The sequence below is a fragment of the Phocoena phocoena genome, chromosome 11, assembly GCF_963924675.1.
Source record: "Phocoena phocoena chromosome 11, mPhoPho1.1, whole genome shotgun sequence".
NCBI lineage: Eukaryota > Metazoa > Chordata > Mammalia > Artiodactyla > Phocoenidae > Phocoena > Phocoena phocoena.
In genome coordinates this window covers 97874417-97946505 of record NC_089229.1, presented here as the reverse complement: position 1 = coordinate 97946505, position 72089 = coordinate 97874417, and the positions used below count along the sequence as shown (strand labels likewise).

General features: G+C 45.7%; 1 protein-coding gene across 1 annotated transcript; it reads right to left on the bottom strand.

Annotated features, from left to right (window-relative positions):
• Window positions 1-35011: 35011 nt before the first annotated feature.
• On the bottom strand, window positions 35012-45798 carry FGF6 (fibroblast growth factor 6). The gene is made up of 3 exons (XM_065887867.1): window positions 45453-45798; window positions 44316-44419; window positions 35012-35188 (listed from the first exon to the last, which is right to left on the bottom strand). The coding sequence occupies exons 1-3, from the start codon at window positions 45796-45798 to the stop codon at window positions 35012-35014; spliced, it is 627 nt and encodes a 208-aa protein (XP_065743939.1).
• Window positions 45799-72089: the final 26291 nt, after the last annotated feature.

The window sequence follows — 72089 nt, the reverse complement described above, 5'->3', positions numbered from 1 at the left end:
TCTCCTTTGGTGCCAGAACAAAGTTTATGCTGCAGAAGAAAGAGGGCTAAAGCCCTGCAGATGCCTTCGCTGGGGACCCCGGGTAAGGGAAGGTCACAGAAGAGCCTGACAGCAGAGGACAGAGAATGACCAGTGGCTGCAGCCTCAAGTCCCGTTTCCTTCCCTACGTCTTCCCCCGCCTCTTTTCCGCTAACACGCTTCTTACTGGAAACCCTCTCCTGGCCTCCACCACTACAGCTCGGGGGAGATAAGACGATGCTGTGTGTCCCAGGCTGTGGGAGTGATTTCACAGAGGGTTCACTTTGGGTGAAAAGAACAGGCCTGTGCTGGTTCCATTCAGAGTAAAGTCAGAGACTTAGGTCAGACCTGCTGGGGAAGCATGGGGGTGGGGATGGAGGAACCGGGGACACAGCTTTTGAATAAGGATTCTCAGTGTGAAGTTTATCGATCTGTACCTCCCACACCTCCACCAACCAATCTCACTTTTTTTTTTAAAGAAGTTTATAATTCGGAGTGGAGCTTTCCTGAGCTGTGCATCCTGTAAGTCCCCAGGGGTAGCAGGTGTGCAGGGCCGTTGACTCTTGGCTGCAGTGGCGGGGACCTAGGAGGATGGGCGTCCAGTGCGCCGACAGATGTCACCTTCTATGTCGGCCACCATGTGAAGACAATTGGGAAGCCCTGTTCCAAGGTCACCAGGTAGGACCTTGCCCCAGGTATAAAACAACCCCAGTGACAAAGTGCTTTCTCACACCTACTTGGGCCCACGTGTAACCCCAGGGAAGAGGCCAGGGCAGTGTCACAGCAGGAGACATTTCAGCGGCGTTCCCATGGTGATCTGAACTGAAGCCAGGACTGGTCCCCATGCCCCAAGTCTTGTGTAATAACAGAAGCCCCCGTGACATTTACAAAGAACTTTCCTAACGGAATACTCTTCACAGAACATCCTCACGTGCATTCTCCTATCGGATCTCCCCGACCACCCCGTGGGAGAATAAGAATCCCATTTTACGTATGAAGAAACTGAGGATCAATCTGGGATTTGTGCGAGGTTCTACGCCTCGACTGTGGCAGAACAGGGAGTCAGACCCCGGCCGTCTTGCTTTGAATTCGGAGTTCCACCAATGACACCCCCCTGTCCTGTGAACATTCCTGTTTTCAGGGACTGAATTGCTGGGATGGGAACATGGTAGGCAGAGAACAACACGAGGGGAGAGCTGGGAGGACGTGGTACGCTGGGAACAAGCTCTACAGGGTGAACTTTGGAGGTTTGCTCTCTTCTAGGTGGGGAAGAAGGAGCAAAGTCTAGAACCCTCCGTGGCTCTGCCTGCCGGGCTTTGCCGGGCTACCGCCTTCTCCTAATACCCCACTCTGCTCCTTTGACCGAAACCAGAGAGAAGACAGCGATGCTTGTCAAGCTGGGATTGTTCTCAGGAAGAACGGTGGGCGCTGTGGACTGCAGAGTCACGTGTGTCTGTGTGTGTGTGTGTGTGTGTGTGCGCGCGCGCAGCCTGCCTGATCTGATTGGCGCTCGAGGGCTGCCCATCGGAACCCAGCCCTCCCTCGCAGGATGCCTGGGCCTCGTCACGCAGCCCACGTCGGAGAGCAGACATCCTGGTGCCCACTCACCTCCTTGGAGCCTGTGACCAAGGCCAGCCTACCGTGTTTGGGATGCAGCACATCCGGACCCGTGTTATCTCGGGGTCCTGGGACTCCTTGGACACACTGCCCTGCCCCCTCCCCTCCCGGTGTACACGTGGCCTCCACACACTTCTGCGAAGGCTATTTCTAGCTGAAGGGCTGGTGATTCAGCCCCAGCCTGTAAGGTCAGGTCGTCTGCGAGCCGCAGCTGGGAAAGCCGGCCTGACGCGTTGTGGGTTCAGCAGAAAGCAGGAAGCCGGGGCTTCCGGAGGCAGGCATCCCCTCAGGCTGCAGGACGGCACGGTTGCTGAGGCGTAGGGCTGGGGCAGACAGGATGCTCCGGCCCGCATGATGGGGAGGGGGTGGGAGTCCGCCGGGAGAGGCGAGAACCTAGCCTTCTCGCCCCTCCCGCTGTGCTCCGTGCTCAGACCCCCTGTTCCCTCTCTCTCTGTGAGTCACTTGTCTGCAGTGTGGCTCGGAGTAAGCAGAGTCCTGGGGTTGGACAGTTCAGGCCAGAAACGGAGCTCTACCCCATCAAGCCACTTCCCCGCTCTGAGCCTCTGTTTCCTCACCTGTCAGGAAGGAGGTCATACCTACTGTATAGCACAGGGAACTCTGCTCAATATTACGTAACAACCTAAATGGGAAACGAATTTGAAAAAGAATAGACACACGTATATGTATAACTGAATCACTGTGCTGTACACCTGAAACGAATGCAACATTGTCCATCAACTAGGCTCCAATATAAAATAAAAAGTTAAAAAGAAAGCTCATAATTGTAGCTGCTCATTAGATAGGCAACCCGATTTAATACGATGACATATGTGGTACTTAATTTCACGGGAAGGGGTCACATAGCCCTGCTTGGTAGACGGTAAATGTTTCTTGTTGTTAGGGTTCCTTTTCCCCAGCCTCCTATTGCAGCTTCAGACGATTCCCACGTGGCTCTCATCTGCTCTCAGAATCCCTCACAGGTGACCTTCAGAGCCATCGTCATTTCAGAGTTATTTCCGATACCTGGCAGTGTTAGGAGATTATTAAGTATTTACTGAATGAAGCGATGAGTTCTTCCCTGAGCTTGACGTGATGGCAGGACACTGAACTTGGAATGAAAACAAACACAAAACAAAAACCTGGGCTCAAGTCCCAGCCTACCCCACAGCTAGTGGCATCACCAACCATGTCAGCGAGAGCATCCCATCTCGGTGCCCCTCACTCGGCTACCTGTCGGTGGGACCACGGCTCCTGCCCAGGCTTCTCCTGAGGGTGTGGGGACACATGGGCAAAGGGTGTGGCTCTGCTTTGGAAGCAGCTCCAGGCAGATTATTCTTTACCTCCAGTGATTTCTGATTCCCACTCCAGGAAGCCACATCTGTTCTGTCGAACCCAGTTTCATATTCCCATGCTCTCAACCAGCACTGAGGTTTGCCTGAGCTATTTCCTCTTCCTTCTCTTCCTCAAAACACAGAGCTCCCTCCCTTCAGAAAGGAGCCCGCTCACCTCGTAAAGGAAGCCGTCCCCACCAGCCTCCCCCAGACCCGAGGGCGTCAACCAATCATCACTCCAGCCCTCCCTGCACAGATGTGTTGAGTAGCACGTGGTCTATTCCTTTGGCATGCTCTCGTATTTTTGAGGAATTCATCCATTCACCCTGACTTTATGGCAGCTGTCAGGCACCTGTCACGCCCATGGTGCCTTTCAAGGCGAGACCACTTGATCTCATAATACACCATATTAACAAGTTGAAGAATAAAAACCATATGATCATCTCAATAGATGCAGAAAAAGCTTTTGACAAAATTCAACACCCATTTTTTTTAAATTAATTTATTTTATTTTTATTTATTTTTGCCTGCGTTGGGTCTTCATTGCTGCATGTGGGCTTTCTCTAGTTGCGGCGAGAGGGGGCTACTCTTTGTTGCAGTGTGCGGGCTTCTCATTGCAGTGTCTTCACTTGTTGCGGAGCACAGACTCTAGTTGTGGCACACAGGCTCAGTAGTTGTGGCTCGTGGGGTCTAGTGTGCAGGCTTAGTAGTTGCGGCACACGGGCTTAGTTGCTCCACAGCATGTGGGATGTCCCCGGACCAGGGCTCAAACCCATGTCCCCTGCATTGGCAGGCGGATTCTTAACCACTGCGCCACCAGGGAAGCCCTCAACACCCATTTATGATAAAAACTCTCCAGAAAGTGGGCATAGAGAGAACCTACCTCAACATAATAAAGGCCATATATGACAAACCTACAGCAAACATCATTCTCAATGGTGAAAAACTGAAAGCATTTCCTCTAAGATCAGGAACAAGACAAGGGTGTCCACCTTACCACCATTATTCAACATAGTTATGGAAGCCCTAGCCACAGCAATCAGAGAAGAAAAAGAATTACAAATTGGAAAAGAAGTAAAACTGTCACCCTTGGCAGATGACATGATATTATACATAGGGAGTACTCAAGATGCCACCAGAAAACTACTAGAGCTAATCAATGAATTTGGTAAAGTTGCAGGATACAAAATTAATGCACAGAAATCTCTTGCATTCCTATACACTAATGATGAAAAATCTGAAAGAGAAATTATGGGAACACTCCCATTTACCACTGCAACAAAAAGAATAAAATACCTAGGAATAAACCTACTTAGGGAGACAAAAGACCTGTATGCAGAAAACTATAAGACACTGATGAAAGAAATTAAAGATGATACCAACAGATGGAGAGATATACCATGTTCTTAGATTGGAGGAATCAACATTGTGAAAATGACTATACTACCCAAAGCAACCTACAGATTCAGTGCAATCCCTATCAAATTACCAATGACATTTTTTACAGAACTAGAACAAAAAAATCTTAAAATTTGTATGGAGACACAAAAGACCCCGAATAGCCAAAGCAGTCTTGAGGGAAAAAAATGAAACTAGAGGAGTCAGACTCTCAGACTTCAGACTATACTACAAAGCTACAGTAATCAAGACAGTATGGTACTGGCACAAAAAAAGAGATATAGATCAATGGAACAGGATAGAAAGCCCAGATATAAATCCACACACCTATGGTCAACTAATCTATGACAAAGTAGGCAAGGATATACAATGGAGAAAAGACAGCCTCTTCAGTAAGTGGTGCTGGGAAAACTGGACAGCTACATGTAAAAGAATGAAATTAGAACACTCCCTAACACCATACACAAAAATAAACTCAAAATGGATTAGAGACCTAAATGTAAGACAGGACACTATAAAACTCTTGGATGAAAACATAGGAAGAACACTCTTTGACATAAATCACAGCAAGATCTTTTTTGATCCACCTCCTAGAATAATGGAAATAAAAACAAAAATAAACAAATGAGACCTACTGAAACTTAAAAGCTTTTGCAAAGCAAAGGAAACTACAAAGAAGACAAAAACACAACCCTCAGAGTGGGAGAAAATATTTGCAAATGAATCAACGGACAAAGGATTAATATCCAAAATACATGAACAGCTCATGCAGCTCAACATTAAAAAAAGAAACAACCCAATGCAGAAACGGGCAGAAGACCTAAACAGACATTTCTCCAAAGAAGACAAACAGATGGCCAAGAAGCACATGAAAAGCTGCTCAGCATTACTAATTATTAGAGAAATGCAAATCAAAACTACAATGTTAGTTAGAGGGCCCAGGTTCCATCCCTGGTCAGGGAACTAAGATCCCTGAAAACCATACCAGTTAGAATAGGCCTCATCAGAAAATCTACAAACAACAAATGCTGGAGAGGGTGTGGAGAAATGGGAACCCTCTTGCACTGTTGGTGGGAATGTAAATTGATACAGCCACTATGGAGAACAGAATGGAGGTTCCTTAAAAAACTAAAAATAGAATTACCATATGATCCAGCAGTCCCACTACTGGGCATATACCCAGAGAAAACCATAATTCAAAAAGACATATGCACCCCAATGTTCACTGCAGCACTATTTACAAAAGCCAGGTCATGGAAGCAACCTAAATGCCCATCGACAGATGAATGGATAAAGAAGTTGTGGTACATATATACAATGGAATATTACTCAGCCATAAAAAGGAATGAAATTGGGTCATTTGTCAAGATGTGGATGAATCTAGAGACTGTCATACACAGTGAAGTAAGTCAGGAAGAGAAAATCAAATATCGCATATTAACGCATATATGTGGAACCTAGAAAAATAGTACAGATGGACTGGTTTGTAGGGCAGAAATTGAGACACAGATATAGAGAACAAATGTATGGACACCAAGAGGGGAAAGCGGCAGAGGTGGGTGGTGGTGTGATGAACTGGGAGATTGGGATTGACATGTATACACTAACATGTATAAAATGGACAACTAATAAGAACCTGCTTTATAAAAAAAAAATAAAATTCAAAAAAAAAAAGAAAACTTCACCTCAGCTCTCAGCTCTGCTTTGGAGGTGACATGGGTTATTACCCTCATTTTGTAGGTGAGAAGAAAATTGAGACCTAAAAATGGTGATTGACTGACCCAATGTCTCACAGCCAATGAGTTGTACCCATTTCCTCAACTGGGGAATCCTGAGGTGAGGTGGTACCTACCAGGGTTCTTTGGATGGGCTATAGAGCATGGGTGTTCCGACTCCTTGATTAATACATCCAGGGTTTCCAGCTTCTGTCCTCTTACTTCCTGCCATCTGGGACAAGTTACGTGGTCTTAGAGCTTAGTGAAGATGTCTGTAAAATGGGGATATACTGTCTACCTCATATGCAAAGTGCTTGATTCATAGTAGGTCCTCAACATTCCCTCGCATTCCTTATAGCTCCTCTGGTCCCCAACGGTTTCTAATAAGTGTGTGCATGTTGTATTATATTTCCATTCCCACCCCCATGAAGGGCTTTCAAGGTGAGGTGGACTGAATCTTTATCCAATTATTCGGTGACTATATACTGAGTGCCTAATATACACCAGCTGTTGTGGTAGGTTCAGAGGTAAGTGGATGAAGCCACTATTCTTGCCTTCCTGTGCCTGCTAAAGAGAAAACTCCCCTGAGTGTGACTTGGGCCACAAGGGAGGTGTGTTTGGAGAGCTCTGGGAAGCAGCAGGAAGAGCCTCGAAACTGGCCAGGGGACGTCAGGCTGGCCTTCCAGAAGACTCAACAGCGGAGTGGAGTTTTGAAGGAGGAAGCGCTAGCCACGTGGGCAAGGCATGCTGTAGGAGAGATTGTAAAAGGCGACATCACACGTGGAAATGCAGGACTGTGGAGGGACATAGCATCTTTGGAGAGCTGTGAGAATTTCAATCTAACCACAGTATGAAAGGAGGTGAGAAGCGGTGAGAAATGAGAAGAGAAGGTGGGCAGAGACGGGTTACACGTCCACCTGGATGACATATTAAGGAATTTAGATTATAGTCTCAGCCTAGGGGGATGCCCTGGAAATTTTGAGCAGGGAATTAACAGGATTACAGCTGTGTTTTAAGGGGACTTCCCTGGCCGTCCAGTGGTTAGGACCCTGTACCTTCACTGCCGAGGACCCGGGTTTCATCCCGGGTCAGGGATCTAAGATCCCACAAGCCACGTGGTCTGGCCAAATAAATAAATAAATAAACGTGGGTTTAAAGATGATCACTGGTAGCGGTGTGGTGAATAAATCTGAGGAGGGGTAAGACTGTATGTAGGGAGGCCAGTTAGAAAAACTTCACAATACAGTTGACCCTTGAACAATATGGGTTTGAACTGCGTGGGTCCACTTATACGTGGATTGTTTTCAATAAGTATATTGGAAATATTTTTGGAGATTTGTGACAATTTGAAAAAACTTGAAGATGAACTGCATAGTCTAGAAATATTGAAAAAATTAAGAAAAAGTCTTGCCATGAATGCATAAAATATCTTTTCATATTTGTAGATACTAGTCCATTCCTACAGAGGCATAAGTCGAGTGATATTTAATATGAAATTAATAATGTCTTAGTTTTCTTACTGTTTTATAACTCTGTAATGGTATTGATTACACTAGGAGACTCTAAAGCAATCCTATTGCTGCATCTTCGTTATCTGTGCGTGCATTGTTTTACCTGTAAAATGGGACTTTCTTTTTCACATTATCTTTTCATTTTTGATATCCAGTGTTAGTAACGTTAGTGTTTTGTATCTACAGTGTTTTGTATCATATAAGACAACACTGAGGTAGGTACAGACGGGCAGTTCATCTTGTAAACTCATGGTGCCAATAAATACATTACAGTACTGTAAATGTCTTTTCTCTTCCTTATGACTTTCTTAATAACATTTTCTTTTTCTCTAGCTTACTTTATTGCAAGAATACAGCACATAATATGTATACAGAATATGTGTTAATTGACTGTTTTGTTGTCAGTAAGACTTCTGGGCATCAGGGGGCTATCAGCAGTTAAGTTTGGGGGAGTCAAAATTATACATAGATTTTAGACCGTACAAGGGGTCGGTGCCCCTAACTTCCACATTGTTCAAGCATCAACTATATTCTAGATGACAAATAGTAATAGACTGGACTAAAACAGGACTCATTTGGGGCTAGAAAAAAATAGGGTTATGAGAAATCTTTAGAAAGAAGATTCACAAGAAGAAATGATTGATTGTACACGGGGGGGTCAAGTCAAGGATGACCCTTGTGTTTCTGAGTTGGGCGTCTTCAGCTGAGCTGAGTCAGGGCCCCTGGGGGTTGGCTGGAGATGGGGTGGCATCTGTCTGTCCCTGGAACTGTGCAGGGCAGTGCTGGCAAGGCTGTCGGGATGAGATGCCAAGGCGTTGATGCCCCCTCCACCGTCTCTGAAGGAGAAGATGGGTAACGCAGGTGTGTGCCCACATTACGCCAGGCCCAGAGCCCCATGGACAGCATCAGAAGATGTGGCTGAGGGAGACTCGGAAGGGGGACTTAGTCATGCAGGCAGGCAGAGCCTGATGGGTGATTCTGTCAACAGGAAACTGCAATCCTGCGGGGGGTGGGAGGATTAAGGTGAACTGGGACCACTGGAGGCTGGGGGTGGAATGGAGTCAATTCAAGAGGGAGATGGGGGTGGAGGACAGCACTGAGGGGGTCACACAGGATTTTGCTCCTCATGCATTTGTTTGCCTGGGCCCAGGATTGGAGGGCTTTCACACCTGTACGCTGTGCATACAAGAATCAGATTTATTTGAAAAAAAAAAAATCAACCCCAGTTTAGAGAACACCAGAAAGGAGTAGGTTTGGTAGGAGAGATGATGAGTTCGGGGGTGGTGGGTTTGGGGGCCTTGGGAGGTGTGTGGCTCTGGGGAAGAGAGATCAGGCGTGGTGGTAGAGACATGGGAGTTGTTTTTATGCAGGTGGTAATGGAAACAATCTTAAGGTTGGGCCACCAAGGGAGAGCACGTGGACTGGCAAAGGGGGGCCCTGGGTATCCACGGGATGACGACATTTAACAAGCTGACAACTGAGATCAAGAAATGTTACTCAGAGAGTTTTGGCTGAGAAGCTTGAGTTCCTGACTCCTGGCTTAACTACCTTTGATTGCAGTGGGTTCCTGATTGAAGATGTGCAGAAAACACCACAGGCCAATGCACCGTCTTTATTAGGAGCCAGAACTTCTACACCAGTGAGTGGTCCTAGGCAGTGTGTGAGCTCCAAGGGCATCACTAACTTTAACTTGAGATCTTGACTGACACAAAGGCAGCTTCTTCTTGGCCTCTTTCCTCTAAGCTTCCATTCTGCCCTTGATACCTGGGGTCTTACCTCTCCAATCCTCGAAGAAGGAAATGAATGAAAACATTTAAATAAAGGGAAGAACTGAAGACCCCTTTCTGAGAGGCTGGAGCAGAGCTGATCTGGTCTCTCCTCCCTCCAGCCCTGTCCTGTTGCCCGCCAGGTGTCTAAGGAGGTAGAGAGAGAAAGGAAGGAAGAAAAGAGATCTTAGTGGCAGAGAAGAGCACGATGTGATGTACCCCATGCCGCTTCCAGCTACAGTTTATTTATTCCTTCTACTAAAGAGCTCCAGCTGCTAGCGTCAGGACCCCAGGGTATACCCCTCAGAGGAAGAAGCCCATTTTGTTATTGACTCACATCCGAGATTCCATTCCCAGGGCTGGAATAAAGAGGAACTCTTCAGCTCCCTGTCAAGATCAGTGTGTGTTCTTAATGACCAGGAATGAGGAGAGGAACAAAAGGAGAGTGGGGTCTTGGGAAAGTCCGAGGAAGAAAGATTTCCAGAAAGAGGGCATGAAGAACCATGCCAAATGCTGCAGAGGGGACATACAAGCTCAGGGACCAGACTTTGCAATTTTTCATTCATGATTTTGCAAAGAATTGCTTCAACAGGGTAGGATTGGAGACCAGATTGTGTGGACTGAGGGCAAAACAAGAAATGAGGGGATGAAAGTAGAGAGTGTGGACACTCCTTTAAAGTTTGGAGAGACATTAATAGGAAGGGCCATACGGTGATGGTCCAAGCTGATTAATTAAGAAACTCAAGAGCAAAATGATGTGTCTATCGGACCACAAAAAGAAAAAATTTAAAAGAATATCACTGCCAGCTTTGCCATTTGTTCCAATCATAAGGCTTTCACTTTGGGAGGACTTACAGGGCTAATGTGTGACTGACTGTCTTCTCCAATCAGGGAAATGGGAAATCAAGGGCTACATTTTGAATTTAAAAATGATTTTCTCTTTAAAATTATAAAACTCCTAGAATATAATATAGGAGAAAACCTAGATGACCTTGGGTTTGGTGATAACTTTTTAGATACATGACCAGAGGCATCAGTCATGAAAGAAATAATTGGTGAGCTGGACTTCATTAAAGTTAAAACTTCTGCTCTGAGAAATACAAAGTCAAGACAATGAGAAAACCAGCCACAGACTGGGAGAAAATATTTGCAATAGACACATCTGATAAAGGACTGTTATCCAAAATACACAAATAACTCTTAAGACTCATCAATAAGAAAACAAACAACTTGATTAAAAATTGGGCATAAGACCTGAACCTCACCCAAAGATGCTATACAGATGGCTGATAGCAATCAGAAAGATGTTCCACATCATATGTCACCAGGGAAATGCAAATTAAAACAATAATAAGATGTCACTACACATCTACTATATTGGCCAAAATTCAGAACACTGACAGTGCCAAATGCTGGTGAGGATGTAGCCCCACTTTGGAAGACAGTTCGTCCGTTTCTTACAAGACTGACATAGTCTTACCATATGATACAGCAATCACACTCCTTGGTACTTATCCAAAAACGTCTACACAAAAACCTGAAAATGGATGTTTATAGCAACTTTATAATTGCCCAAACTGGGAAGGAACCAAGATGTCTTTCAGTAGATGAATCGACAAATAAACTGTGGTATATCCAGATAGTGGGATATTATTTAGCGCTAACAATAAATAAGCTATCAAGCCATGAAAAGAAATGGAGGAACTTTCTATGTATATTACTAAGTGAAAGAAGCCAATCTGAAAAGGCTACATACTGTGTGATTCCAACTGTATGACATTCTGGAAAAGGCAAAGCTATGGAGATAGTAAAAGGGTCAGTGGTTTCCAGAGATTAGGGGCGGGAGGGATGAATAGGCAAAGCACAGAGGATTTTTAGGGCAACGCAGTGAAAATACTCTGTATGATACTATAATGATGAATATATGTCATTTGATACATTTGTACAAAACAAGAGACTGTATAACAACACCGAGAGTGAACTCTAATGTAATCTGTGGACTGTGGGTGATGATGATGTGTCAATGTAGGTTCATCATTTGTAACAAATGTATCACTCTGGTGGGGCATATTGATCATGAGAAAGCCTGTGCATGTTGGGGTCAAAGAGTGTACGGGAAATCTCTGTACCTTCTTCTCAATTTTGCTGTGCACCTAAAGCTGCTCTAAAAAAATTAATTCTTAAAAAAAAAAAAGGGCTTCCCTGGTGGCGCAGTGGTTGAGAGTCCGCCTGCCGATGCAGGGCACGCGGGTTCGTGCCCCGGTCCGGGAGGATCCCGCGTGCCGCGGAGCGGCTGGGCCTGTGAGCCACGGCCGCTGGGCCTGCGCGTCCGGAGCCTGTGCTCCGCAACGGGAGAGGCTACAACAGTGAGAGGTCCGCGTACCGCAAAAAAAAAAAAAAAAAGATTTTCTCCTTCCATTGTCCATGTACCTTACAGCTTGATAAGTCTGGCAAAACCAGAGGATTGAATTTAGAAGATAGAAAGCAATTGCTGTGTGCTGCTATAATATTTGCTGTGTGATATAACTTCAGCATGTACATTTATCAAATAAATATTTATTGAGTAGCTTTGTTATGTGATAGTTTATCAGAAAAAAAAGATAGACATGACCTCTGCTCTCAAAGTGGTTACTGTCTTGCAGCGAAGAAAGACAATTTTATAAGTCGCATTAAAGTGTGATAAATGTTGCAGTAGGGGTGGAACACAGACCCAGGAGAAGGTATGGCAATGGGTCCAGTCCAGGCATAGGAGTCAGTGAATAACCAGGAGGAAATGAGGAAGGCTAAACCAAGATCCGAAAGGTAAGCAGCTTTGGAAACTATAGAAAAGTAGAGAGGTAAAAATAAAAAATAGGTAAAAAAAAAAAAAGGTAAAAAAAAATACCCATACTCTCTCTGAACGTGAATAATTATTTGATAACAATTCAGTGTATTTTCTTCTGATCTTCCTTTCTTGAACACTTTTTTTTTGTTTTATGAAAATAAGTTAGTCATAAATAATTTAAGAAAATAAAGTAAAAAATGAACAAAGAATAAAGCTAAAAGAACAAAGTTTAAAAAAAACCTGCCGCCCATGGATATCCACCCTTGAATGAACATTATGGTAGTAATCTCCATGTGTATCTTTATAGACAGAAGAATGGGTAGAAATGTTAACAGAATTATATTTAAAAAATGGGATCATACTACATGTTCTACTTTTCACACAAAAATGTTTTAATTCGTTATTACTTGGATTTAATGGAACTGAAAGTGGTGAGGGAATTGGTGAACTTCAGTTAAATATGTCATTTGCACAAGAGATATTGTTTTGATAAAATTCTTCCACATTTAAGAAAATAGATTATGAAAATATTATGAAAAACATTAAGAGGTTAGAATCATCACCTACCTATTTTTTGTTTACTGATTTAAATTCGGCGGTTTCGATTGGGTAATGCTATGAAAAATAAGATAATCAGTATCTCTCATGTGTCTGCGCTCTCCTCACAACTCCCTAATTTTGTTAATTATATTATTAATTTTACATTGTCAAAATTTGTTCTACGATTGTTTAGTCTTCAGTCAGTATCTAATGGTATTAGTGTTTATCACCTGTACTCTTTCAACTGTTTCTCCTTTTCTGAATTTTTATTTGGATTCATATTTTAATATGTAAAATGTTATTAAAGTAGCTTCCCCCCCATCCCAGGTAGAGTTGCTGGGTGATGTCTTCCTAAGTTCTTTCAGGTTTGATAATTTCTGGGACTTTTTTTGGCTTTTATACTAAATGACTTCTTGATGATTATAATTTTGGGTACCATTTTCTTTTCCTCAAAACTTTGTAAATATTGCTCCATTATTTATCAGTTAAATAATGCTCTTGGAAGTCTGAGGTCAGCTTGACTTTTCTTCCTTGTAGATGAATTGCTTTTTATGCCTAGATTTTATACTTGAAAGAACTGTCAGGCACTGTTTAACCATTTGTTTTCAGTTTTTCAAAAAACTATAGTTGATGTACAATATCATATGTTACATGTTTAACCATTTTAAATACTTGAGTTATATTAATTGATTTAACATTTTATATCATCTTCAGGATGTATGAAGAATTCTTAAGGTTTAATAAGTTCACAGGATATTTCTTGGTGTCAAAGCTTCAGTTTCTCATGGAACCAGAGTGCTTATTTCAATCTGCAGATTGGATTCTTCTTGTGTTTCAGGGTATTTTTCTCACATAATAAGAAAGCATTGGTAGGTGCCTGCTGGTGATGGTTCAGTGGCTCAACATCAGGGCTGACATCATTGTGATTCTTCAGCCTTTACCCTGGAGTTGAAAGATGGCTACTCCAGCTCCAGGCATCATATACATTTTCAAGGCAGGGATCAAAGGGAAACAGAGAAGGAGCTGCTCCCCACAGTCCTGGATAGAATTCTGCTTATGTCTCACTGGCCAGAAGCACATCACATGGCCACTTCTGGCTAAAGAGAGGCTGAGCAAGTGAGTGTTTTGCCTGGAGCTGGGCACATTGCTGACCCAAGCCAAACTGGGCTCCATAGCAAGGCAGCCAACAGTGCCTGCCGTAGGTCAGCCACAGGCTTCTCCCTTCCCCTGCTTGCCTGATAAGCAGTGATGTTTGGCTCTGCTTCATTTTCTCCTCTTCTTGCACCAATCTATTTGCATAATAACTTTCATTTCTCCCATGATTACAAAAGAGGAAAATGCTCATTCTAGAGCCTTGGAAAATTCAGGAAAAAAATAGAGAGCGAAATCATCAATAATCTCATACCCCAGAGATAATGTCAAATGTTAACATTTTGGAATGTTTCTTTCCTGAAATCCCACCCCCTCACATATGTAAATGATATTATATGACATATTTAGTATGGTACCATCATTTTTTAACTCAGTGCTGTATCTTCCCACACCATTAAAGTTTTTCAAAGTCATAATTATTTTTTTATTATTTATCATCTTTTTTTCCATATCACCAAACTTACACATGCTCGCTGTAAAACATTCATATTTATGAACATTCCTGATATTCTCACCTCAAGAGAAAACCACTCTAAGCAGCCAGCAGCTTTATCAGAATTTGTTTAACTATTACATGCTGTTGGACATTCAGGTTGTTTCATCACTACAGATAACATTTTGATGAATATTCTTGCACATAAATTCTATTCACATTTCTGATTATTTCCTCTGTGTAGATTCCTATAAGTTGAATTACTGAGTTAGAGGGTAAAATCACTTTCAAATCTCCTCATGCAGATTAGCTTCTGCTCCATCAGGGAGTCTAAGCTCTGCTCCGAGTCTGACATGGCCGACTGCAGGGAGCTCCGCAATTCTCATATCAGACAAAATAGACTTTAAAATGAAGACTATTACAAGAGACAAACAAGGACACTACATAACGATCAAGGGATCAATGCAAGAAGAAGATATAACAATTGTAAATATTTATGCACCTAACATAGGAGCAGCTCAATACATAAGGCAAATGCTAACAGCCATAAAAGGGGAAATCGACAGTAACACAATAACAGTAGGGGACTTTAACACCCTACTTTCACCAATGGACGGATCAACTAAAATGAAAATAAATAAGTAAACACAAGCTTCAAATGATACGTTAAACAAGATGGACTTAATTGTTATTTATAGGACATTCCATCCAAAAACAACAGAATACACTTTCTTCTCAAGTGCTCATGGAACACTCTCCAGGCTACATCATATCTTGGGTCACAAATCAAGTCTTGGTAAATTTAAGAAAATTAAAATTGTATCAAGTATCTTTTCCCATGACAACACTATGAGACTGGATATAAATTACAGGAAAAAAACTGTAAAAAATACAAACACATGGAGGCTAAACAATATGCTACTAAATAACCAAGAGATCACTGAAGAAATCAAAGAGGAAATCAAAAAATACCTAGAAACAAATGAAAATGAAAACACGATGGCCTAAAACCTATGGGATGCATCAAAAGCAGTTCTAAGAGGGAAGTTTATAGCAATACAACCTTACCTCAAGAAACAAGAAGAATCTCAAATAAACAACTTAACCTTACACCTGAAGCAATTAGAGAAAGAACAAAAAAACCCCAAAGTTAGCAGAAGGAAAGAAATCATAAAGATCAGATCAGAAAAATGAAGGACTTCCCTGGTGGCGCAGTGGTTAAGAATCCGCCTGCCAATTCAGGGGACACATGTTCGAGCCCTGGTCCAGGAAGATCCCATTTGCCATGGAGCAACTAAGCCCGTGTGCCACAACTATTGAGTCTACGTTCTAGGGCCCATGAGTCACAACTACTGAGCCCACCTGCCACAACTACTGCAGCCCGCTTGCCTAGAGCCTGTGCTCCGCAGCAAGAGAAGCCACTGCAACAAGAAACCCTCTGACCACAACAAAGAGTATCCCCTGCTCACCGCAACTAGAGAAAGCAGCAATGAAAACCCAATGCAGCCAAAAAAAAAAAAAAAAAAAAACCTAAAGAAAAGAAATAAATGAAAAAGAAATGAAGGAAAAGATAACAAAGATTAATAAAACTAAAAGCTGGTTCTTTGAGAAGTTAAACAAAATTGATAAACCATTAGCCAGACTCATCAAGAAAAGAAGGGAGGAGACTCCCTCCAAATCAACAGAATTAGAAATGAAAAAGAAGTAACAACTGACACTGAAGAAATACAAAAGATCATGAGAGATTACTGCAAGCAACTATATGCCAGTAAAATGGACCACCTGGAAGAAATGGACAAATTCTTAGAAAAGCAAAACCTTCTGAGACTGAACCAGAAAGAAATAGAAAATATAAACAGACCAATCACAAGCACTGAAATTGAAACGTTGATTAAAAAATAAAAATCTACCAACAAACAAAAGCACAGGACCAGAGGGCTTCACAGGCAAATTCCATCAAACATTTAGAGAAGAGCTAACACTTATCCTTCTCAAACTCTTCCAAAATATAGCAGAGGGAGGGACACTCCCTAACTCATTCTATGAGGCCATCATCACCCTGATACCAAAACCAGATAAAGATGTTACAAAAAAAGAAAACTACAGGCCAATATCACTGATGAACATAGGTGCAAAAATCCTCAACACAAATACTAGCAAACAGAATCAAACAGCATATTAAAAGGATCATACATCACAATCAAGTGGGGTTTATGCTAGGAATGCAAGGATTCTTCAATATATGCAAATCAATGTGATACACCATATTAACAAATTGAAGGAGAAAAACCATATGATCATCTCAAAAGATGCAGAAAAAGCTTTTGACAAAAAGATAAAAACTCTCCATTTATGATAAAAACTCTCCAGAAAGTAGGCATAGAGGGAACTTACCTCAACATAATAAAGGCTGTATATGACAAACCCACAGCCAACATCATTCTCAATAGTGGAAAACGGAAGCCATTTCCACTAAGATCAGGAACAAGACGAGGTTGCCCACTCTCACCGCTCTTATTCAACATAGTTATGGAAGTTTTAGCCACAGCAATCAGAGATGAAAAAGAAATAAAAGGAATCCAAATCAGAAAAGAAGAAGTAAAACTGTCACTGTTTGCAGATGACATGATACTATACATAGAGAATCCTAAAGATGCTACCAGAAAACTACTAGAGCTAATCAATGAATTAGGTCAAGTGGCAGGACACAAAATTAATGCACAGAAATCTCTTGCATTCCTATACACTAATGATGAAAAATCTGAAAGAGAAATTAAGGAAACATTCCCATTTACCACGGCAACAAAACGAATAAAATACCTAGGAATAAACCAACCTAAGGAGGCAAAAGACCTGTATGCAGAATACTATAAGACACTGATGAAAGAAATTAAAGATGATACCAACAGATGGAGAGATATACCATGTTCTTGGATTGGAATAATCAACATTGTGAAAATGACTATACTACCCAAAGCAACCTACAGTTTCAATGCAATCCCTATCAAACTACCAATGGCATTTTTCACAGAACTAGAACAAAATATTTCACAATTTGTATGGAGACACAAAAGACCCCGAATAGCCAAAGCAATCTTGAGAAAGAAAAACGGAGCTATAGGAATCAGGTTCCTGGACTTCAGACTATACTACAAAGCTACAGTAATGAGGACAGTATGGTACCAGCACAGAAACAGAAATATAGATCAATGGAACAGGATAGAAAGCCCAGAGATAAACCCATGCATACATGGTCACCTTATCTTTAATAAAGGAGGCAAGAGTATACAATGGAGAAAAGGCAGCCTCTTCAATAAGTGGTGCTGGGAAAACTGGACAGCTACATGTAAAAGAATGAAATCAGAATACTCCATAACACCATGCACAAACTTAAACTCCAAATGGATTAAAGACCTAAATGTAAGGCCAAACACTATGAAATCCTTATTGGAAAACATAGGCAGAACACTCTGACATAAATCACAGCAAGATCCTTTTTGACCCACCTCCTAGAGAAATGGAAATAAAAACAAAAATAAACAAATGGGACCTAATGAAACTTAAAAGTTTTTGCACAGCAAAGGAAACCATAAACAAGATGAAAAGACAACCCTCAGAATGGGAGAAAATATTTTCAAATGAAGCAACTGGCAAAGGATTAATCTCTAAAATTTACAAGCAGCTCATGCAGCTCAATATCGAAAAAACAAACAACCCAATCCAAAAATGGGCAGAAGACCTAAATAGACATTTCTCCAAAGAATATAAACAGATTGCCAACAAACACATGAGAGGATGCTCAACATCACTAATCGTTAGAGAAATGCAAATCCAAACTACAATGAGGTATCACCTCACACCAGTCAGAATGGTCATCACCAAAAAATCTACAAACAATAAATGCTAGAGAGCGTGTGGAGAAAAGGGAGCCCTCTTGCACTGTTGGTGGGAATGTAAATTGATAGAGCCACTATGGAGAACAGTATGGAGGTTCCTTAAAAAACTAAAAATAGAACTACCATATGACCCAGCAATCCCACTACTGGGCATATACCCTGAGAAAACCATAATTCAAAAAGAGTCATGTACCAAAATGTTCATTGCAGCTCTATTTACAATAGCCAGGACATGGAAGCAACCTAAGTGTCCATCAACAGATGAATGGATAAAGAAGATGTGGCACATGTATACAACGGAATATTACTCGGCCATAAAAAAAACGAAATTGAGTTATTTGTAGTGAGGTGGATGGACCTAGAGTCTGTCACACAGAGTGAAGTAAGTCAGAAAGAGAAAAACAAATACCGTATGCTAACACATATATATGGAATCTAAAAAAATTTTTTAAAGCTTCTGAAGAACCTAGGGGCAAGACAGGAATAAAGACGCAGACGTAGAGAATGGACTTGAGGACACGGGGAGGGGGAAGGGTAAGCTGGGACGGAGTGAGAGAGTGGCATGGGCATATATACACTACCAAATGTAAAATAGCTAGTGGGAAGCAGCCGCATAGCACAGGGAGATCAGATCGGTGCTTTGTGACCACCTAGAGGGGTGGGATAGGGAGGGTGGGAGGGAGAAGCAAGAGGGAGGAGATATGGGGATATATGTATACGTATAGCTGATTCACTTTGTTATAAAGCAACAACTAACACACCATTGTAAAGCAATTATACTCCAATAAGGATGTTAAAGAAAAAGAAAAAAAGAATTCAGGCTGATGCTACAATATGGATGAATCTTGAAGACAAATGAAATAAGCCAGACACAAAGGATGAATGTTGTATGACTCCATCTACATGCGGTACCTAGAATAGTCAAATGCCTGGAGACACAAAGCAGACTAGAGGTTCCCAGGGGCCGGGAGAAGTGGGGGAATGGGAGGTTATTGTTTAATGGATGCGGAGTTTCAGTTTGAGAAGATGGAAAGGTTCTGGAGCTGGATGGTGGTGATGGTTGCACGGCAATGCAATCGTACTTCATGCTGCTGAACCGTTATATGCACCTTAACATGGTAAGTTTCATGTTATAAATATTTGACCACAATTTTTAAAAAAGAATTCAGTTTGAGGTCCTGCAGTGTCCTTAAAAGAGCTCTGGAGGGAGCTGCAGCCGGCGGGGGTCCGGGTAGCTGTGGATGTGAACCCTCTGTGACGCTCAGGCTGTGTTTCCTGGGTGGGGGCCAGGAGTTCAGTGCCAGTGCCGGGGAGGCTTAGGTGACTCAGTCAAAGTCACCCTGGACAGAGGCTCAGGGAGCCCACGTCTCCCAGCCTCTGGTGTGTGTGTGGGGGGGGGGGGGCGCATCCCTCTGCCTTAAAGGTCGAGGGAAACACCAGCATCCTGGTCCCTCTTTCCTCCCTCCACCCCTGCCGTGATGAGCTAATGTTCTCAAGGAGCATGGAACACTTCTCAGAAGGATGCTGTATAAATACAGCCCAGCTCAGAGCTGGACCTGTGTGAACAGCCAGCACATCCTTTATGGCTGATGAAGAAGTTAATAGATTGATAAATAGTCCAGGTTCCTGCTTCCAGAGAAAGAATTAACCAAGACACCAAATGCTCCCTCGCTGTGGACTAATTTGGCCTGTTCCCCGAGGGACTTAAATTCGGCCCAGACAACTCAGCTGAGGTCAAAGGCTGTGACAACCTGTGTGCTATCCCCAGTAGGAACCATCAGGAGAATCTTGTTCACTCCCTGTAATTGGGGGGCTTTCCCTGCCCCCAGTCTCAGACTGGGAGTGTAGTGGTTGAGTGCGGGCGTCTGGATACAGGGTATGAATTTTCATGAGCAACTATAAGGATGTCCTCCCTTGTCCTTGCTGTAAAGAGCCTGGGCCCAGCTAAATTCAGACCAGACGGACTTGCTGAGACAAACCTTACAAGGAAGCCACCAGGCCAGGGAGGCAGGGGTGAATCGTTTCAGCAATAGCTCTCATCTGCCCCAGTCATTGTCACTGGGGTTTCTGAGAGGTTTACCTGTCCCTTCTCTAGTTAAATGAACTAACACAGCAGTTCTCTACCCTATCACACAAGACGGCTCTTCTAACAACAGATAGTTTAGAACACCGTCTTTACGATCGTAATGCAAAATCCTAATTAATATAACTTACACACACCATTCAAAAAAAATCAACATACAGATATATATATTTAATATAGTGCTGTATTTGGTTTGCTAATATTTGGTTTAGGATTTTTTCATCTGCATTTCTGAATCATACTGTCAATAACTGTCTTAGTCAACTTGTAATTTTTGTCCAGTTTTGGTACCATGGTTATATATATATATTTTTTAAAATATTTATTTATTCATTTTATTTTTGGCTGTGTCGGATCTTAGTTGCAGCCCACGGGATCTTCGTAGCAGCATGTGCGTTCCTCTGCTGTGGCGCGCGGGCTTGTTAGTTGAGGTGCGCAGGCCCTCTAGTTGTGGCCCATGTGCTCAGTAGTTGCAGCACGTGGGCTTAGGTGCCCTGCAGCATGTGGGATCTTAGTTCCCTGACCAGGGATCGAACCCACGTCCCCTGCATGGGAAGGTGGATTCTTAACCACTGGACCACGAGGGAAGTCCCAACATGGTCATATTTAATTTGTAAAATGAAGTAGGAAAACTTTTCACCTTTCTGTACTCGATCTGGAATTGTTTGTCTAAAACAGAAATCACTTTTTTTCCTTAACATTTTTCTAGAAATCACTTGTAAAATCATCTGAATCTTCTTGATGCCTTTTCAGAGACAGAATTTTTAAATTACATTTCTATTTTCTCCAGTGGTTATTGATCTCTTTGTGTTTTATGTCTTCTGTTGAGTCAATTATTTCATGTTTTCTTTGAAAATATCCATTTACTCCAAGTTTTCAAATTTATTGATAATAATCTGTATGTAATATTATTTAAAAATAAGAATTCTATCTATAATCATGTTCCTTTTCTTGCCCTAAAAAAAAAATAAATAAAAACCAACATACTGCCACAACTGTAGGAGAAATAAAAAGAAAGTAACTTAAAATACTAACGTGATATCTAAATACTCAGGCGCTGCTACATTAACAGATATACTGGAGTGCTGAGATGCTCCTACCTACGTATAACGGATACATTTGGATTTAAGAGTAGCAAGGAAATTTGCAACTAAAAGTTATGTGCCTTTTTAGCATTTGGAATAAGGGTTAAATAAGTATGTTGGTGTACGTACATAAAGAGGGAACCGCTGTGAATGTGGGAGCGACCAAGGTTTCATTAAACAGATGAAATCAGTACCAAGGGTGGCACAGTCAAGAGATGGTTTTCCAAAATGGTGAGTTGCCTTGAAAAGTTACAAACCAAACAAAAAACAGTGTTTCCTGGACTCACAACCAGGTCAGAGAATTTGGTGTATGTGATGGGAAAAACCCCTTTTGCTTTGTGTAAAACAGAGTTGGATTCCAGGCTGAGGGTCATAAACAGGAGGTTCGCTTCCATGGCATTTGAAAGCTGGCTGATTCTCTCCATCCGCAGGAAAGCCTGAGGGTGGATCAGATCAGTCAACCGCAAGGGTACCTGGGGGCAAAGGCTTCAAAGATTCACTAAGAGCCCAGGATGAGCCAGGAAAGAAGAGCCAGCACATCGTTCTCACCTCTCCAGGGATCCGTGCTTCACAAGCTCTGCATGGCATCTCTCTCTCTCTCTCCTTTTTATTTTTTAATTAAAGTATAGCTGCTTTACAATGTTGTGTTAGTTTCAGGTGTAGAGCGAAGTGATTCAGTTATACATACACATATATATTCCTTTTCATATTCTTTTTTGTTATAGGTTATTACAAGGCATTGAATATAGTTCCCTGTGCTATACAGTAGGTCCTCGTTGTTTATCTATTTTTCTTTTTGGAGGAACGTCAGTTTATTTCCACCAAACAAAAAAAAGTTGAAGAAATAACCCGTAAAATTTTGGGAGTATTATTCCTTAGAAAACAGCACTGGGATATTTGAATATAATGAAAGCATGTTATGAGATGTTTAACATGTTGGGTTTTAAAAAATTTTTTTATTTTTGGCCACTTCCCACAGCTTGTAGGATCTTAGTTCCCTGATCAGGAATTGAACCCTCGTCCCCAGCAGTGGAAGCGCAGAGTCCTAACCACTGGACCACCGGGGAAGTCCGTTAACAGGTTTCCATTCTCTATTCTCTATACAGTAGTGTGTATCGGCTAAACCCACACTCCTAACACATCACGTCTTTTGTCTCTGCACACTGATTCTGCCTGGTAGGCGCAGGAGCTGAAGTGACTCACTTCCCCGGGTTATTCTCCGTCCTAGTCCCGCGTGTGTGCCCCTGTCGCCCTCCCCCTGACGTCTGATAACGGTATATCGTGTGGGGATTTCGTGGCCGTCTCGTCCCCATCGGAACGAAGGCTCCCGGCAGCAGAGGCCACTCTCTCTGCAGTTCAGTGACCTTCACAAGCGCAAGCGCGTTTACTTAAAGCTGGGAGGCTGTAAATAAACATTTGAGTAATAAATGAACGAGTAGCTTCCTTGCTTTCACTGTTTTACCCTCATCACAGAATCCTCTTGAGGCAGGATCTCATCAGGCCACTTTCTTTGAAGCCCTGTGGTGGTTCCCCTCTGTCTATGGATAATTGAAGGCTTCTGAGCTTGGCCTTCAAGGTGTGCCTCCAGCTTACGTTACCCTCCACACCTGTCCACGCCCTCCACCCTCTAGGACACCCTGAACTGCTTGCCCTCGGCAGCTGCCACCTACTGAACGCGTCCGTACGCCGAGTCCCGTGCAAAGCACTTTACGTGTATTATTCCATCTAACCTTTGCAAGGGTGCTGTGAGATAGGCACTAGCGTTATGCCCAATTTTCACGTTCACCATTTTTATGGAAGAGGAAATTGAGGCTTAAATAACCCGCTTAAGATGGAGCAGCTTCTGCATGACACATCTAAGCCCTGACCTCACCTCCACCTGTCCGCCCCCCAAGTCTACACTTTAACCCCCTACTAAGCAGAACCTCCCGTGTGTCATTATATCCTGACCTCAGCCTGTGAGGTGAGCACAGCCCTTCCGCCTCTCCACGTGTCTGCCATCCTGCAGTCCCAGCCCCAGTGGCCTTTATTCCACGAGTCACCTTTTCCTCTGCAACCTCAAACGTATTCCGATTGAAAGCAGCGTCAGCTGGGCAGGTGACTCCTCCACTCAGGACTGTGAGTTCTTTCTAAGCAAGGACTACAGTCTATTCATTTCTAAAAGTAGCATCCAAGTCCCAACTCACCATCCGTGTTCACTGGCTCTTAACCGTCGTTATTAAGGAAGTGACCACAAGGGGGCGTACCAAAGGGTCTGACGATGGATGGCCCTGACTTCACCTGGGAGACCCTGCAGGGCAGAGGAACAAACGCAAAAAAGAAATGAAAAGGGCTCAGCCGGAAGGGTAAATGACAATGTGAAGTGTGGGAGAAAAATTGGATGAAAGTTACCAAAAAATTTTTTGGAAGTTTTTGAAAACTTTAGGAGTTTTTCAAAAATTTGGAAAACATGGGGAAATAGCTTTTTCCGTTGAGTATTCTTTGCCTTCTTTACAAAATATTTACATCCTTAGTTTTGCAAACACAATTTTATTAACCAATCAAGAAGAGCATAACACATTCTATCAAGGAAAAAGTACATTTAGATCCATAAAGAGGGTTAAAAATATAATTAATGTTATTTCTTATTACTCTCCAAATGTTGTTACCTTTCTCCCTCCACCCTCCTAATTGCTGTGTACGGATTTAAAATGTTTTTAATCAAGAATTATGTGTTATTTATTTTTCGTTGCTTTGTTATTGTTGCTTGGCTGGGTTTTTCCAATTAACAATGAACAGAAGACCATAAAAATGTCCAGATGTGTTATCTTCCTGGCACTGTTGGAGATCAGAGGCCCCGCAGTAACCTGGGCGGGCAGGTCGGATGGAGAAGAATGGAAAAGGCCAGAGAACATTGGTGGCCACGGCTCACGAATTCATGGGATTCCTCCGTACTGAGGGTCGGGAAGTAAGAGGATTTTGAGAAGTGGGTTTTAGGGGGAACCTTTTTAGGGGGCTTTTTAGGTGGGCCTGGAGTGCCTTAACAAGTCAAAGGAGAGATTTAGGTGAGATCCCACAGACGGCTGGATGTTTGTGCCTGAGGTTGAGGGCAGCTGTGCGATTCCTGCCTGGAAAGTCTCCCAGGCAGGACAGAGGGGCCACCAAACTGTTCCAGCGGTAAGAGCGATGGGCAGGTGGGCTGCTCTGGGCTCCCCCTTCACCCCCAGAGCTCGGAGGGGCCAGGGTTGTCTGTGTGTTTCCCAGGGTCTGGCTGTGGGCCACACAGGAGGGGCAGGGGGACGTAGGGTCCCATACAGATGCTTAGAGAGGTAATGGGACGCGGCAGAAGGGGGCTGTGGATGGACTGCTGGCTTTCAAGGGGGCTGGGAGAAGAGGAGGCAAAGGGGTCCCCTCAAAAAAAAAGATGAACTCATTGGGTCCTGGAGGTTAGAGGCAAGAGGTCTCCAGAGACGGAGGGTCTCTGAAAAATCTAAAGCAGCCCCTAATGAGAGAGGGAGGGACAGACAGACAGACAGATTGAGAGTCTGAGAGAGACTCAGTTTTAGGCACTTACTAGACCCAGAGAGCTTACGACAGGGTCACCCAGCTGAGAGCCTTTCCGCTGACCTACCCTTCCTCCCGGCTTCCCTTCTGCACCAGAAGTCAGGGAGGAGGTGCCGGAGGAGGAGAGAAGACATGCGCCCGACACGCTGGAGCTGGGAGGGGAGCCCTCATTTCTGAAGGAAGAGCAAAGCGCGGATTATTCCGTGTTACCTGACGTTCTAGTTTCTGAATTGCAGCTGTGTTTTGCAACTTGAAAACAAACAAACAAAACCCCCCCGAAAACCTTTAAAGAAAAAGGTGCTTTTGCAACTTGAAATGACCCTATGGCTTTGAGACGAAGATAAAACGGCTTTTCCGTAGCATCCCATCAGCCGTGCTTGTGCTAGCTCTGTCTTATACCCGAGCGGCTGAAGGGAAACACAACAAAATCCTAACAGCCGTGGCCTTTGGGGGAGTGCGATTATGAGCGACGAGGTGATTGTTTTCATTTCCTGCGGTTTCTAAATTTTCTACTGCGAACATGTTACTTTTATCATGTTAATTTAACATGTTAATTTTATAATCTTGAGCAAATGAAAATAAACAGTATTCTTTGAAAACTGAATGAAGACGCTTCAATTATATAGGCAAGAACAATTTATGGGCAAAGTTGTAAGAAGAGTCCCGCTGGCTGGGATGCGGGGCGGGTGGAGGGGGGGGCCTGAGCTGAGTAAGGTACTGTGAGAGGGAAGAGGAGGGGACCTGTGGGGTGTCTTCACGTCATTTCCCTTGGGGCCTAGTCACCTGCCCCTCACGCTTTACCTTAGACCCAGAAATGCTTCCGTGACACCCAGGTGTGAATTCCTCAGGGCACATCTGCCAACCCTCCCCTCTGGACAACTCTCCATCACCCACTGCCTGATCCCCTCTGCACAGCACTTCCTGGAGATGGGAAGGAGGTGTGAAGGTTGATAATGCCGTCTGATGCTCCTCTCACAGTCCTTCTGCCGGAAAAAAGCCTTTCTGGGTCTCCAGTGAGAGTCAGTGAAGAATTTCAGGCCAAGTGAGGGAATTCCCTGGCGGTCCAGTGGTTCGGACTCCACGCTTTCACTGCTGAGGGTGTGGGCTCCATCCCTGTTAGGGCAACAAAGATCCCTCAAGCCGTGTGATGTGGCCGAAAAAAAAAAAAAGAGAGAGAATTTCAGGCCAAGTAAGAGGCGGACCATACCTGGCAGCAGGCTTTCGTAACCCCAGCACTATTGGCGTTTAGGGCTGGAACGTTCTCTGTGGTCCGGGGCTGTGCTATGCATTGTAGGATGTCTTGCAGCAACCCTGGTCTCTACGCGCTAGAAGCAGTATCACTACACACTCTGCACCACAACTTGCAATGATCAAAAATGTCTTCAGAAGTTACCAGAGGTCCAAGTCATCCCCAGCCGACAACCATTCCCTTAGAGGGCACTGCCTATCTTACCCGCTCCAAAAAATTGGGTCTCCGGATTAGGGCTAGTTGTGATTAGAACAGACCCCTTGGGGTCCAGCAGATGGAATGACTGACCATCTCCTTCTGGAATTCTGTTAGGATGACAGCACGTCTGGGGTCAGACATCCCCAGGCGGCAGTGGACACTGTATGGACTGAGTGTTTGTGTCCCCTACAAATTCATACATTGAAGACCCAACTCCCACTGTGACTATATTTTGAGATGGGGCCTTTAGGGAGGTGATTAAGGTTAAATGAGGTCATAAGGGCTTGACCTTAATCCTGTAAGGCTGGTGTCCTTATAAGCAGAGGAAGAGACACCAATGCTCTCTCTTCCTTTCTCCACGTGTGCGCCCAGAGGCAAGGCCGCGTGACAACACGATGAGAAGACAGCTGTCCGCAGGCCAGGAAGAGAGGTCCCGCCAGAAATGGACCCTGCTGGGCTTGATCCTGGACTTCCAGCCTCCAGAGCAGTGAGATAGTAATGTCTGTTGTTCGAGCCCCCGAGTCTGTGGCATCTTGTGAAGGCAGCCGGGCAGTCCCAGACGGGCTGGGAGCTGCTCCAAGAGGGAGGGAGAGGCTGTCCCCGTGGTCCCTGGAAACCCCGAGTAGCCTTGCCTCGTGGGGACATGCGTTGGCCGGCTGGGTGGAGGGCGTCCCACCAGAACCGGTGGGAGGTCTCTCATGTTCCCCGTAAGAGGAAGTAGCGATTAACTGTCGCTATTTGCAATCCACACGGCAGCCACCGGCGAGTGGCTCTGCAGCCTCCCAAAGTCGACAGCCTCCCTTCTCTCTTTCAGGGCAACAGAGGAGGAACGTTCAAGAAATGAAGTATTTGGGCTGATTTTTTTTAAAACTGAGCATGAAACTCTTTGGGAGGAGTGTCCAAAGTTTTGTGTTAAAAATCTTTTTAAAAAACATGTATTTCTTCCTTCACAAACACCTTTGTCAACCGAGGATTTTGCAGGTCTCGGGGTTTCCACCCTAAGCGTTATTTCTGTAGTATAGACAGAAATACGGTAGGGGAGTCTGACTGAGTGTGGACCGAGTCCGGAATATCCCTGGGATATTGTTTTCACATCCTAAGCAGTTCGACACCTCTTCTCAGTGTGTCGTCTTGGCATTCCAGCTCTTTCTCTTCACACCCGAGGGAAGGAGGCGTAGCAGCCGTCCGGGTCAAGCACATGATACTGAATGAGGTCCTCTTGCCTGTGTCATCCTGCTGGCGTCGGGGCCCCAGTGACCGACACAGACTCCCGCAAGGGAGCCTCCTGGTGGGTCCATGGAGGGATTCGAGTGTCAGACAGAGAGAAGGATATCTCTAGAGACTCGTTTCAGAAGATGGTGAGGGCTGGTTCCCGCATTTCAGAAGAATCAGCTTCAGCCTGAGACAGGCCTGGGACCTGGCACCCTGTGTTGCTCGGCTCGCAGCTAGACAAACGTCTTCTGGAGCCACAGCCAAATACAGTAAGTCCCTTATACATGGACCTTCAAGTTGCGAACTTTCATAGATACGAATGTGTGTTCCGTCAACGGCAGGCGTGAGTGACACTGCAGCTTCCTCCGTCTCCTGTTGCTGGCGACCCTTCAGCTCTACCATCTCCCACCTCCTCTCCCTCCTCCAGTCAGTAACCCTTCCTGCCTGTTCACTCGGTGCCAGCCCCTGTGTGCCAGCTGTTGTGCTGGTGCTACTGTACTTTTCAAGGGACTGTACCGTAAGATTAAACATGTTTTCTTATTTTCTGTGTGTTTGTTTTGTATGTATTATCTGTGTGAAAAGTGTTATAGACCTATTACGGTACGGCTCTATACAGCCGATTGTGTTAGTTGGGTACCGAGGCTAACTCTGTTGGACTTACCAGCACATTGGACTTAGGTATGCGCTCTCAGAACGGAACTCACTCGCGTGTAGGGGCTTTTACTGTACAAAGAAACCCTGCGGGACTAAAAATAACTGCGTGCGTGTGCCGTTGAGGCAAATTCTGGACCAAAAGATACAAAAAGACCAAAAAGAAACCCCAACTGCTACTTCTGAAGAGCCGGGAGCGAAAGCAGGGTACTGGGCATGCCCTCTGCACTCAACGCCACAAAGAGGTGGGCAACACACCTAAGCCGCCGCTCCAGTCGGACCCCTGGACACACCTCTGCCCTCACCCCATATAAGGAACAAGCTCTGCCCCCTTCAGAGAGCGAGTGAGCAAGGGAAACTGTTGCTTCTTTTGGCCCCCCTCTGCTGCAGCAGGGACCCCAATAAAGCCTTGCCTGAATTTCTTGTCCGGCCTCTGGTCAATTTCTACTGATTGGGGAAGGCCAGGACCCCGGGTCGGTATCGCGACTCCAGAGAGCCCCCGGGGAGTCAGGACTGAGAAATGACAGCCCTTTTCCGTCGCCTGTCACCACTCTGTGCAGCCACTGTCTCCTCCAGCCTGGGACTCCAGCCGCCTCCCAACTGTTCTCCCCGGAGTTATTCTGCAAAGACGGGGCTCCAGGGACCTTTCTAAGACCCCTGTCCGGTCCTGTCACTTCTGAAACTCAGCAAGGAGTTCTCATTTTCAGATTAAAGTGAAAGAAGCCAAATTCAAGAAACCCCATATTTTATGGTTCCCTTGCATGAAATAGAAAAGGCAAAACTGTGGAGACAGAAAACAGATTGGTGGTCGCCTGGGTGGAAGCGGGGAGGTGGGGATTCAGAGTCAATGTGCAGGAAGGATCTTACTGGAGTCATAAAAAGGTTTCACACTGGTTCACGGTGATGGTCACACACCTTGGTGAATTTCCTTAAGAATCATTGGATTGTGTACCTGAAAAGGTGAATTATGTGATGCAAAATTAAAAGTTATTCAAACACCTCATCCTAGGCAGCGGGTGCTCCGTACCGCGGCTCCTGAAGATCTGTCTCGAGGCCCGTCTTGCCCAGCTCTCCTCACTCTGCACCTCCAGGGCTCTCCCTGGTCCAGAGCCTCAGAGGGGCTACATCGTCCCCGCTCAGCCCCACCTGCACCTTCAAACACCTGCTGCAGCCTCCGTCTCCCAGAGCACCCCTCCTCCCCTGACTGCTGGCTCCCACCCGAAACCTGGCTGCTGCCCCTCACAGCTCAGCTCTCCCTGGGGTGGATTGCCTTATCCACCCAGATGAGGTCAGGACCCTGTTCTGTGCCCCTGTGCTACTCCTGGACTTTCTCTTTCATGCCACTTATCACTATTTGCTGAATTATTTCTTTAATGTCTCTCTTCCTTGCTAGTACATGAGCCCACAGATAACTCGTCATAGCGATATTGCAGGGCCCAGTGTGGTCTCTGGCACGTAGTAGGATCTCGGAGATGTTAATTGCATGACTAAACACGGGAGTGAGGTGCAGAGGCCATGAGACCAGGCAGCTCTTCCAAGAGCGTATAGGTTTATTCAGAACCCGGCATCACTCAGCGGAAGGCACACTGCAATCTCCCCCAGAGGCTGCGTGACGAGGTAGAAGACGGGGGGTGGTGGGTGGGTGCGGGAGCACACTGTGGGGAGGTTCCCAGGCTGATGACATGGGGTGGGGGAAGGGGGACTCAGGAAGAGGGAAGGGGGTCTCATCTGGCTGGGTGATCCTGGCTAAGACACTTAAACTCCCTGGCCTTCTTCTTTTAACCTATGAAAAGATTTTTTTTTTTTCCTACAGGTCCAGTCATCCTACTAGACCAGGGCTTTGCAACATCAGGGTGGCCTGGGGTGTGTGTCACAAGGGTAGATTTCTGAGCCCACCCACGCCTGGACTCTGTGAGTGTGGCTTGGGAATCTACACTTTAACACACTCATGGGTGATTTTTATTTATTTATTTATTATTATTATTTTTTGCGGTACGCGGGCCTCTCACCGCTGTGGCCTCTCCCGTTGCGGAGCACAGGCTCCGGACGCGCAGGCTCAGCGGCCACGGCTCACGGGCCCAGCCGCTCCGCGGCATGTGGGATCTTCCCAGACCGGGGCACGAACCCACGTCCCCTGCATCGGCAGGCAGACTCTCAACCACTGTGCCACCAGGGAAGCCCTTGATTTTTATTTTTTAATGCAAGTTCGTGAGGGGACAGAGGACTGTCTCTGCCTTGTTCACTCACATACCCCCAAACCTAGCGCAATGCAGCACAGAGACGGCTGCTCCAGAACTGTTCCTTGACGGGTGAATAAGTGGATGAGTGAATAACGTGATAGTCACAGAAATGTGCCTAACCGGCTCTGACAAGGTGGAACAGGTCTCCTGCCCCACTATGGTCGACGGGATCGCCCTCCTCTCTTCTGGGCCAAACTCCCCTTTTGTAAAATACGGCACTGGCTGAAGTGACCCATGTGACTTTTGGCCTTAAAAATCCACAGCACCGTGCAATCATGCTTTCTGTTTCCAACCTGCCTGCCTCCTTGAGGGGTGAACAAGAATCCAGACGAGAAGCGACCACAACCCAGAGATTCGTCGTCGGTTTTAATAGGAGGGGTGAAGTCAAACAGTTTAGAGGAACGTATAAAAAGAGCTTTTCCTTTTTTGCTGGAACAGGATATGGTTTGTGCATAGCACATACATATTAAAAAAATAGAAGCCTCACATCTTACAAACACATGACTGAACAAAGTCTGAGTTTTCCTAGCCACTAGACCCAAGCTTGAGGACAGCTCTGCCCTGGGACCCAGTCTGAGGTACTGATGGATTTTCAGAAAGGGAAACCCGCGCGAAGATGCAGCTGTCCGGATGGTGGGATTTTGGTAGTTCATGAGGTATCCAAACGTGGGTCTGTGTTAGCTATCCGCAGGATGGACTAGATTTGGGATGTTCTGGGCATAATTACCCCTCCCTCCTGTCCTGGGAAGAGCAAACACCAGCTGAGGGGCAAGTGCAGGTTGAAGTGTTTCTATCCATCCTTCCGGCCCGGACCCAAACGTTCCTACAATTGGAGTTTTCCTGGGAGGTAGCAGAACGAGTGGCTGGGTTCTTGCTGGGAGGAGAGGTGGGCGGCAAGTATTAGAGACCCACTTCACAGGTGCATGAGTGGCGGGTGGCAGAGAATACCTTCTCTGTGGCAACAGACACAGAGCCCTTGGGGGAAAGCATTGGGATAGAAATATGTAGGAGTTTTCTAGCTTGTGTCCACTGAAAAGGGGCAAAAAAGGAAAGGGAGGGCAGAGAGGACATCCCGGTATCTGGGAGGCCAGACGCATTTGGTTTGTACTAGTGGCTGTGGTGCAAAGTGGGCCGAGGCAATGGACGTCCAACCCCGGGGTGAAGGAGACCGACAGCTCACGGCCTTTTGTGTTTCCTTCCTCCCCCAGGACTCTTGTAGGATCAGAATATAAAAGATCCGAGATCCTGGACAAGAGAGGACCAGAGCCAGCCTGGGCGGGAGAATCCCAGCTGTTCCGGGTCGGACGGGGCTGGGAGAGAATTCCAGGCCTGGGGAGAGAGCAGTGCGTCTAAAGGAGAGAGGTTTACAGCCTGGATGGAGGAAGGAGAAAATCCCCTTTTTCTTAAGCCATAGAACGGCTCTGACCAGGGGCTTGGGCTATGTGTGCAGGAGGTGCAGGGGACATGGGGGCGGAGAGGAGGCTGTGAAGGAGAACCGCAGGGTATCCATCACAAAGCTATAAGCTGCTTTCCCAGGGAGGTGCAAACCCATCTGGGAAGCGGGGAGGGAAGGGCTTAGAAGGCAGCAAATGGTCACTGTAGTCAACAGCAGGACCTAGCAGGGCATTTTCTGGTTTCCTCTGAGCTCTATCCATGGCCCCGCGAGGAGGGTGCCGATTCTTTGTGGTCCTGGGCCCCCAGTTTGTTCTGAGCTAACCTCGTCCCAGCTGGGAAGCCATCTCCAAGGGGTGCACGTGCATTGCTCTCTTCTTCATCGTTTGCTCTTGAAGAGGGAATAAGGCAGCCTCTAGGCTCCTGGAGCCCCACCTTTGCATGGAGCTGCTAGAGAAGGTTCAGGAAGGAAGAGAGGCCAGTTATCTACAAAACTCTATGAACCAGGGTCAAAGCTCAGGGTCTGGGGGAGGGAGGGAGGACCCAAGTCATTCTTAGTACATCCTCAGCGGGAAGGTGGGGACACCCCTGTTCTCCTGCTTCTGCCACCTCTTCTGCAGCCTTTTGGGCCCGATGGGGCTGACAGGTGAGTTCAGAACTCAGATGGGGATCAGCTAGGAGAGGATTCTGCACACCTGTGCTGATCTCACTCTGTTCCTGCCCCGTAACCCACTTCTGCGGATGGGGATTGACTTTTCGTAAGTCTAAGTCACTCACAGGCCAAAGAGAAAGCCCTTGGGGGAATTCCTTTGGATGGGAAGGATTTGAAACAGTCAGTGATGCATCCCTACCTCCAGAGGTGATCTTCAAAGTATGGAACCACTGGTACAGCACGGGCCCTGGTACCAGTGAGAACAGACGTCCAGCTGCCCATAGCGATGCCAACCTTAGACAACCCGTGTGCTAGAGCGACAGGCGTCAAGCCTGGCTGGCTTTGGGATTTCAGTTTCTCATTCTCACTCCTAACACGAGAGACGGGAGTGGACATTTGGGGAAACTCCTGGTCAGGATTTGGGCACTTTTATAAGCCTTTAGGGAGTTGCAGGAAAGATCTAACCATCCGAAGGCTCTCGACTCTCTTTAGAAGAGTCTCTCCTGCAAGGGAGCTCAAGACCTGGGAAGAAGAGAATGAATGGTTTGGGACCTGCGACTTTCTTCTCCTCTCCAGATCGCGGTCCATCCGTCCACCCAGCCCTCCTACACGCCCACCACGTCTCATCTGGAACTGACATGCAGCTCAGGTCCTGAGTGCATCTGTTTCCGAGGTACCCTGTTAAAAAAGACCAGTTACTCAGGACGAGACCTCCTGAAAAACAATCAGCTTTGTCCCCTGCCTCCAAGCAGACCTACACTTGAAATATTCTGAACAGTCAAGATGGACCAATTTTCTCCCCCTTCCGCTTGACCAAGACCTCAACTCGGTCCAGTTTCTATCCGAGGTTCGACCACTCTCGTCCTGAGCTCTTACTGTCCACTCCATCTTCGCCCGCCTTGGTGCAGCCTTTCCTTCCTCCCCCAGCATGTACCTGCCCTGATACGTGCCAGGCAGAGAAGGCAGCCAGTAGGGTGTCTCTTCCTCGGATCGCCAACCTCTATCCTCAGCTCATCTCAGGTCAATCTATAGATGGCCACCTCTGCAAACGGACAGGTATGTCAAAGGAGAAGGTATTTGCAGCAGATGAGGGCTTGTCTCGCAGGCTGGGGCCCCCGAGCGTCGCAGAGGGTGTCAGCTCATTCTGCAAAGCCACAGACACTGAAAATATCTGTGCTCTGATATGGGTCTCTCTGGTTTCAGGTTTAGGAACGTTCCAGTGGTTCAGGAATCTGAAGGCTCCAGGAGGACAACAGTTATAGTCGCTTGGGGCGCCTCTTCCTTAAATACTCTCAAAGGACAGGAGGCAAGGAGGCATCGTACGGCAAGGAGCTGCTTCAGCTTGGCTGCCCTGTTTCACGGGATTATCACTCCTCTCCTACTGTAGGGGGGTCACAGGGGGCAAACTCCGGAGGTCACGATGCCCGATTCCCCTGCACCCAGGCACCAGCGCGTGTGGCAGAGGACGCCCGAGAAGGAAGTGAGAGTATCAGATGAGAACTTGGGTGAGTTTCCTGGACGTTGCTGGAGAGGAACTAGCATCTGTAGGCCAAAGCCTCTCTACTTCCTTCGTGGCCTATTTTGCACCCCCTCACCCCTCGCCAAAGAGGTTGCCATTATTAGGATCCCTGTCATCTGAGGTTAAAATAAGACCTGGTTCAAGGTGAGGAAAAATTACGGGCAGGCAGCCTGGCCCCAGCTCGTTCTCGAGCTACGCGCAGCACTGACTTCCAGGCAGAAAGGCTCTCTCTAGAACACTCAGTCTCTCCCGCTGCTTCGAGCAGGTCTCCCCCACCGCTGCCAGAGACGCTGCTCTACCCTTTCCTCCAAGAGGGGGATCCCTTCTCCCCCAGCCTCCCTGACAATGTGTCCCAGAGCCCTCACACGCGGGATGCCCGGGGTACCTGCCCACGCTTTCTGGTCAGCAGCTAAATCCTACTGCCTGTCACCCTGCCCTCCCTGCACTCAGAGGACAGCCGCTGCCCCCACCTCCGTGCAACCCGCGCAGTCAGTGGCCTCTGAATGGAGAGGTGATTGGAAAGAGGCAGAATGGGAGCACGTGTCAATCCTGCTGGGTTGACAGGTGACATTCCTGCAGGCAGATTCCTGAAGCGATGACCCCGGGAGGAAGAAGCCTGCTGTTCCGAGATGCCTTGGTTCTGACGATATATGCCAAGATGTATAGATACGCATCAGCACACACACAGGCTTCCTCCCTGCCTTTTCCTGTGTCCAAGGTCCCACCCCCCAAGTGTCTCTGGACCGTCTTTCCTCAGATGAGGTCAGAGCATGGGATCCATTGCCATTCTAGGATGCCGGCTGCAACCCCTCGCTTGGGTGGGTCACGTGTCATGGGGTCCGGTGGCCAAGGGAACCGACTCAGGTCCCCCCAAGCACAAAAGGAGCCCGAATAGGGGGCATGGGGGGAGGGGGGAATTGTTCACTTGTGCAAAATTCCAACAGAAAAGACATTGCTTTCCACCTGTGAGCCTTCCTTCAGGGTCCTTATATCCTGGGGAGGAAGTGAGTGACGGTCATGATCGGGGACACCTTGCTGCCCCGCTTCACCCGTCCGTGTTTGCTCAGTGCGATGTAGGTGCCTCGGTACAGGTCTGACTCATAGGCGTTGTAATTGTTGGGCAGGAGGGTCTCTCTGAATTTGCACTCCTCTTGGAAGCTGGGCTGTGAAAGAAATGGACAAACGGCAGAGCATCAGTGATGAATGAGGCCCAGCAGGCACGTCTGCGGCGGGTCCCTCGCTTTCCCATGTCAGACAGCCTCCAGGAGCTCTGGGCCATCCTGGGTGAGCAGTAACATGGAAGCTGAGAACAGGGGAGCCTTAGCTCTCATGGTCCCCCCTCCCCTCCCCTCCCCTCCTTCACGATGAGGAAGCCCAGGCCCGAGGATGGGGGTGGACAGCCTGTGTCACAGGGGGGCTGAGGGTTCTCCTGACTGCCAGTCCCGGACACTTTCTCCCAAGAACAGGGATGATGGTTTATTCAGAGAAAGGACCAGGGAAGGATAAAAGAAGCTGTTTTCTCAAGTCCACTGCGAGAGGACCTAGTGCAGCAGGATAGAGAGCTGGGGTTTGCCTGGTGGCTCTAGTTGTGTGACCTCGGGGCAGGCGCCTCCCCTCCCAGCCTGATTCCCTTTTCTGCAAACCATACGGTTGCGGTTGCGGAGCATTTGGTGGGGGGGGCGGGCCCGGTGAGTGGAGGGCGAGATGGATGGCTTCCTAAGTCCTTCCCAGCACATCTGTTTAATATGGTAACTGTCTCTCCACTTGTGTTCCCTCACCCTGTCTCTCCCAGTTTAAGGTCCAATTTGCTGCCCCTTAAAGGGGCCCATTCTCGGTTTTGACTTTGAGCCCAGGATGGGGGGCACTGGCCTCAGTTTTTAAAACCACACGAACTGGAGCAAACTATGCACACAACTTGAATCTTGCTTCTTCCCTGAACAATACGCCCAGTGCCTCCTAGGCGTCCACAGGTCGCCAGGGAAGGGCAGGGACAGAGATGGCGAGAAGCAGCAACTTTCATGGGGGAAGGAAACTGGTTCCCTCTGTGACCAGCAGTGCCAAGGAGTCGGGGGCCGGTGGTGAATCACCCCCTCCAGAGCGTGTTGCGTGAGGACCACCTGTTCAGAAAATGAGGGCCAGGCTTCCTGTCACACATCAACAAGTTCAGCCCCAATAAATCACCCAAGTCTTCCTTTATTCCTAGAAAAGAGAGCCACTTCCTCCCAAGCCCACTCGGGTCACTGCCCCTGACTGGAGGGGTTTCTGGGCTTCCGATGGGGGTCGCTCCCTGGGAGCCAGGAGGCCTGGGATCTAGTCATTAAAGAAATGTAGAATGAAACCGAAACAGAGCTGAGCATAACACCCGACTCCTTCCTGCCGACTGAGGCCATCGGCTATAAAAAACCCACTCCGTGGCTAAGCGGCTGTGCTAGGGGTATCGCCTGACCTTCTTAAAAGGAATTATACTATGAGCACCTGGCCTTGTCAGCCGTAGGGTGGACGAGAGCCTCTTCCTGTTATGAACGGAGGAGGATGACCCAGCTCCTCAGGGCTCCGAGTGGACCAGTCCGGCAGCACGGAAAACAGTGTACCATCCCAGGGGACTCCCGGCTCCCTGAGACGAGGACTGTGTCCTGTTGAGCATGTGATGCTGAACGAATGATGGTCTAATTGGAACGGCACAGCCACCCATGGATGCCCCTGCAGGGGTGGCTTCTCTTTGATGCGGCGAGAGCTGGCAAGGGACAGGCGGCGTTGTTTAGGAAACACGTCGGGTAGTACCAGTCGCTGGTCCCTTCTGCCCCAGCTGAATGAACGCATCCCCCCTTTCCCTCTCACGCCCCTGGGTCACTGTGTACAGAGCACCTTCCTGTGATGTTAATTTGCTGGAGATGACCCTGCGAGCTTCCACCAGCCATATCAACTGGCTTCTGAAGACCATGCCAGGAAGTTCTGTTTTCACAAGTTTTCATCTCCCTTGTTATGGGTGCTCAAAAACACTTGTAGAATGAAGAAAGGATTGTCCCAAAGTAGGAAAAAAAAAAACTCATCAAAATGGGCAAAGAGCATATGTGACGATTCACCTCTTACATAGCTGTGTGAACTTGGCAAATGATTTTACCTCCTAAGCCTCAGCTTCCTCATCTGCAGAATGGGAACAGCGAGAATAATTCCGTCCTAGCACAGGAGGGAGCACTCATTGAAATAATGCATGGAGAGCCCTTGGTATAATGCCTGGCACACAGTAAAATAAAAAACAATTTGTATTGCCATGGTGATGCTTCTCTAATTGATTCATGAGTTAGTTTAAATTAAAAGCACTAAAAGACTTTGTCTTACCCGGGATCATCATTCCTGTAAAACTTGCTGTGGGCTGCAGGACACTTTAGCTTCTAAGTCCTGCATTTATTGCCTGAGTGGCAGTAGGAGGTGAGCCGGGGGGAGGAGGGCACCGAGCTGACTGGGCTCCGGCCCTGCACCCCTGGGGCCTCTCTGGACATGGGGGGTCGGGGCAGCCACAGGACCTAAGGTTGTCGATGGGCAAAACTCTGGAGCAACAGCACAAGGGAAAAATAAAGTTGGGATCAATGGTAAAAGTTGAGTAGAAGTAATGCTACATGGATTAATAGTCTGGTGTGGATCAACTAACAAAATGCAGTCCAGGAGTAAATCCAAACAGGAACATAAAATAAAGGTGGATCTGAAATGAACATAAAATACAAGTGGCATTTCCAATCACTGGCGAAAACGCGGTGCTGGAAGAACTGGATGCTATCTTTAATATCATAATAATAGTAACAATAATGAAGTTTGATGTGTGATGTTATTCCTAACCCTAAAATCAATTCCAAAAGGAACAAAGATTTAAATGTTAGAAAGAGAACCTTAAGGGGAGCTCCCTGGCGGCCTAGTGGTTAGGATTCCAGGCTTTCATTGCCGAGGCCCGGGTTCAATCTCTGGTGGGGAGACTGAGACACCACAAGATGCGTGGGCACAGCAAAAAGTAAGTAAGTAAATAAATAAATAAGAGAGAGAAAGAGAAGAGAACCTTAACATAAGTCAGAAAGGTCTTTCTAAGTAGGACACAAAAAATTAGAAGGCATTTTAAAAACCAAGATGAATAAATTAGACTTCTGCTTGGAAAAAAATAATCACCTTAAACAAAATAAAAATATAAATAGCAAACCGGATTAAAAAATATTTACAATGCATTATATTTTGTAATATATTTTGCAATAGATTGAATTTTGCTACTGTATCCAGATCCCTGAACTCACTGAAAACTGGACGTTTATGAACAGACAGTTCACAGAAAAGGAAATACAAATAGCATTTAAACATAAGAACATGTGCCTAACAGAGAAACATCAACCATAACTGTGTGATCACATTTTTAATTGTCAGGTTGCAAAAAGAACACTGTTTGACAATGGGCTTTCATTGATGAGGGCAAGGGGACTAGGAATTCTCATTTGTTGTCTGTTGGTGTGTATATTGTTATAACCTCTATAGAGAGAAATTTTACAATATTTATTAGAATAAAATAATAACTACAGCTTTGGATAGTAATTCCACTTCTAGGAATTTATCTTACTGGTTCACTCCCACTCACGTACAAAAGTCACGTACCGCGGCATCATTTGTAATAGTGAGAGACCAAAAACAACCTAAGTGTCTACCAGGAGGGCAGTGGTTAGCTCAGTGATGGGAGGGCCACCCAATGGAATACTCTCAGCCATAAAAAATGGAACCTCCTTGTGCACGGATTTGAAACGGTCTCCAAGGCATATTGTTCAGTGAAGAAGCAAGATTCACAATGTGTGGACAGTCTGCCCCAGTTCGTGTGGTTTTAAAAACTGAGGCCAGTGTGAGAACATACACAGGGACATTGGGACTTCCTGGGACGGTAGGTACACAGGGCCTGGCAACGGTGGCTGCTCTGGGGAGCGTCTGGCTGGCTTCAAGACAACAGTGAGAGGGAGACTTCATTTCCGTGGTATATTCTTCTGCACGTTTTCCCCCTTAAACCACGTCCATGTATTACCTCGTCATGTTAGTAGACTACTGAAAATGGGAAGGGAATTCAGGATAGAAGATGGGCCAGAAGATGGAGTGAGAGAACCTTTGCATCAGAGACTGGTCCGTTCTCTCCCCCGGGTCCTGTCCTTCCCCCTGTCCATCCCCTGCTTCCCTCCCCTCTGTTCTAACTGTTTATGACCCTGGAGAGCACCCTGCCCACCAGTTTCCAGGAGACTTCATTTCTGATCTGGATGGTGGTCAAGGGAGAGGTTTCGCGCGTGGTTTGCAAACTCTAGAGAGGAATGCAGATCTTGGGGCGAAGGACCTGGGGGGAGTGGGGGTGGGGGAGGGGGAGGAATTGAGCGATTGGGGCCAGAAACTCAGGGCATTTGCCCCGATCCTCTGATCTAGAATGTGTCCAGTTGAAGAATCCAGCCTTTGCTAAGGTCTGAGTCTCCTAAAACACATTCGTTTAAATGTGCAAGACAGTGGTTGCAATATGCACTGTGCTTTGTTCTCTGATCATCAGATTTTGATTATTCAACCCCCAACCCCAAATTTTCAAAAAGTTTCTGACCTCTGTTTCTTTCCCCTAGCCTACCTCACGTCCCTAGCCTTCCCCCGAATTCTGTGTCCATCTGAAGTGAGAAAGGAGAAATGGGTGAAGTTTGCTTTGGAAGCCTCTCTACCTCGCCCTTGCCCGCTCCTCCCCGCACCCCTCTCGACCCCATCCTTGGTGTTCAGGTGGCCACGCAGCTGGGGGCGAGGCCGAGACCACGGCCCTGAACTGCTCCCTGCAGCCCGATGCTCCACTGCCCACACGGATGCTCGAGCTGGCATCAGGACCAGCCCCTCGATTCATCTCTCCATTCGTGGCCCTGCACTGAGTCTCATGACTCAGGAACGTTGGCTCCTGAGCTCTGCTGAGAAAAGCCAAGTGAACGACATGTTAATAAAAGCAGCTACCGTATATGACTACTTGAACAAATGAAAATAATTCCCCCAGATCACATTGCCTGGGGCTGCCGCGTCCCAAGCTCCAGCATGACAATATCTTAAATTCCACACAGGTCTAATCAGACTTATGAGGACCCAAACTCTAAAGCATTTAGCTCTCGCAGTGGAGAAGGGCGTTTTGCAGGGGGGTACATACAGGGGTGTCTCTCGGCGTGAGTTACCTCTGGCGGAAATGCCCCTTAGAGTCTGCGGTGGACCAGACATCCATCCCATCTTGTCTTTGGTCAGTAGGTCACCCGGACTAATGAAAGTGTCTTTTTATCTTTAAAGTTCTTCCTTCTAGGCCTGCCCTGGGCCACTTGCCCCCGTTACTCCTGGCTGCGTGTGTGCATGGGAGCTGGGGAGGGGTGCGGAAGGATAAGGAGGTGGGTGGTGAGAAAAAACCAGAAAACTCCTTGTCCTAAGACCCTTTCCTCCTGCAGTCCCTGACTGCTACTTTTTTGGTCCTTAGCTGAAATGGAGAAATAACATGTTCCGGCTCTGAAGACATCTGTCTGTTCTAATCCCCGTTCCTAACACACAATTGCACCGGCAATTTGGAAGTGTTTGAAGATGTCTCCACCAGGCCTGTCATGGCTTCTCATTCCTGTATCGCTCTGGGTAGCAGGCGGGCTGCAGACAAAGCTGTTTGTGAGACTGTCTGCAGGGTCCCCCGGGCCCCTCGCTGTAGCACCAGCCCCTCCCTGCTCAGGAGTCCCATCTCCCAGCCCTTCCACATAGTCTAACACCAGGGACCCGTTGCCTCATCCCCTCAGGAATGCGTTCTCCTCTAGGGGAGGGTACAGCTAACTGAGCGAGGGAAGGCAAAGACTTGGTTCTCCCCTCCCCAATTGCAACGTCCTAGGTAACAGTCAACGGCCTCTGTGGATGAAACAAATGCTGTGCTTTGCCAGTTGCCACAGTACTATTGATGAAAAGGATGGAGACACAGTTATAATTAGTAAAACCAAAATCGCTCAGAAGCGTAACTGATTCTAAAGCACAGGGATTCTTACAGAACCACTGCCAGGTGGAGATCTTTGATTTTTATCTTTTAAATTTTAAAAAGATCAAGGAGACTGGAACTCACTGATTCCTGCCTCGGTCCACATCAGAGAGAGCAGAGAGAGATCTGGTCTCAGAGAGGGTCACAGACTTTGCCCGAGGTAAGACAGTAGCTGGAGGGTGGGCGGGCAGGAGCTGGAACCCGGCTTCTGCTGCCGGCCTACGGGCATCACCTGCTAAACCTGGAAGCAGGTTTGCACACAGCCCTGATTCCCCTGAGACCCCGGAGACCCACGGTCACATCTGCGAAGTGAGGATAAAGGTCAGATGCACCTCCCAGGGGTGCTGGGGGATAGTGTGCTCAGAAAGCATCCCCAGGGCGTCTGACAAACAGGAGGTGCTCAATACAGGGGAGCTACTTACACTGTCGAAACACTGCCACAGGCCCTGCACCCCTCTTTCCAAGGGATGAGACCTGCGGGAGGCACCTAGGTGGGTTTTCCTGGCTCTTATTTTCCTACCTTGCCCCTGCTGCCCCCTCCTTCCCCCCAGCATGGTTCCCCTCCCCCGAGGAGAAACCCCACTGAGGGGACATAGCAGCTGAGCCCCAGGGAGGGGAGGCAGCTCTTGGGGCTTACAGGGAAATAGTGCGAATGAAATCATCACCCAGTGGGAGTTTTTCCAGCTCTTTGGATCAGCTGGCTTTGGATTTTAGACCGTGATAATGGCCCCTGGGGGGCGTAGCAGGGAGTGGTGCCTGGACTCGGGGCGCCAGGGAGGGCAATCTCCGCCTCCAAGAAGGTGCCTTTGGGCCAGATGCTCCCGGGTGTGTGTGTGGGGGGGGGGGGAGATTGGGGTGTAGACCGTGGGCGGGGCTTCTCCTACGGAAGCCCCCGTTTTCCGGGACTCCTCCCCTTTAGTGAGCCCTGCGGACCCCCTTTGAAGTCATCTGCCCAGGAATGAGGGGTCAGGGGCGTCACCGACATCAGGGGTCCGCCCACACTTCAGAGTCGCCCCCTTCCTCGTGCTCCTTGAACGTTCTATCCACCTGCAGCACTCTTGCTGTGACGTCCCCTGTTCCCAGTCTCCCCAGCTTCTCCTACGGGGACCCCAGGTTTCAAGTGGGAGGTGGATGCACTGACCTTCTCTTTGCACCCTTTCCCCAGCTCACAGTTCAATTTCTTTCAGAATAAGGAGAAAAAAATACTAAATAGCTTGTTAATGAAGGTGGCAGAGATAAGGGTTGATGTAATTTGTGCTTCCTTCCAAAAGATTCACCTTGCGTAGAACCCTAGAGCCCACAGCCTCTGTTCCTGGCTCTGCAACGAGTGGGATTCCAGGCACTACGCCGGCTGCAGGGAAGGGGCTCTTTGGGGCGACCCACCGCACAGAGCGGGCACTGACTCCACCAGGGCCTCCTCGGTTCCAGCTGCTTCGTCCTCTCCATCACACACGCAGAGAGCGGTGAAAAGGGCGTCTGAGAATCCCAATCTCATGGCTGCTTCATCTCCCAGCAGCCCTCAGCACTAGTGTAAGCCTGGGGCAGGGAGGATTCCTTGCCCTCGGAAGGCCAGGTAGCCTGGTGGTCCCTAGCCTGCCTGCACCTCAGAAATACCTGGGAAACTTAAAAAATAAAAACAAACCGATTTGCAGGCCCCCATTCCAGCCCTACTGACTAAGCATCTCTGAGGAAGGCCCCCAGAAATCTGGACATTTAACAAGTTACCAAGGTGACGTGGATGCAAATGGTCCTCCCACAAGACCCGCCTCTAGGAAAGAGGGCTGCAGAGCCCATGGCAGTGTTTAGACAATATAAATGACTCCCCTGTATTGAGCACCTACTGTTTGTCAGGCGCCCTGGGGATGCTTTCTGAGCACACTATCCCCCAGCACCCCCAGAGGTGCATCTGACCTTTATCCTCACTTTGCAGATGGGACCCTGGCTCTCCCGGGTCTCAGGTGGATCCGGGCTGTGTGCAAACCTGCCTCCGGGCTCGGCAGGTGATGCCTGCAGGCCAGCAGGAGGAGAGCATTTGGCGGTACAGACCAGGACCCTAGTTCCAGCTCCAGCCTGCCTACCCTCCAGCGCTTGCCTTCAGAGGCCCACTGATTCTAATGCACGTCTTGTCTCCACATAAACGAGCCCAAATGGAGAGGTGTTAGCACTGCAGATCACAGGCCGAGGTCACCCGAGCACCCCGTTTGGGTATTTCACAGCCCTGGTCTGTTGGGACAGCCTCCCCGGACCCCAGCACCGATCCCAGATGCCCCTGTTCACATTCAGATCCTGTCTGTCCCCACGCAAAGGTAGAACAGCCCTCCAAACCCTCCCCATAAATAGCCACTCTGCTGTTCCTTGACCGCGGCTCAGAGGTCTTCCTTTCTAACCTTATTTCTGCCGAAAGAACACCCAGTTTCTTTGCCTTCGTAGGGACGCTTTCCCAGCCCATGTTTTGCAATATGCCAAATTATGGGCTGAGAGACCCAGGAACGAGGGGCTCAGAGAGATCAGAGATTTCGGTAAATATGGAAGTTGGTGAGGTTAACCAAAGTGCTAGCATTGACGCGCACACACACACACACACACACACACACACACACACACACACACACCCCGCCAGGGATGCCCTGTGATGGGAGAAGGCAGGGGGTGGGATCTGGGGCCAGCCAAGAGAGTCTTATATCCCCTAGCGGAGGATGCTTCTCCAGCTCTTGGGATCAGAGACCAGAGGACTTAAAACCTTAAAGTAAAATGTCCACGCACTGATGAAGGCGAGGAAAAGAGCTTCGTGTCTTTCCCTCCTGCTGTGCTCCAGGCTGGGGGCCTCGGAGGGTGAGCCACGGGAACGGCGTGCCCAGGCTGAAAGACAGGCCTGCTTCTCTGGGCCTCTCCTGCTCAGGGCCTGACCGTAAGCCTGGACAAACAGCTTTATGACAGAACGTGGGTTTCCCTCGGACCCAGAAGCCCTCTGAGCTACGGTTTCTGTCTTAAGTGACCTCAGCACATTTAAGCCTGCACCGAGGCAGGGTCAAAGTGAGTCAGGGGCGGTGGGTGGGATCAGGGAAGACATGGTCCAGCGCACAGGCTGACTCACCATGCAGCTAAGAAGGTATGAGCCCTTCACTCGCACCAGCTCCTTCCACAGCAACCCCCCGACCCATTCTAGATAAATATTGACGCCCCTCTTCAAGATTTTGCATTATTTTCTTCAATTGTGTAATCCTCAGGCCTCGTGCAGCCTGAAGCTTCCCCTGGCCTGATGAACTCACCGTGGTGTATAATCTTCCTTTACTGTTCATGGCAACGAAGAGGGCGCTTTTCACCCCAAAGAGACTCACCACGCCTCGCTCCACTGTGGAAATCTCCAGCAGGCCTGACAAAGAAACGGGAGCTGCATTACCCCAGGCTCGTGCAAATCAGAGCAGGACGCCAACCTAAAGGTGACCCTCCAAGGGCATCTAGGCCCATCCCCCTGCTTCTAGAAAGTCAGACCCTCCATCACCTCCACCCTTGATCTCACTTTAGGAGATCGGCTGCCAGGCTCGGCCAGTCCTGCTACAAATCCAGTTCTGCAGGGGAAAGTTCTGACGTCAGAGTTAGAGTCCACAGTGGCCACTTAGGCACCTACCTAAAGTCAGCTTTGAATCCTGGCTTAATCACACCACATCCTTGACGTGGGTAAAGGAAGTGCATTCTGATTGATTAGCCCATCTAATTCAAAAGGAAGTGAATTCTGATTAGCCCATCTAATTCAAAAGGAAGTGAATTCTGATTAGCCCATCTAATTCAAAAGGAAGTGAATTCTGATTAGCCCATCTAATTCAAATAGCCCATCTAATCTTGCAAACAAAAAACATCTTGCAAACACTGGATCCTGCAGCCCTATCCCCTCCTGGGGAGAGCCCATCTAGGCAGCAACCCATCAACTTGTAGGAGAGAGGGGGCAAGTTGAAATAAAAAAAGGATGTGCTTCAGCTGGAAATTTTGCAAACAACTTGCCTTTCCTCTCGAAGAGAAAAGCTAAATAAAAAGCAGCACGTGTCTAATTTGGTCCAAGCATCCTCACCGGTTCCGCCAACCCTTGTGTCATGGCTCCCCCAGGTTGGGGGTTCCCTGTGGTCCTACAAGGCCATGGCTGGGCCCGTAATGCTGAAGGAATAGTGCCTCAGGGGCTCTGTGGGGTGATGGCAGAAGACACCAGGATGCTTGGACCTCAGCACACTTAAGCCTGCACCGAGGCAGGGTCAAAGTGAGTCAGGGGCGGTGGCTAAGCTTATGGGCATCCATAAGAATAACGCTTCCCCCTTCATAACAGGACTCCAGGCACCAGAGCGAGGCCCCTCCATCCTTTATCCCTGCTTGAGCCCCAGCCCCCAGCTTCCCAACTGGTTGCAACTGGCACTCACTGTAGGGGTTCTCCTCGTGGGTGCCGCTGATCCGGCCATCGGGGGGCACCTGGAGGTGGAAGCCGATGCCCACGTTGCAGTAGAGCCTCCGCTGCCGCTTGATCCCCACCAAATAGCCGCTTTCCCAGTTCACGCCGGCAATCTCTCCAGCCAGCCCAGCCCGAGACCTGGACAGCAGGGTGCCCCAGCCCCTCGAAGCCAGCAGCGTGCCGTTGGCGCGGGAGCCCGCAGGAGAGGGCACCACCATGCCCACGAGGACGCCGAGGAAGATGAGAGCCCGTAGCGTGCCCTGCAGACGTCCTGCTCCCCGGGACATAGTGATGAGCTGCCTCTGTCCCAGGGCCATCCACCTTGCCTCTCAGGCACGTGGTCAGAATTAATGGCCCTAAAAATACCGCCCTTCTTGTTTTTCTCCCCTCGGCATGGCGGCAGGGGCTTATTTTTGGAAGGCAGTTGAAGGCTGCTGACATGAAACGAAAGCCTGCTCTGGGCACTCGGGTCGGGAGCAGAGGGACCCAGGCTGAGCCGCGGCCGGTGCGGACCATGGCGTGGGGACGCGGTCTAGCTGGCCCGCTCACTCCGACCCCAGTTGATTCTGCTTGATTTGACCCATCTTTATAGTTCAGCAGCCTGGCCCGCCCCGCCGCCCTGACGTCAGCTGGCCTGGCTCGCTTATCCAGGGCTGTAACCCTAACCTGCTGCTGGGCCTGGCGGCCTCCCCAGACCCCCGGCACCCAGGGATGCTGGGAGCCACTGTCATTCCAACTATGAAGCAGGAATGAAGTGAGCAGTGAGCATCTCTGAGGGGAGGGAGGAGTTGGCCAGGCGCCCCGGGGAAGAGGGAGGCCAGAGGCCACCCAAGACCCAAATTGGGCAGAAGTTCTTGGCCTGGCAGCGCTGGCTTCCTTATTTAGAGGGCAAAGGGTAAAGACAGGGATGGGGCAGTCTCGGTGGCAGGCAATGACCGGGGCACACGCATTACCCTATTCATGGAAAGAGCTCACGGTTGAGGGCCATAGAGCCTGGGGGGATGCTGAAAGGCTGAACCCCTTTAGCAAGAGAGGACAGAGATGGGGGTGCGGTATCCAAGGGTCCTGAGGATCGCGGAGGGAGGCAAGGCTAGGGCCGGTCTTCTGCTCTCCGTCCCGGTCATGGAATTCACCCAGCCAACAGGGTGGAAGTTGCGTCTGGCCCTTGCCATGGCCACTGGCCATTTCCCTATCTGGGCTCACCCTTGGCATCTGACTGATGTCATTCATTCCCATTTTACAGATGAGGAAGCTGAGGTGGGGAGAGCTTAAGTGACTGAGCTTAGGTGCTGAGTAACCAGAGCTAGTAAGTGGCAAAGCCAGAACGTATAAAGTCGGCCTGAGTCCCAAGCCTGTGCTTTTAACCTCTGCGTGATGGACTGATGGAGAAGTTAGATTTGCACGGAGCCTACTGAGCTCATTACATGCCGAGGGTACTCACGGAATTATTTCAATAGCACAGATGCTTCGCCCAGCATCCGTGCTGGAGGCTGTGGGCAGCCTGGGGAAGCTCCTAGGATGAGGTACACTGCTCAGGGCCTGCCCTGAGACCCCACTCCCTCCCCTCTGATTCCAAGCTCCTGCCCTGGCCTGGGTCCCGGCCTCCAGTCTGTGGAGTCTACCTGCCTTCTGCCCCTCTGCCTGGTCCATTGGATTGATGTCTTGCTTAGGATTTCCACCAAGCCTTGCATGTCAGTTTTGCCCAGATCCCTTGAAGCCCAGGGGATTTCTCTCATTACCTTCAGCTGCTAAAATGTGGGGAGTTGGGGAGGGAATATACGAACCTCTGCTTAGCATAGCCCTCAACCATTGGGCCCCTAGCCTCCCTACCACCTTTCCCCTCCCTGTCACCTGCATTACCTCACACCCAGCTTTATCATCACCAGCACCATCTTTCCCACAACAAGGGAAGACTGGCACCCTATGGGCATAGGTAGGCCTTCGTTAGAAAACTAGTAAAAAAAAAAACCAAAACATAATTAAAAAGAAAGCATCTCTCTGCAAAGTAGGAGGGTCTTGAATAATCCAAAGGCAAAACTGTCAAAAAAAGAACCGTCATGCTGGATTTCCAGCTAGATTTCATACGTTTACATTTTCTTGCATGCAAGAGCAGTGGAGACACTCCCTTACCCGTGTTCACTTTGGGATCTTGTGTTCATGATGCTGGTGTTCTGACTTAAGGAAGAGGCAGCCCGGCAGCCTGTTGGATGGTGAGAAGTTAGTCTGAAATGAACACTTGCCTTGGATGATTGGAGAGGTGCTCAACAGCAGGGGGTCAGAATCTCTGCGGATTTCTTCTTGGAACCCATCCACCGTGGGACCACTTTGGAGGAGAGATTAAACCATGACAAGGTCCGTGTCAAATATCAACAAAAATAGTGACTCTCTTTAGATTCATTTAGATTCTTCGGGCAGAGATCGTGGTTGGCATCTTATAAAACAAAGGGCTTCAGAATGGGGGACGCCTGGATCTGAATGCCAACTCCATCACTTGTTAGCTGTGTGACCTTGGAAAAATTTTGAACCTCTCTGAGCCTCGTTTGTTCACCTGCAAAATGAGACCATTACTACATAGGGTTATTATATATTAGCAACAAAACATGCAAAAGGGCCAATGCAGAGCACACTACAGTCTTTTCTCAGAAACACATTGAAAATCACTCACCCAGTTAAAGGAGGACAAGGCCAAAGTGAGAAGGACCATCTCTCACCTCAAGGATGGGAGAGACACGTGGCCTTCTAGTTCCTAAATGCTGGCCACCCGAGCATATACCGTGATGGCTGCCAACATATGCAGAAGCAGGCAGCTCGGATTCCTAAAATATTCTGAAAACCAGTAATAGCCTTGGTATTGTCCCCTGTTAAATATAAAACTTAAGTAATTCGTTCTATTAAAAATCCTGGGTCTTATTTTTATCAGGTGATGTGATGAGGCCCCGTTCTAAATGCGCCTCCTGGGTCTGTCTCCATAGCAACTCCACTGTGCTCATATAGCCATAGATTTTTCCTGAAGACTAATTAAGTTGACAACTGCTAGGGCTTCTTGGTTTACCAGATTTGCACCTGACCCTTCTCCCGGGGCTTAGGGACCCCTATGGATGTGAAGTGATAGAGAAAAGAGTAACAGGTGGAGGAGGCCTCTCTGTGGACCCCTCTTTCACATAGCTGTCCAGCAGCCTTTGGGGCTGTCAGTCACTCTCTCTGGATGAGCTGAGAGTTGGTGGAGGTGAGCGGGGAAAAATGCTAATGTCCGTCTCCTTCCACAACATGTCCTTGTCCCCAAGTGGGGTACCACGCGGTAGACATTGGTCAAGTTTGACCTGCCCAGCCGAACGGCTTCTGTCACAACCAGGCAGGATGCCTTCTACGCCTCCTGGTTATTACATAAAGAACTTCAAACACCTCAGGAGTGACCATAGGGAAAGCACAGAAACTTGTGGAAAGTGCTGCTTATTTGTACATTTAATTTAGAAGAAGTAACATTTACCTTTTTCTTTCTTTCTTTCTTTTTTATTTTATTATTACTTTTTGGCCGCACCACACGGCATGCAGGATCTTAGTTCCCCAACCAGGGATCGAACCCGTGCCCCCTGCAGTGGAAGCGTGGAGTCTTAACCACTGGTCCTCCAGGGAAGTCCCAACATTTGCCTTTTTGGAATGACAGAAAGTAGTTCGGAAATTACAGAAAATTATCAGGTAGACAAAAAAATAGCTGTGTTTAGCGTCTTCCTGTCTTTAACCTTGGTCTTTCAGAGCTGCCTGGGCGATGGGGCTGCCGCCTCACTTGCTCTCTCCCTCTCTCTTGCTCAAACACCCATGCACCCACACCTGGTGTTCAGAGGTAGCGTCTGATCAGGGATCTTGATGGGTCTGAGATGGCCACGGGCGGAGGGGAGAGACTAGGAAGAACCCTGTCCAAAGCTGACATTTAGGGCCCGTGACACTTGCTACAAGCGGGAAGATTCAAGAGAAAACGTTTCCAGAACAAAGGTCCCCAGGTTGGACTTCTGTGGGAGCGGTCAGGTCTTACCTTGCTAGCTGGTCCCTACTTTTCACTTTCCTAATGGAACTCAGCTCTCCCCAGGTCTCACTCACGTAAGTGGGACCCCATTAGAAGTCTAATCCAAGTTTCCCTAGTTCTGACCCCTACCAGCTTAGGTGGAGCTTCACCCCACTATAAGTGGCCCCAAGTTATTTCTAGAAGTCCAGAGCACGCCTCACGCATGTGGGTGAGCACTGTCTGGGACAACCACAGGGCATCTGCCAGGAGCCCCATCCACCAGCCTTCTACCTCCTGCTGGGCCGCTGATGGGTATTTCTTTTCCTTCCAAAGCTGAGGACCCCAAGCCCTCAAGGAGCCAGTGCTGCTTTATGTTCTGTTTCAAAACCAGGACGAGTATCTCTGTCCCTTCCTATAGTGATGCTTGTCAGAGGAACGTCTGACCAGAACTACTTGTGCCCTGGGGATTTCCTCTTTGGGATTTTATATTCAGACCCCTTGCCTGCAGAGGACCAGTCTTCGTTATGGGTCAAGCCCATAGGTTGGGCTCCCTTTTCCTCCAGGATGCGTTCTTTCTCAGGAGGCCCCTCAAAGCTCAGGCAAATAGACTTCTGCTGGGGCCAGCCCACCCGTGGTCTAGATGCATAAGTTCAGACTAGAGACCTTGCTCCTCTCCCAGCCGTCCTCTGCTGGGGAGGGGTGAGGCTGGATGCTCAACCTTGTGGCCTGGTTGTCCAAGGATTTGCAGAGTCTGCTGGGAGGGGCCATGTCATCCTCCCCACCCCAGAAATCACCACCGTGGGTTCAAGTGCTTCCTGATCGACCCCCTTCAGTCTGAAATCCATCCTACTGTGTCTCCCAGTCTCCCTCTCTCTCTCTTTCTTCTCTCTGGGTCTCACCCGCTCTCCCTCCCCCCACCCTCTCCCCTCCCCCCCTGACTATTCTCCAGCCTCATATACAAGCCTAGAGTGTGAGCCAACTGCGAAGGAGGCAGAACCTCAGGGTTGGTTGACCACCAGGGCCAAACAGCTCAGCTGAATTTGCAAAGGGGCAGAGGAGTCAGATAACTTTCTGGAACCTGGGAACGTAAGGGATCTTGGCTTGGCTCCGAGTTTTGAGGTTTCTCAGATTTGCTTTTCATGATCATCATCGAATAATACCTACTGCGGGCTGAGGCAGGGGTGCATCCTGCCAGCCACCGTACAGAGTTATGTAAAAGACTCAGCCCTCGGTGGCAGGCTCCCCAGTGTGGCAGGACAGGCCCTGCATGTCCTGACCTCTGCTGGCCTCTCTTGCTCCATCCTCTGCCTCTCCCTCTTTGGGAATTTTTGCTGGAATGGCCCCTGGCTCTTGGGCACACTTTGTGCTGCTTCTGCTTCCGTGTCTTTGCTCAAGCTGTCTTCTCTTTGCCTGGCAAATTGCTTCGCATCTTTAAAGACTCAGCTGAAATGTCACCTCCGGAAGCAATCCCTGACAACTTTCCACCTGTCCCTAAGCTGGACTTGGTACCTCTGTCTCCCCTCCCCCCATCCCCCCTTCATTAATGTTTTGCATGTTTCTCTATCACGACCTCTACCAGCTTATACCATAATAATCTGACTAGGTAATCGTTCTGATAGTGAAGTCTTGGCTGCAGCAATGGAGCCTTATTCGTCTCTGTATGTTCAGAACCTAGCACAGTACCTGCCACATAATAAGGTTCATGAAATATTTGAATAAATGGTATTGAATTAAAGGCTTTGAATCTGTGGATTTCACTAGATGAGTGATTCTCAAACAAGTTCCAAGCCCTCTGTGGAGGTGTGATCAGAATTTTGGTGGGGCATATTAATTTGAAAAACCACTTTTGATATTACGATTTGCCTTCTGTCATAAAAAAACAGTTACACTGGTGACATCGGCTTCCACTGTGATGGAGAAACTTGTACTGGCCTTGTGCTCCCATAAGCGAAAGTTGGAAAAATAGATGAAACAAATTTTTAGATACTGGTGACAGGCAGCCCAGGACCGTGACCTCTGAAAGGAAGGAAACAAATGAGATGGGCCCTAGGATCACCTTTTCTTTCTGCTTGGAGGCACCTTCTAGGTCACAGAGCAGGAAAGAACCTAAGCAGAGCCTAAAGGCCCCTGAGCTGAGGATACAGAGACCAGAGTTTGGGGAGGATGAGGCAGGCAGAATTTGCAGGACCACGTACCAAAGAAGAGAAAGTATGTAGAGAAAGAGCTCCAGAAATTCGTATGCACCCTCCCTTAAGTCTACTGATGAATACTAAGCCACACAAGTATAGGGTGAAATTCCATGAAACCAGGAAAAGCCCTGCCAGACAGCTGTAAGTGGAATGATTTCCAACACTCACACTGGGCTGTTTGTGTTCAGACCAGTCAGAGTGGAGAGCACTAGATTTTCTCAGTAGAGAGCACAGAAGAGCCACACCTTAGCAGTGGAGATAAATGGGATCTAGGGTAAGACTCTGGACTCTCCCCAACATTGTCAAGACTTCTACTCGGGCCAAGAGGCAATAACAGGAGCTGGATTTACCCTCCTGATCCAAACAATTTAAAAACTGGAAAAGATTAGTCAAACAACAGTCTTCCAGATATTAGACATCAGGCAAGAAAAAACAGTGATTCCTGAGAAATTAGAAGTTGGCAAGGTGAATCCTACACTTGCCCCACTTACTCTCTTAAGAGAGTTTTCGGGCATGGCACAGGGAAGAGAAAGCTAGGTGGAGCCTGGTAGACACCGTGAATTGAGGAGGGGAAGCTGACTGAGGGGACCGAGGCAAAGAGAGTTTTCAGGGCAGAATTCCAGAGAAGAGGGAATGCATGGAGAACTCAGAGACATGCAGAGGACAGCCCCCTTGTGTGATCAGCAGAGCTCTGATTAGTGCACGTATAAGCCACCCAAGGCTGGGGAAAGACTCCCCCCAAAGAATTAGACAGCACAGTAGCTGGAGTTCACATAGGACTGGAGACAGCGCCTGTTCCCACCAGACAGAGGGAAATATACAATAATTCACAGGACATGGGTTTGAGTACTCACAAGGGTCTCACCTTAATAGTGGGAGATGGTTATCCTCAGACCAAATGCTGCTCTAATACCAAACAAATATTAAAAGAAAAATCCCAAAGGATCAATCTGTTTCCAAGTAACTTAAATTCACTCCCGGAAAAACTCAAGAATATTCATAAAAATACAAGAATATCCGACCCCAACAGGACAAAGTTCAAATGTCTGGCGTACAATAAAAATTTACCAGTCATACAAAGGAGCAGGGCAGTATGAGAGTCATAGTAAGGAGAAAAAATTTTAAAGTAGAAACTAATGCAGAACTGACACAGATGCTAGCATTATCAGATAAGCACACTGAAATAGTTATTATAATTCTATTTTATATAGTTCTATTTTATAATATTTATTATAATTCCAAATGCTAAAGGAAAAAATAAACAATGTTAAATAGAGACACAGACGATATAAAAAAGACCCCAACTGAACTTCTAGAGATGAAAACCACAATGCCTAAGATGAAAACTGCACTGGATGGGATCAATGACAGATTAGACATTGCAGAAGAAAAGGTTAGTAAAATCAAAGCCATAATAATAGAAACTATGCAAAATGAATCATAGAGAGAAAAGGTAATTTTTAAACTGTACAGAACATCATTCAGGCATCCTAATATATGTGGAGTTGGAGTCTCTGATGAACGGGAAGGGACAAAAAATATTTGAGGAAATAATGGCTGAGATTTTTCTGAATTTGAGGGAAACTCTAAAGTCCCAGTTTCAAGACGCTCAATAAACCCCAAGCACAAGAAATATAAAGAAACTATAAGGCAATCATAATCAAATTACTGAAAACCAGTGACAAACAGAAAATCTTAAAAGCAGCCAAAGAAAAAACACATATTATATACAGGAAACAAAGGGAAGGATGACAGCAGGTTTTTTTTCCCCCCATAGGAAATATGACAAATGAGAAGACAGTGGACCAATATCTTTAAAATACTGAAAACACTGTCAATCTAGAACTCTATTGTCAGCAAAACATCTTTTTTTTTGAAAAGGAAAAATAACATCATTTTCAGCTAACAAAAGCTGAAAGAACTTATAACTAGCAGACCCATACTGCAAGAAATGTTAAAGGAAGTCCTCCTGGGAGAAGAAAAATGGTACTAGGTGAAAGTATGGGTCTACATAAAGGAATGAAGAGCGCCAGAATGGTGAATATGTTGGCAAAAACACAAGATTTTTAAATATGTTATTTAAATCTCTTTAAAAGATAGTTGATGGATTATCGTTATTATTTGTGTTTAATCCATCAACTATCTTTATCTTTGAGTTTATTATATATGTAGAATGTACATTGCATAAAATGTATGGCAACTATAGTAGAAAGTCCAGGAGGAGAGAAATGCAGTAAGGTTCTTATGCTGTACGTGACGTAGGATAATATCACTTGAAGGTAGGGTGTAAGTCAAAAATGTACCCTATACACCCTAAAAAAAAATAACAAAGAGTTACAGCTAATAAGCTAACAAATGAGTTAAAATGGAATCCTAAAAAATACTCAGTTAACTCAAAAGAAGGCAGAAGAAAAAATGAAAGAGCAAAGAAAACAAATAGCAATATGTTAGATTTAAACCTAACTGTATCAATGATCACATTAAATGCAAAAAGTTTAAGTACATCAGTTAGTGGGTAGAGATTGTCACATTGGATAAAAAAAGCATGACTCAAAGGATGCTGCCTAGGAAAAACCCACTATAAATATACAAATACATTAAAAATAAATCAAAATAAAGCTGGAATGTCTATGTTAATGTCAGTCATAGTAGATTTCATATCAAAAAATAGCATAAAAATAAAGAAGATCATTTCAAAATGGAAAAAAGGCAATTAATTAAGAGGACATAAGAGCCATAAATTATTATGCACCTGACATTAGAATTTCAGGAAACATGAAGCAAAAACTGATTTAACTGCAGCAAGAAATAGACAAATCCACAATTACATTCAAATATTTCAATACTGTCTTGCAACAATTCACAGAACAAGGGGACTGAAAATAAGTAAGGATGGAGAAGACGTGAACAGCCCTATCAACCAACCTGACCTAGTTGACATTTATAAAACTCTCCATCCCAAAACAGCAGAATACTGTTATTTTCAAGGGCACATAGTACATTTATCAAGATAGATTAGGGTATGGGCCAGAAAACAAGTGATGGTAGGATCCAAGTCATATAAAGTATGTCCTCTGACAACAATGAAATTAGAAATCAGTAACAGAAAATATCTGGAAAATCCCCAAATGTTTTAAAAACGAAATAACACAATTCTAAACAATCCATGGGTAAAAGAAGAAATCTAAAGGGAAATTTAAAAGTGTTTTGAACTGAATGAAAATGGTAATACAACTTGCCAAAATGTGTGGCATTCCATTAAAATAGTATTTAGAGGAAAATTTATAGCACTAAGTGCCTATATTAGAAAAGAAGAAAGATCTCAAATCAATGACCTCAGCTTTTGAGTTCTCAGAACTACCAAGGATAAATTGGAACTTCCTCAGCTTGATAAAGGGTATCTATGAAAAACCTGTGCTAACCTTACACTTAATGGTGAAAGACTGAATGCTTTCACCCTAATATCAGGAACAAGGCAAACATGTTTTCTCTCTCACTTCCATTCAATATTGCCATTGCAGGGGCTTCCCTGGTGGCGCAGTGGTTGAGAGTCCGCCTGCCGATGCAGGGGACAGGGGTTTGTGCCCCGGTCCGGGAAGATCCCACATGCCGCGGAGCGGCTGGGCCCGTGAGCCGTGGCCGCTGAGCCTGCGCGTCCGGAGCCTGTGCTCCGCAACAGAAGAGGCCACAACAGTGAGAGGCCCGCGTACTGCAAAAAAAAAAAAAAAAAAAAATTGCCGTTGGAGGTTCTAACCAGTGCAACCTGGCAAGAAAAAGTAACAGGTGCTGAGATTGAAAAGGAGCTAGTAAAACTGTATTTGTATTTGCCGATGACATTGTATCATTATGTTGTAGGTAGAAAATCTAAAGAAGTTAAAAAAAACCACACAAAACAGTATTAAAACTAATAAGCGAGTTCCATAAGTTTATGTATTATAATCAATTGTATTTCTATGTACTAACAATGAACAGCCTGCAAATGAAACTAAGAAAATAATTCCGTTCACAACAACACCACCAAAAAGAATACAGTACTGAGGAATACATTTAACGAATGACATTCAAGACTTGTACACTGAAAAGGCAAAACACTGCTGGAAGAAATTAAAGATCTAAATAAATGGATAGACATTCCACGACCATGGATCATAACACTCAGTGTTATTAAAATGGCAATTCTTCCCTAAGTGATAGATTCAGTGTAATCGCTATAAAATTTCAACTGTTTTTTTTTTCAGAAATGGACAATGTAATTTTAAAATTTATATTAAAATGCAAAAACCCCTACTAGCCAAAGGAAAACCTTTTTGAGACAGAACAAAATGGGAGAACTTCTTGATTTTAAAACTTACCATCTTGATTGCAAGATTCGAATTCTAGTAAGTTTTTTTTAAATAAATCTTTTTCTTAAGGATAGAAACATAGATCAATAGAACAGAACTGAGAGTCCAGAAATAAACTTGTACATTTGTGGTCAGTTGATTTTAGACACAGTGGCCAAGGAAATTCAGTGGCTGGGGTGGGTCAGGGTGGGGGGGGGGCGGGTAATCTTTTCAACAATGGTTCTGAGACAGTTGGATGTCCATATGTAAGAACATGAATTCTTCTAGAACAACATCACATCATACGCAAAAGTTAACTTTAAAAATCTGATAAATTTGACTTCTTCAAAATTAAAAGTGTTTGCGCTTCATCTTACTTTCATTAAGAAAGTAAAAGAAACAGATGTAAACTATTATATATAGGATGGATAAACAACAAGGTCCTACTGTATAAAAAAAAAAAAGTAAAAGGAGGCTCAGACTTGGAAAAACATTTGCAAATCATATATCTGATAAAGAACTTATATCCAGAATATATAAAGCCCTCTTACAACCAATTACAAGAAGATAAATAACCCAATTAAAAATAGGCGAGAGATTTTAGTAGATGTTACCAAAGAATATATATGAATAGCCAAAAAGCAAATGAAAAGATGCTCAAGATCATTAGTTGTCAGAGAAATGCAATTTAAAACTACAAGATAATCCTTCACACCCTCCAGGATGACTTTACCAAACAAAACAAACAAAACAGATAATAACAAGAGTTTGTGAGAGTCTGGAAAAACATGGAACCCTCAACACTGTTGGTGGGAATGTAAAATGATGCAGCCTTGAATAACAGTTTGGCAGATCCTCAAAAAGTTAAACATAAAGTGAAATTAAAATATATGTCCACAGAAAGACTTGTATATGAGTGCTCGTAGCAGTATCATTCACAGTTATCCCAAAGTGGAAACCTTCAAATGTCCATCAACTGGTGAAGGCAGAAACAAAACATGAATACCATTTGGCAATAAACTGTTACAAAGTACCAAAACATGCTACAAAATAAAAGAACCTTGAAAATATTATCCTAAATGAAAGAAGCCAGAAAAAAAATCACATATTATATGACTCTATTTACCTGAGATGTCCCTAAAAGGCAAATCTATAAACACAGAAGAAGACTAGTGGTTGCCTGGGGTTGGGGGTTGGAAAGGGGAGTTATAGTAAATGTACATGAGGGATCTTTTAGGGATGATGGAAACATTCTAAAATTGAATTGTGGTGTTGGTTGTACAACTCTATAAAGTACTTAAACTCTGGATTTTACCCTTACAATGAATAAATTTTATGGTATGCAAATTATACCTCAATAAACCTGTTAAAAAGAAAAGAGGGCTTCTCGTAGAAGCTGATGAATTGCCTCTAAAATTTATAAGACATGTAAAAGTCCTAGAATAGCCAAATTGTTTTTTTGATAGAGAACAACAAAGTTGGAAAACTTACACCAGCTGATTTCAAGACTTCTTTAAAGCTACAGAAATCAAGAGGGTGTGGTATTGGCTTGAGACAGATACATGATCAATGGAACTGAATACAGCCCAGAAATAGATTCACACATGTAAAAACAACTGATTTCCTCAGAGATGCCAAGGTACTTCAACAAATAGTACCAGAACAATCCACAAACGTGGTAGGCCGAATAATATTCCCCCACCCCCAAAGATGTCCATGTTCTAATCCCCGGAACCTGAGTATATGTTACTTTACACGGCAAAAGAGATAGTGCATATGTGATTAAATTAAAGCCCTTAATATTATTGTTTATTTCAGTGTTATGATAAATAACCTGACTGAGTGAAAGATTTGGGGAGGTGGGGAGATTATCCAAGATTATCCAGGTGGGCCCGATGTAATTACAAGGGTCCGTAAACATGGAAGAGAGAGGCAGAAAAAGAGTCAGAGGATGATGTGATTACAGAAAAAAGATGCAGAGCGATGCAACATCACTGGATTTGAAGATGAAGCGAATAGGCCATGAACCAAGCAATGTGGGTGGCTCCTAGAAGCTAGAAAGGCAAGGAAATAGATTGTCCTTCATCTCCTCCAGAAAAGAGCGCAGGTCTGCTGACATCTAGACCTTAGCCCAGTGAGACCTGTGTTGGACTTCTAGAGAACTGTGGTAGAGTAAGTCTGTGTTGTTTTGAGTTACTAAATATATAGTAATTTGCAGCTACTTTGATCCATACCTCATATCGTATATAAAAACTACCTCAATGTAAAACTAATATTGTGAAACTTCCAAAAGAAAACATACGAGAAAACACTTATGACCTTGCTTAGGAAATGACTTCTGGGTATAACACCAGAAGTAGGATCCATACAAGAAAAGACTTTTAAATTGGACTTCATCTGAATTAAAAACTTCTGCTGTTCAAAAACTATGCTGAGAAAGTGAAAAGCCAAGCCACAGCATAAGAGAAATAAAGGACTCTGACAGCTCAATAATAAGGTAAATAACCTGACCGAACGAAAGATTTGAACAGAACCTTCATAAAATATACACAAATGGTCCATTAGCAGATGAAAAGATGCTTTACATCAATATTTGCCAAGGAAGGGCGAATTAAAACCACTAGGAGATACAACTTCACACCTACTAGAACGGCTAAAATTTAAAAATGTGATAATGCCAAGTGGTGGAGAGGCTGTGGAGCAACTTAGAAATCTCAAACCCTGCTGCTGGGGATGTAAAATGACACAACCACTGTGTAGTTCTTCTAAAGTTAAAGCACACACTTACTATTCGACTCAGCAATTTCACCTGGAGGTCTTTACCTGTGAGAAATGAAAACATGTTCCACACAACAAGTGTAAACTTGTACATGAAAATGGTAAACTTTATGTGGAAATTCGTAGCAGATTGATACACAATTGCCCCAACTGGAAACAACTCAAGAGCACATTGGCAAGAGAGTGATTAACAAACTTCGATCCATCCACACAATGGAAGACTGCTGAATAATAAAAAGGAAGGAACTACTTACTGTAATATGAAGTAAACCTGGATGAATCTGAAAAACAATTTGCTGAGCCCAAGCTAATTTACGCAAAAGGGTTCATACTTTATGACTGCCTATGGAAAATGAAATGCTAGAACAGGCCCCCAAAAAGTCTAAAATGACAGAAGGCAGAGCAGTGGTGTCCTCAGCCAGTGATGGGGCATGAGGGAACATTTTGGGGTGTGTGGAAATCTTCTATATCTTACCTGTGGTGGTACACATTTTCCAAAACTTACTGAATAGTTTACTTCAAAGGACTGTATCCTATTCTATGTAAATTATATTTAAGAAAGTTGATGAAATATGACATTGAAATTTCAAATCATAAAAGGAAGGCCATACATTATGGATTCTATCTGAATAGATAAAACAGACTGAGCACTGACTCAAGATACTTGAGAAATAAAGGCATACACAGTCCCAAGGTGACCTCAGCTCCAATATTCTACAACTTCATGAAAGAGGTTGAAAGCTCAGAAATTCCTAACAGTAAATATAGAAGAAGAATTGATTTGGGAGTTAGAAGGGAAATTGGTGGTCATCTTATACAACTTTGCATTCTATTTAGGAATCCCTGTGATAGAATCTTCTATAGTTCATCACAGAGCCGCTGCTTGCAGATACCACCTTACAAAGTTAATCCGTTGTTGGTCTATTCTAATTGTTTAAAAATTCTTGAACTGGGAATCTCTCTCCTGGTGACTTTTACCCTTGGGTCTTAGTTGTCCAATTTTGGGGTTTTACTGTTATGAGCAAACGTCATTTAGGGGGATATGCCTCTCCTGAAACTCACTTTCAGGGCAAGAGAGATATCCATCTCCATGGTGGTCAGAGTGCTGCCCCTAATAAAAGACTCCACTAGTGCTTACCACGCTCCTGCTAACAGCCAGGGGCTCAAGGATTGTCCCTCAACTAGCTTGGCCTCAACTCTTTACCTTTCTTGCAATTCTGCACTTTGACCAAAAGGCTCTGTCATATATTTGTGGTGCCCAAGCTAATTTACTAATGGGAGAGGAGATCTTGGTGTAATCCCTCGATTCGAAAGAAGGGATGCACACATCTGATGGGAGCTGGACATAGTGATTTCTGAGATCCTGCGGTTCTAGGAAAGTTACAATACACTGTTCATATTAGTCAATTCAGAGTGTCACACATGGCCATATCAGGCTTCATATCAGGCTTCTGTGACAAGCAATGTTAGCTGGCTGCCCAACAGATTTCCTTTCTTTCTGCTTTCACATGCAGCTGTGTATGCATGTAGTATGGGCAGTGGCAACCCTTTTGTGACCATGAAGTTTCCACAAAGCCAAGAAAAATGCAGGAGGCTGAACAAGAGCCTGACATCGTTGAGCTGCTGAATTAAGCAACTCTGAAATCTCCCACATCTAGACACTTTCAACAATGAAATGAATCCCATTGTTGAAGTACCTTGAAGTTGGGTGTTCTATTTTGTTCTTTTTCCCTAGACAGATGCATTCAAACTAAACACAAATTCCTAAGCCATCCTAACATGCAGATCCTAGACTGAGACCAGAGATACATCTTTTAGCTCTCTGTATTTAGGTGGTAGGTAGCCAGCTTCTAAGATGGGCCCCATTGATCTTTGCCTCTTGGTGTTTACACCCTTGGCTAGCCTCCCCCGACAATGAATCAGGACAGGTCACTCTGACCCAACAGACTATGGTAGATGTGAAGGTGTATGATGTCTGATGCTGGGTCATGAAAAGACTGTAGCTCCCATCTGGGTCTCTTGGTTTGCTTTGTCCCTGCCGTGTTGTGAGGACTCAAGCAGCCCTGGGGAGAGGACCACGTGGAGGAGAGCTGAGGCCTCCAGCCAACAGCCACGCCAACTGATTAGGCATGTGAGTAGAGCAGGTCCTCCAGCTGAGGCCAAGCCTTCAGATGGCCACAGCTCTGAAGCTGATCTCTGACTTCACCTTGTGGGAAACCATGAGCCAGAGCACCTGGCCAGGCCACTCTTGACTTCCTGACCCACCGAAACTATGGGAGATGATCAATATTTAAGTCACTGAGTTTTGGGCTAATTTGTTGCACAGAAATAGATAATGGATACAGGGAGAAAATCTTTTTATGTTAGGACCCAAATACTTCTCCTCAGTACTTGGTCACAAATGCTTTCCTTGCAAGTACACAAAACCCCCCTCGATTTCCTAAATCTCCCCCAGAAATGATTCACACGCCGATGTTTCATCCTTTTGCACCCAGCCCGTAAGTCCAAATGCACCACATGGTCCCTGTTCTAAAAGCAACTATTGCCTAGTCTTCACCTCTTCCTTTTCTTCTCCTTCCTAGATTTTTCAAAACCAGGTCCTCATAGTATTAAATCATTCGGGGCAGGAGTCAGCAAACTACATCTTGATGGCCAAATCCGACCCTCTGCCTGTTTTTGAAATGAAGTGTAGTTGGAACACAGCCGTGCTAATTTGTCTACTTATTGTCTACGTCTCCTTTTGCACTACAGAGTTGAGTAGTTGTGACAGAAACCATGTGGTTCACAAACCTAACATATGTACTGTTTGGCCCTTAACAGAAACAGCTTGCATCCCCAGCATTAGGGTTTCTAGTATTTTATACGTGTTGCAAAACTCCAGGGGAGAACCAGTCACAACCACCTTTGTGTGGCAGTGTTCACCTTCCCAATCTAGGGACTCTGTTCCTCTCCGGGTCTCACCTCCTGTTCTGTAGACATCAGCACATCACAGCCCAACTAATTCAGCTCTTCTGCTCTGTTGATACTGGAGTTCTCAATCCACATGTGAGGTTTCGAGGTAGGGGAATGGTTCTTTTTATTTTTTCCATTCCCTCCCTCCCTCCCACCCTCTCACCTTCCCTCTTTCTTTCCTTCTTCCTTCCTTCCTTCCTTCTTTCTCTCCACTAAGGATGCGTGAAGTGGTAAAAATATTTTAATTCATTTCTTATGAATTGAGAAACAATGCAAGGAGAGGGAAAAATTTTACTCTGGAAACACACATACACACACACTCATACTCACACTCACACAGAAAACCAGGCCAAGTAAGTTTGGCATGGAGATGTCATACCCTGACCCATAATCACAGAGCACTTCTCAGCTCTGGCCCTTCAAAGAGGAAGAGGAACAAGGGTAATTCCAGCTATTACAGGCTCCTGGGCACCAAATGAAATGCTCTTCTGTAAATTGTATATAATCAGGGAGGAAGACTTTTATTTGTCCATGATTATGAATGGGACTTTTCCTTCCTCTTGTCTAGAAGGAAAGGAACGGGTTTAGATCAATCTGGGGGAGTTTCACTTGGCTGAGGTGACCAGAACTCTCTCTGGATACTACCAGGGCCTCTGTCCTATATTCAGTACCTATGCAAACAGAGAATCTCTTGTCTCTTTTCTTATACCAACATTTCCCTTCTCTTTACCACACAATTTCTGTCCTTAGGACGAAGCACATTAACTTCGTGGTGGAAATTTTCAGATGCTTAAAAGTGATGGATACAGAATACAAGCACCTGCTCATCCTATAACATTTTTTAAAATTTTGTTACTTTATTTTATTTATTTATTTATATTATTATTTTATTTATTTATTTTTGGCTGCGTTGGGTCTTTGTTGCAGTGCGCGGGCTTCTCATCGCGGTGGCTTCTCTTATTGTGGAGCATGGGCTCTAGAGCACCCGGGCGCAGGCTTCAGTAGTTGTTGCATGTAGGCTCAGTAGTTGTGGTGCATGGGCTTAGTTGCTCCGCGGCATGTGGGATCTTCCAGGACCAGGGCTTGAACCTGTGCCCACTGCATTGGCAGGCGGATTCTTAACCACTGAGCTACCAGGAAAGTCCCCCATCCTGTAACATTTTTGCAACTTTATCCACATAGTCTCTGCCCTCTGGGAGCTCACAGTTTTGTAAGGGAGACCAATTATTTATAGGAAAATGCTGAATTACAGAGGACTGGACCCCTGAGAGGCACAATTGAGAAGGCCCATCAGATACTGTATGCGTGTTTTCTGTGCAGGGCAGGCTGAACAATCTCCTCCAGGTTAAGCTTTTAGAGATGAACCTTCCAGGGGTGATTGATGATGTCCTGCAGGGTGGTAACAGTGGCAGTTGGATATTGGATTGCCCCTACGATTCCCACTTCTACACCAGGACTTCCCTTCAACCCATTTTCTCTCAGCCCCACATGGGGCGGGATACCAAGAAAGTGGAGTGAGGGGTGGATTTACTCCCATTGGGGACATAGTCTTCTGGAATGGAGACAAGAATTGCATCCACAAAGCAATTAGAAAACCAGACAGAAGAAAATCCATTTCTGAACTGTGCAGAACAGAGAACAGGGAGTTCCCAAGCGGAGGAGCATGGTTTGGAAACCAGAGAAGCCGGGGCTGAGCATCGTAGGAGTGGGGTGGGTGGAGAGGAGCGGGGCAGGGCTAGGCAGCGGGAGAGCAGCCCCTCCACCCACAGACTAAGTCATCCAGTCCCTCCTGACCTGGTCCTCATCGCCACCCTCCCTTTCGTTGTCCCTTTATGATTTTTTTCCTTTTAGTATCTGATGCTATTGTTTATATTTTATTCTGAGTTTATCATCTATAATAGTTGATCTCTCTCATTTATATAATTTAATCAGTTACTTTTTGCCACCACTTTTCTACCTCTATAACGTTTTCATTGTGATCTATTTATTTTTCAATTTTTTTTTTTTTTTTTTTTGCAGTACGCAGGCCTCTCACTGTTGTGGCCTCTCCTGTTGTGGAGCACAGGCTCCGGATGCGCAGGCTCAGCGGCCACGGCTCACGGGCCCAGCCGCTCCGCAGCATGTGGGATCCTCCCGGACCGGGGCACAAACCCGTGTCCCCTGCATCGGCAGGCGGACTCTCAACCACTGCACCACCAGGGAAGCCCTATTTTTCAATATTTTTTTATCTGTCTATATCAATCTATCTATCTATCTACTATCCATCTATCTATCTACTCTCATCTATCTGTCTGTCTGTTGTCTATCAAACCGTCTATTTCTCGAGCCTCATTTATCTTCATCCACCTGTTTTTATTTCCTCTTTCTCCTTCATGTCTAAATGGTTATCTACCTTAATTAAGTCTTTCATCCTTAATATTCGCCCAATTTTTCTTCTTTATTCCCTCTACTCTTTTTCCCACCCTTATTTCCATGCAATAGTATTCTTCCTTTACAGGGAAACTTCTCTCTCCCCGTAACTATTTGTTTTCCTCTCATTAGTACTAACAAGCAATCAGTCTTTCTATGTACCAGGCAGGGTTATAACTGTTTTACATATGTCCATTCATTTAATCCTCATGACACCACCATGAGGTAATTGACTCTCATTATCCCCATTTTGAGGAAAAACCCAGGAACAGAGAGGTTTAGTAACATGCCCAGGTTCTATGGCTAATAAATAGCAGTGCCAAGACTCAGTCCTCCAGCATCCGTGCTGTTAACCACTATGCTATGCTAGCTCTCAAGAAGGTCCACAGTACCTCAACTTGTCTAACTGTGACACTCAGCCCCATCCTGCCATGCTGGTTAATGGAGGCCCCTTCATCATTTTGGGTCCTCACTCCTCAGGGCAGGACAAAATCCCAGGAGTTTTATGCAGAACAGAATGCTTAGGAGAGAGGCCCTTCTGGTCTTCGGTCCACTTAGTCGAGCTCATACGTTCCCTTGGGTACAGGAGTCCCTTTGGAGGCTCGGAGCCCTGGAGCCCTAGGGCTTGGGGTCAAGCTTCCAAGATGCATCACCATCACCCGCTCTGAGTTCCCTACTAGTGTCAGAACCAGAAATCACTGGTTCTTCAAAGTTTGGGGGAATCTTCCACTCTGTTCTCTCTGCCCTCTCAGTTTCAGCTCTCATTACTCTCAAAGGGTCTCCTTGCTCTCCCTCATCCCAACAGCATCCCAACATTGAGTTCAGAATTTCTAAACAGGAGGGTTGTCCACAGGCAAGTTGCTTTTGGCCTCATTCCCCCAAACTGCATCCATGAGGGAACACAATGTCTCCACCATCCAGGAATGAGGGAGGGAGATACAAAGGAAAGAAGACATAGCTTTTTATCTCAATAAATTATCCTGCCACACATCCTGCTGTCCTGGATGGAGTGAGAAGACTGTAGGCAGGAGGTGGCACTATGTCATATCCTGTCCAGGTCCCCATGCCTCTGAGCCTCTTAGCTTGTTTCTGAGCTCTGTTTCTCCTCACGTAACCATCCCTGCTTTTGTAGTTGGGGTGATCTGCTTGAAACACAACTTTATCCCATGCATTTTCTGTTCAGAAGGATACTATCTGTTCTGGAATTAGATCATGGTGAGGGTTGCATGACTTTGTGACAACAGTAAAAACTTACGCTTTAAAAATGTGAGTTTTATGGCATGTGAATTAGAGCTCAGTTTTTAAAAAGAAGGCTATTATCGTCTTCACCCTCGGAGTCAAATGCCCAGTCTTCAAGGTCTTCCACAATATGATCCTTCATTATTTCTCCAGACTTATTTCCCTCTACTCACCTCTCTTCTCCACTCTTCAGCTCAGTTCTCCCGACCTCTGGTCCTGTCACTTCCTCGACCTAAAATCCTCTTCCCCTTCCGTTCATAAATCTCTATCTCATAGTTTCTTCAAGACCAGTTCAAGTTCTTCCTCCTTGATGGAACTTTCTCTGACCTTAGCCTTCATGGATCTCTTCTATTCTAACCCCTTTTCCATGAGGTATTCATTCCTACTTTGGCATAAACTTTAGTAGACTGTTCCTTGAGTGAAGGGACTCTTCCTTTTTATCTTTGTGACTCAGCATCCCACAGTGCCTGGCACTGAGTAGCCACCTTTAAAAGTGAATGAGTGGGGCTTCCTTGGTGGCGCAGTGGTTGAGAGTCTGCCTGCCGATGCAGGGGACAGGGGTTCATGCCCCGGTCCGGGAAGATCCCACATGCTGCAGAGTGGCTGTGCCCGTGAGCCATGGCCGCTGAGCCTGCGCATCCGGAGCCTGTGCTCCACAACGGGAGAGGCCACAACAGTGAGAGGCCCGCGTACCACAAAAACAAAACAAAACAAAAAAGTAAATGAGTGAATGAATAAATGCATTTCCCTAATCTCTAAATGGTTCACATGTGCCTGTCTTGTTTTTTCAACTAGACTGTAAGGTCCTGCAGGAAGGGTCCAGGTCTTCACTTGATATTTAGCACTGGATCAGAACAGGATACCTGGTTGACCCTTCAGCTACAGTAAGTCCCCTACATACGAACCTTCAAGTTGTGAACTTTCAAAGGTGTGAATGTGCATTTGCATGTCCAATCACGTTAAGTTAGTTCACGTCTGGTGTACATTGTCACGTGCATGCATCCCCTACAAGTGGTTGTGCTTTTGTGTACTTTACTGTACAGTACTGTATAGAGTACAGTACAGTATCTTTATAGATAGAATTGAATCCAGCAAGGAACCAGAACCTGTGCCATCAACGTCAGGTGTGAGCGAAACTGCAGCTTGCCCCCCGTTTCCTACTGCTGACGATCCTTCAGCTCTACCATCTCCCACCTCCTCTCCCTCCTCCAGTCAGTAACTCTTGCCTGTTCAGGCGACGCCAGCCCCTGCACGCCAGCTCTTGTGCTGTACTACTATACTTTTCAAGGTACTGTACCACAAGATTAAACATGTTTTCTATATTTGCTGTGTGTGTTTGTCTTTCATGTATTATTGTGTGAAAAGCATTATAAACCTACTACAGTACAGCACCATAGAGCTGATTGTGTTCGTTTTCTATATTTGCTGTGTGTGTTTGTCTTTCATGTATTATTGTGTGAAAAGCATTACAAACCTACTACAGTACAGCACCATAGAGCCGATTGTGTTCATTTTCTATATTTGCTGTGTTTTTGTTTGTCATGTATTATTGTGTGAACAGCATTACAAACCTACTACAGTACAGCACCATAGAGCCGATTGTGTTCGTTTTCTATATTTGCTGTGTTTTTGTTTGTCATGTATTATTGTGTGAACAGCATTATAAACCTACTACAGTACAGCACCATAGAGCCGATTGTGTTAGTTTTCTATATTTGCTGTGTTTTTGTTTGTCATGTATTATTGTGTGAACAGCATTATAAACCTACTACAGTACAGCACCATAGAGCTGATTGTGTTCGTTTTCTATATTTGCTGTGTGTGTTTGTCTTTCATGTATTATTGTGTGAAAAGCATTATAAACCTACTACAGTACAGCACCATAGAGCTGATTGTGTTCGTTTTCTATATTTGCTGTGTGTGTTTGTCTTTCATGTATTATCTGTGTGAAAAGCATTATAAACCTACTACAGTACAGCACCATAGAGCCAATTGTGTTCGTTTTCTATATTTGCTGTGTTTTTGTTTGTCATGTATTATTGTGTGAACAGCATTATAAACCTACTACTGTACAGCACCATAGAGCTGATTGTGTTCGTTTTCTATATTTGCTGTGTGTGTTTGTCTTTCATGTATTATTGTGTGAAAAGCATTATAAACCTACTACAGTACAGCACCATAGAGCTGATTGTGTTAGTTTTCTATATTTGCTGTGTGTGTTTGTCTTTCATGTATTATCTGTGTGAAAAGCATTATAAACCTACTACAGTACAGCACCATAGAGCTGATTGTGTTAGTTTTCTATATTTGCTGTGTGTGTTTGTCTTTCATGTATTATCTGTGTGAAAAGCATTATAAACCTACTACAGTACAGCACCATAGAGCCGATTGTGTTCGTTTTCTATATTTGCTGTGTTTTTGTTTGTCATGTATTATTGTGTGAACAGCATTATAAACCTACTACAGTACAGCACCATAGAGCTGATTGTGTTCGTTTTCTATATTTGCTGTGTGTGTTTGTCTTTCATGTATTATTGTGTGAAAAGCATTATAAACCTACTACAGTACAGCACCATAGAGCTGATTGTGTTAGTTTTCTATATTTGCTGTGTGTGTTTGTCTTTCATGTATTATCTGTGTGAAAAGCATTATAAACCTACTACAGTACAGCACCATAGAGCTGATTGTGTTCGTTTTCTATATTTGCTGTGTGTGTTTGTCTTTCATGTATTATCTGTGTGAAAAGCATTATAAACCTACTACAGTACAGCACCATAGAGCTGATTGTGTTCGTTTTCTATATTTGCTGTGTGTGTTTGTCTTTCATGTATTATTGTGTGAAAAGCATTATAAACCTACTACAGTACAGCACCATAGAGCTGATTGTGTTAGTTTTCTATATTTGCTGTGTGTGTTTGTCTTTCATGTATTATTGTGTGAAAAGCATTATAAACCTACTACAGTACAGCACCATAGAGCTGATTGTGTTCGTTTTCTATATTTGCTGTGTGTGTTTGTCTTTCATGTATTATCTGTGTGAAAAGCATTATAAACCTACTACAGTACAGCACCATAGAGCCGATTGTGTTCGTTTTCTATATTTGCTGTGTTTTTGTTTGTCATGTATTATTGTGTGAACAGCATTATAAACCTACTACAGTACAGCACCATAGAGCCGATTGTGTTCGTTGTCTATATTTGCTGTGTTTTTGTTTGTCATGTATTATTGTGTGAACAGCATTATAAACCTACTACAGTACAGCACCATAGAGCCGATTGTGTTCGTTGTCTATATTTGCTGTGTTTTTGTTTGTCATGTATTATTGTGTGAACAGCATTATAAACCTACTACAGTACAGCACCATAGAGCCGATTGTGTTCGTTTTCTATATTTGCTGTGTGTGTTTGTCTTTCATGTATTATCTGTGTGAACAGCATTATAAACCTACTACAGTACAGCACCATAGAGCCGATTGTGTTCGTTGGGCACCTAGGCTAATTTTGTCGGAGTTATGAATACACTGAACTTACGAACACGCTCTCAGAACGGAACTCGTTCGTATGTAGGGGACTTACTGTAGTTACCCGATGGCTTAGCAGAGAAAGTTGCCCTTTCCAATTTCATTGGTGATGGGCTGGAAAGGGAGGATGCTGAACAGGCAGGGAGAGTCCCCAGGATGCCTGGTTGAATGGTGGTTGCTCCACCCTTAACCACAAATGGTTCATTGACCACCACTTTGGCATCTACAACAGTCTTTGGAAAGAGATGTAGTAATTTCCCCCACGGGGCTTATTTTTAAAATCAGTGGCTGAGAATGCCTGCCAGAAGTGGGGTCAGACAGCTCTGAGCTGCCGGTGGATGGGATGGGTGCTGTCTGAGAGGAGATAGAGGGGTTGGCCCTTAATTTTGGACCTCTGCTTCCCTGGAAGAGGAAGCCAGGCCAAAGGGAAGGGATGGCTTACACAAAACAGACCACAGCTTCCGTGACGATGCAACCATCTAGCCAGGCTGTGTTTTCCCAGTTCCGAAGTTTGAAGACTGGGGCTGGGCCAGCCAGAGAGCTACTGGCCTTCCATTCACTCAATGGAAAAAATTAAAGTTTTATTAGTTCGTACATGTGCCAAGTACTCTTCCAGGCACTAGGGATTAAAGTGTGGGCTTGATATAGTTTCTGCCCTCCAGAGGCTTATGGACACGTGGGAGAAGACAGACAAGTATCTGTGTAAATATGCTAGCAGGTAAATACATTAGTGCAGTAAGTGCAACCATGGAGGTAGAGGGTAGGGAGTCCAAGGAGTCTTCGAAGAAGTGGCATCCAGCTTGAGAACTGGTGATGAATAAGGGTAGCCAGACAAAGGAGACAGGCATTCCAGACAGTAGACTGTGCAGTGCTCAAAAGAGGAAAGAAAATGCCACGTCCACAGGTAGTTCAGTTGTCTAAAGCAGGGGTCACCACATAGTGGCTCAAGAGCCAAGTTCAGCCAGCCACTTGTTTCTGTAATTAAAGCTTTATTTTCACAGAGCTCCACCCATGTATTTACATATTGCCTATGGCTGCTTTTGTGCTACAGCTAGAGTTGAGTCATTGCAAGAGAGGACATATGGCCCTGAAAGCCATAAAACATTTACTATGCTGGTCGAGAGACTGTGGTTCAGGGGAGAGATTGGAGAGTGCCAGGAAATGAGGCTGGAGAGGTGACTGGGAGGCAGACAATGAAAGGCCTTGTAACCGGGCTAAAGGGTTCACTGTTTTCAAAGTTAGGAGGGAGGGACGGATGTCTTTTCAGCAGGAACACAACAGGATGATATTTGAATTTTAGATAATTGGGGTGGGATGAAGAGAGGAGAAGAAGCAAAACTGGGGTTAGGGAGGACAGTTGCGGGGATGGTATACAGGTAAGAAATAATGCCCTGGACTATAAAGGCACCAATGGGATGGAGAGAAATGGAAACGTTTGAGAGAAATATGCAAGATTTGGTGATTGATTAGACATGAGGGTGTGTGAGAGGATGGGCTATGAGGCAAAGCTTCTATTTGGAATTTTTCTAAGATGAGGAATAAGCAATCGTGACCCAACAGCCCTTCGGTAAAATTTGACTTCTTTGAATTCATTACTTGAATGCATCAAGTTCCTCGTCTCAGGATTTGTTGGTTCTTACAGTCTGCTTAGACTCAGCATTACCACTTTCATGGGATGTAGAAACCTTATCCCCATATAGGTCCCTTCACATTGTAGTTGTTTTGTGCATACCATCTACATACATTGAAAAGCTCATTACACAATGTTACAATTTTTGCTGTCAACTGTCAAGTGTCTTTTAAAGAACTCAAAAGGAGAATAGTCTATCATATGTATGCGACATTTACCATTTCTGTGGCTCTTCCTCCATTCCTGATGCTCCAAGTTTCCTCCTGAACTTCTAATGTCTGAAGAACTTCCTTTAGCAATACTTTGAAAGCAGGTCTTCTGGCAACAAATTCTCTTAGTCTTTCTTCATCAGAGAATGTCTTTATTTCAGTTTCATGCCTGAAGATGTTTTCACTGGGTAGAATTCTGGGTTGACAGTCTTTTTCCACTTCCTCCTGCTTCCACAGTTTCTAATGAGAAATCTACTGCCACTCCTATTGGTGTTGCCCTGTAGGTGATGCGTTGTTATTTTCTGGCTGCTTTCAAGACTTTTTTTTTTTCTCTTTTTAGTTTTCAGCAGTTTGATTATGATGTGTCTGGGTGTAGATTTCATTGAATTTATCCTGTTTGGGATTTACTGAACTTCTTGAATCTGTAAGTTTATCTCATTCATTAACTGGGAAGTTTTCGGCCAATATTTCTTTGAATATTGTTTCAGCACCACATTCTTTCGCCTCTTGGGACTCTAATGACATGAGTGTCAGACATTTTGCTATTTTCTCACAGTCCCCTGAGGCTCAGCTCATTTTTTCACCAACCTTATTTTCTCTCTGTTGTTTAGCATGAAGAATTTCTATCAGTCTTCAAGTTCACTAATTCCTCTCTCTGTCATCTCCATTCTGCTTCTGATCCTATTCAGGATTCCTTGATTTAGAAGACTGAATTCTTTAGCGCTAAAGTTTCCGTGTGGTTCTTCTTTATATCTATTTCTTGGCTAAGAATTCATTCTTAGCCAAGACTTATTCATCAAGAGAGTCTGTACTTATTTCATAAGGCATGTTTTAATAATAGCTTTGTGGTGCAATCCCAATATCCGTGCCATCTTAGGTTGTCTTTTGGGAGTTGAGATTTTTCTTGTTCTTTGTATGGCAAGTGTTTTTAGATTGTATTCAGGGCATTTAAAATATTATGTTATCAGATTCTAGGTTTTGTTCAAATCCTATGGAGAATGTTGATATTTTTCTCCTAGCAGGAAATCAACCCAGTTTGTTTCAGGCCACAAGTTCAGACAAACATGTTGTGGGTTGTGGTTTGAATGGCAGTTCCATTTTCAAAGTCTCTGCAGTGCTTTTAGAAGTTTTCTTGCATGGTGCTTCTCAGTGGACAGCCTGGAATCTGGGTGGTGGTCTCTCACGTCGTTCAATTCTCAAAGTTTTTAGTATGAGGTTTAGGATCAGGTCCATGCTGGCACATCTCTGGAGTAAGCCCAGGAGCTCATAAACTATTTTATGGTGTAGGTTTCAACTTCTCCCTCTCTGTGACTTCCCTGGTACATTCCCTGTACCAGAAATCTGGGAATTTAGTTTCCC

Excerpts from the sequence above, each read along its gene's own strand:
- FGF6 (XM_065887867.1), bottom strand. The coding sequence starts at position 45,798 with ATGGCCCTGGGACAGAGGCAGCTCATCACTATGTCCCGGGGAGCAGGA. Across the intron at positions 44,420-45,452 it reads CCACGAGGAGAACCCCTACA|GCCTGCTGGAGATTTCCACA; the intron begins GTGAGTGCCAGT and ends TTTCTTTGTCAG. Across the intron at positions 35,189-44,315 it reads AAGGAAGATTATACACCACG|CCCAGCTTCCAAGAGGAGTG; the intron begins GTGAGTTCATCA and ends TTTCTTTCACAG.